Raw genomic sequence first — 72,089 nt, 5'->3', positions numbered from 1 at the left:
AGAAATGATTCTGCTATTTGTAATTATTTATTACCCATATTTTGTCTTCTAATTTTATTTACTCACTTTTCATTTTCAAAAGAGAACTGGTAAAAACAGAAAATGACACCATCACTTCATGTCTTACTTATAGTGTTTTAACTGTTATGTACAATGTAAATATATTTTAATTTCTTATTGTAGCTGATATGGTTGTAACCTTAAAATATGGATTATTTTCATAGTTTTGTCAATCATATTTATGTATAATGTATAATCCATTTACCATACGTTGCTGCTCCCACCTAGAGTGCATTAGAAGTACAATAGTATGCTACTCATTCACAGCCTCACAGGCCTTGCTGCTTTTACAGTATGGCTCCTTTCCTCTTTTTAAAAAAATAACTTTTTAAAAATCAATGTTCTGAAGTTGGTGGAGGCAGTGGGATATGGTGTGCAGCATATTCTTCCACTATGAAAAGTGGTAACTAGTAGAATGAAAACAAAAAATAATGGGGAAAGACTATGAAAACACTTCCTCTACTATTTTAAATATATTTATTGATAAATTAATTTTGCTTTACTTTTACTTTATTCCAGGTTCCCTGGAACATTTAGCCTCTATCTTCCTTCTCCTATCTCCTTTAATTTAGCTGTCTTTTCAGCAACACTTTGTGGCCTAGCATGCTACTTTCAGTTCACTTTGTATTTTGAAAACTAACTTGGCAGTGTTAAACAGTTGCTAATGTTGGCCTACATCACCACCTTCCACAGAGATACCTATGGGAAGGAGAGCATGAGAACAAATTTTCTCCCAGAATTCCATGGGAGACAGGTGCAGGGTCTGCATCTTGTGGAATGAGTATTGATTTTAGCCCCAAACTCTGCTGATTGCAAAGAATCTACAAGAGGCATGAAGGCCTGTGTTAGCTCTGAGGACCTAGTAACTTTTCCCCTTCCACTGCTTCCTGGAAGTGCAGCTCCACTGGAGACAGCTATCGGGCTTTCCCCTGACCATGCCTGCCCCTCTTACAGGAGTTTCACACTGTACAGAGGGTGTGTGCATTTAGGTAGCATAGCCCCAGGGTCTATTATCTTTTCTGGATAATGTCTCTGGGTAATGTTCATGGGAGGGTTATGCACCCTTTCCCTCAGTCTTTCAACTTCTTCTCCAGCTTGCCAGTTCCTACTACCTCTCTCCTCCTTTTAGGTACCTGTCCCAATAAACAGTGCGGCCTAGGGTTTGGGGATGGGGTGTGGTGCCACAGAGGCAACCAACCACTCCATACATACTGTACAGTACCACTTTACATAACAGTTTAATTATAAGTAATCTAGCCACCCCATACCTCAGGGCTGGCTCTTAAATCCTTCGGCTAGAGCTCATGTTCCCCATTTAGGGATTGATGCAAAGCTCACTGAAGCCAATGGAAGGATGCCCATTGCTTTCAGTGAGCTTTGGATAGGTCCTTAACAAGCAGAATACACCAGAGACAACCTACATATGCAAATTGGCACCGTAGTATCAGCAGCTTGGACACTAAGGAAAATGAACATCACTTGAGTAAAGCATTGTCAAGAACACATTCAATGTACAATTAATGAACTAGAATATGTCTGATACCGATTCAAATGCTAAAATAGCTGTTGCTACCTATTATTAAAAATCTAGATGAAAAAGTGCTTCCTTGCAACTTTCATATGCCCTCCAACATTTGTGCTGGAAATAATCTGAATTGTACTTTAAAAAAAATATCGTTCCAATTAAAATAGTTGTAAATATGTGATTTCTCTGTGTGTGTGATTTTTATTCATACAGTTGTGAGTTGGGCTGAACCTTGTTGTCATGGGTCATGCATAACCACTGCCCTTGAAGACAGTTGTGAGAGACAATTTAAACCCCTTCACCTAATACAAAAGCATATGTGAGTTCAGTCAGAAATTTGAACTATGCTGGCTAAAGGCGTTTGCTGGCCATTACATTGTTTGAGTAAGGGGTGTGTGTGTGTGTGTGTGTGTGGGGGGGGGGGGGGGGGGGTAAAGAGCAAGATAGAGAGAAGCAGAAAGAAAACCAAACAGGCACAGCCTGGAAGCACAGCACCTGGCCCTGCGAGAAGCCTAAAGAGAGGCTTTGGGTTGGGATGCTGCCTGAAAAAGGCCTGGACCTGTAAGCAAGGACACTGTCTCCCATTGTTCAATTCCTCCTTGTTCAGGCAAATGGGGCTTTGTAATTCTTTGCAAATAAACAAAACTGCATCAAAGAAATACCTGACTCTCATCAGATTCTCCTCCTATCTGGAACAACTCACAGCACCACAATTTGGGCTCCCCACTTGGGTCCAAAGTAGTAACAATACTGTATATTAGATAACTTTGTTCTAAAAATGAGTCCCCATAACATACAAAGCATTGAAGGAAGAGAAGGCCTTGCATGAAAAAGGAATTATATTAAATCCAGATCCAATGTAGAATGAATCTATGCTGGCATTGGAGCTGAAATGGTTGAGGGGGCTTAAATGCAGCTAGCACTCCCAAGACATTTAGAAGCTGTGGCTTTGCAGTTTTCTCTCTTGTCACTGTATCCATGAACTTTGTTTTAAAAATTAGGTTGTTAAATACAATTCTAGCCTGAGACTAAATCTTTAGGGCTCTCATAAGGACTTAGCTATTCTGGCCAACACTATTTTAAAAAGGTCTATTTTGTTGAATGATATTGTTATTCATGGCACAATGGGGCGCGGGGGGGGGCAGGGGACTATGTCTCGCCCCCCCTTCGTTCTGGGCCAGAGCTGGAAATATGGGCAGGCTGCACCCCCATCAAGATGGAAGAAAGGTTGGGCCAAATTTGGGAGGCACTGTGACCCTGTGCACCATGTTGCAATGACACTGACTCAAATTTGGCCCAGCCACTGCCCTCCTCTCCCCCTTTATGACAGAGGAGTGTCTGGGCTGCAACCCAGTGGAATAGTGGCGCTGCAACCCCATGGAACGGCTTGGCCCCTCCCACTTTTGCAATCTTTCTGGTGTCCATGAGCACCAGGCACCCCCAGCACCCTGGGAGAAATGGAGCAGGGCGCATTTCCAGTTCCCAGGAGGGTGGGAGGATTGGATCTGGGCTTTTGGTACCTCCTAGAGAAGTGGAAATGAAGAAGGAGGCTCTCAGAACTGCTGGTCCCTGGTGGGGATGGTGCTCTTCAGCTTGACTGCGCCTCTGGGTAAGAGCTTGGAATTAGGTGCAGCGGATAGAGCTCAGAGCTGGGTGCAGGGCAATGTGGAGGGTAGAATGCGGAGCTGGGTATGGGGCAGCAGGAGGGGCGCGTGTGTAGATCTGGATGCAGGGGAAAGAGCGCAGGTCTGGGTACAGAGGCTGTGGGGGCAGGGAGGGAGTGTGCAGGGGGAAAGTACTGGGGGAGAGAGCTTGGGGCTGATTGCAAGGCAGAGGAGGGAGAGCTCTGCACTCTCTCCTTAGGCAAATTCTGGTTGCGTGGCCGGTGTGACTTGTATTTCCATAGCACTTGCCTCTTCAAAGTGCTGTTCAAATGTTAACCAGCTCACCCTACTAAAAGTCTGGATGCATCTCTCAACCACATCAGACCAGCCAGCCCTCACAAGCCTCCTCTGAACAAATAGGGCACCTCCCCAGCCCAGTCCAGCTTCCCTTATTTCTTGCCCCATTGTGAGGAGGACCAATGCCCTGCTACCTACTTGATTGTCTTCCAAGGTAAAATGTCAGCCCTGCGCCTTCTCTTCAAATATAACTCACATTTCGCTCCACCTCTCTCAGGCTTCTTCTTGTTTTATCTCTCCTTTATTTATACTCCTCTTTGCCTTCTTCCTTTCTCCTTCTCACTCTGTCCCTCCTTTAGTTTTCCTTCTCTTAAAGCCCCTCCTTCTTCCTATCTCAGACTCCCACTTTTAGGCTTCAGCTGAGGGCCACACTCCCCAGGGGACAATATTGATGCTGTCAGGCTGAGTGCTGTTTGTACCAACCTCCTAGCCAGCAGGTACAGTCAGGGCTCTCTGTGCCAGAGGCTCTCCTGCTCAGTTCAGAGGGAACACAGATGGTGCATAGGAGATGACAATGCCTGTGGCACAGAGAATGCTGTACTCTGCCAGGCGGGGAAAGAGAAGAAATATCTGCCTGACTCCTGCCCAATGCAGTAACAGCACAGTTTGGCAAAAAATTGAACTTTTGTCCTAGAAGAACTGGAAATCAAACAGAGGCAAATGGGATGCGTTGTGGTTTGAGGTCCTACAAATCAGTCCAGAGACACTGCTGTGGCAGAAGCAGATAGTGTCCCATAGTGCTCTTGTGCAGTAGCTAGAAAATTTTCTGGGTCAGCTGGGTAGGACTATACAAACTGCACTACACCTGATCAGAGAATATTAATGGACTGGACTGATTGATCATGAGTTTCACCAGAACCCAGTTCTACCCTGATTTCAAGTCCTAGCTAAATTTTTCTCACCACACCTTTCAGAACCTTTCCCAGCCAATCTTTCCTGTAAATTACTTTGTAAATACTCAATCTCACTTTCTGAATTCATTGCTTTCAGTGTTCCACTATTGCCATACGAAAGAAGAAGTGGATTATAACTTTAGTCATGATGTCCTGAAACACATTCATAATCAGTATCCACATATTATATATCCTGGAATTTATTTCATAATTATACCATCCTCCTTCCACACATACTTTTATTCTGTGTTCTGAAGCAACATTAACCCGATGCTATTTTATAAAATTTCTGCAAGTAGATATCTTTAGAACTTAATCACTATTTGAATGTCTTTGTATTTTGTCTGTATTGTTCACAAATAGTTTTATGTATGCAAAGCAAAAGTAGAAAATTCAGTTTGTATTAATAAAAAATTCTAAATGCTAGAATAGTCTCAGACTATAAATAGCTCCTTCAGGAGAAGATGAAGGAGACGTTCACTTAATTTAAAAAAAGCCCATAACTCACTCCTGATACATGCTTGACTTAAACCTGTAAAAGCAAGGACACTCATAGATAACGCTATGCTTCCAGGCTGACAACATGGCCTCAACTGACTCCTTGCTACCATAGGATTACAGTAAATAGGATTTATAATATAACACACTGGTCTGATGCCATTGAAATATTGGTAAGTTCCCCTTCATCATGTATGCCTCCAGACTATTTCTGAAAGGCAAACTCTGTTCTCAATTCATGTAATGTGGCTGTCTCATAATACGAGTATGAATTTACATATTGTAAAATGCTGTTGAAATGTGATTGAGCATGCACAGCCACCAGCTTGTATATAGTAATAACTCAAAAGTTTTGTAATTAAAAGTCTTCACAAAAAAGACCAAGCATGGAAGAGTCCAAAATGGTCAAGCACAAAGTGAAAAAAAGAACATTTAAAAAAAAGAAAGATGATGTTTTCCTGCTGTAGATTTAATTCTCAAAAACTGCACCAGCCAAAAATGTGCAAGGATCCACACAACCAGACAATTACATCTGAAGGATCTCTTTTCAGGATCAGGACCCTATGTTGCATGCTGTATAACTTATGAACATACAATGCTCTTATACTTATTTCAGTCATAATAGTAACACTCAGCACTTTTCATCTTCAAAATGCTTTTCAGACATTAAATTATTGTAATTCATGTTTATTATTTATTTATAGGACAGTAGCACTCAAAATTTGCTCTGCAACCAAAGGGTAAGACATAGGTGAGATTCTTCAGAAGCGCCTAATAGAACTAGACCAGGGATCGGCAACCTTTGGCATGCGGGCTGAGGGATCTGCTGGCCACCGCTTCCCGCAGCCCCCATTGGCCTGGTGCTTACCCTGGCAGGCCGTGTGCCAAAAATTGCCGATCCCTGAATTAGACCTAGATCCTCAAAGGTATTTAGACACTTAACTCCCATTGATGTGAAGAACAACTTGAATAGCCAAACAAAGAACACCTGTAAAGTGTATTTTATATTTGATACATATAAAAACTTGGGCTCTTGGTACTTCATATTTACCCACCCTCAATCTTCATCAGTACTACTCATGTGATAAAAGAGCTGCATATGTGTGTTTAAAGGATTAGGGCCTCAGGTGAAAACCAGTATTATTAATATGTTGGTGTAAATAGATTAGCTGTGATGTATATTTTCAAGTAATCATTTTATATGTAGATTGTGAAATGGTGCAGTAGTTTAAATATGCAGATAATGCTGGTAGAATGAAGACTTCTTAGCAGCAGATGTTATACAGTGAGATCCACATTTTCAAAAAATATCCTCTAATGTTGGGTATTTCTCTTTCTGGGTGCCACACCTTGGACACCTGTTGCTTGATTTTCACTTATTCTCAGCAGTCACAACTCTAGTTGGAAGCTGTAGGTGTTTAGCATCTCTGTAACTCAGCCTCCTTCATGGTCCAGAAGGCACTCAAAATTAAAGATCACTTTTGAAAATTTGTTCCTGAAGTTTTCTAAGGATATGTCTACACTGCAATGTAAGCCCAGAGTTTGAACTCAAGATCAAGCCTAACCCCTCTTCTGTCTACAACTAAATCTCACTAACCCAGGGGCCAGGACCACAGGGGGTGGAAGGCCTGAGTCAAGCCAGGACCGAAGGTTCAAGCTGAATTACATTGCAGTGTAGACACAGCCCCACTGGCCTCATGCTCTGGGAATCCATCAAAAGTATCCCACAATCCTATGGGACAATGTTGTTTTCCCTCTGGACATCCAAGTTTGATGGACAGTCAAGTTTTCCCACACAGCAAAGAGCAAAGAGCAAATGAGCAAAGAGCTAGAGTGGCTACTTTTTGGGAGGGCACTAGGAAGTCTGCGATATGGGTGGTTGAACTCGAGCCCACATAATACAGTGTAGACTCTGGATCCCCAGGTTGGGACCAGGATTCAACAATTACTAACCTGGGGTTACAAATGAGTGAAGACATTCAAGTCCTAGCTTAACAAACCTGAGGTCTGTTTACTCGAGTTCTACTAACTCTGGGCTTATGCTGTAGTGTAGACATACTCTGAGGGTCAGTTTGAAGCCATAGTTATTAGTTCTGCTTCATACTCAGCCAGGAAATAAGATTTTTCTTGATGAGGAAAAGATATTTCGCCACAGCCTTCTCCATAAACATCACAGAAAAGAAGGTTGGAAACGTGGCTAAAATTGACAAGATTAACAGAATTGAGACTTTTTTTTTTTAACCAAGGGCCAAACAATAACTTGTCTGAGATATGGTGGCATGTTGTCCTCCTTCATGGACAGGTCAACTGTTTCCACCAGTAAAGGACCAAATACTTTTATCTAGCTTTAACTAGCCATGAAGGACATGTCTTCATACTACAATTTGTAACTTCAAGTTTGCCAAGTGAAATTGGCCAAAACTCAGTGAGAAAAGCATCATATTTGCCCCTGCTCTGAAATATTACTAAAAAGCAACAGAGGGTCCTGTGGCACCTTTAAGACTAACAGAAGTATTGGGAGCATAAGCTTTTGTGGGTAAGAACCTCACTTCTTCAGATGCAAGTAATGGAAATTTCCAGAGGCAAGTAACAGGTTGGAGAGCTCTTTCTTGATGTTTTTCTGTTTGCTGTATAGGATGCTGATCAGGTGGTTCCTCAGTTTCTTTGATAGTGTATGGCATAATCTCTCACTGTGGTCTGTGCTGTATGTAGATAGCAATGGATTTTTCACCTTCAGTCCATTTGGTATGATGTCCATCCGTTTGCATTTGGAAAGGAAGATGATATGTGTCTGTATTTGTGCAAGTTTCTTCATGAGGTTGAAAGATTTTCGTTCCATACGGCTAAATGCAGTGCCTTGCATGGTGTCAAGTATCAGAGGGGTAGCCGTGTTAGTCTGAATCTGTAAAAAGCAACAGAGGGTCCTGTGGCACCTTTAAGACTAACAGAAGTATTGGGAGCATAAGCTTTTGTGGGTAAGAATCTCACTTCTTCAGATGCAAGTAATGGAAATTTCCAGAAGCAGGTTCTCACCCACGAAAGCTTATGCTCCCAATACTTCTGTTAGTCTTAAAGGTGCCACAGGACCCTCTGTTGCTTTTTACAGATTCAGACTAACACGACTACCCCTCTGATACTTAAAATATTACTGACACCACAGAACCAGCCAATCTGTTCCGAATCCAATGAATCATATCTATGAAGTAGATAGAAGCTTTTCACAATGAGCAAAACTCCACTCTGTATCTGAGTGGAGGCAGACTGAGTTGACCAATATTTCCATTGCCTGGAATGGTTCCTCGGATCCAGACTTTGTGGTCACAGTATCGGAGGAAAGGAAGACTTACATCACAGCCACAATATAAAGCTTCACAAATGTTTCATGCCATGATCCATTGGGATCAGAGCATTTTTTCTGCTGATAACTCTCCAGGCTTCTCCGTGTCTGCTCATCTTTTGCACTTCATAAGAATCCTGTAATAGTAGCCACTAAATACACACACCTGTCACATGACAGAGGTATTTAGCTTTGGAGGATTAAACCAAGTCACGTGACTGGGACCAGGAAATAAAGTTTCTTATAGCTTCATAGATTCAAAGGCCAGAAGGGACCCTTGTGATCATCTAGCCTGACCTGTACAACACCAGACATAGAACTTCTCCCAAATAATTCCAAGAACATAGCTTTTAGAAACATATAAAACCTTGATTTAAAAATTGTTAGTGATGGAGAATCCACCACAACCCTTGGTAAATTGTTCCAATGGTTAATTACTCTCACCATTAACAATTTATGCCTTATTTCCAGTCTGAATTTGTCTAGCTTCAACTTCTAGACATTGGATTGTGTTTTACCTTTCTATGCTAGATTGAAGAGTCCATTATTAAATATTTGCTCCCCATGTAGATACTTGTAGACTATAATCAAGTCACCTCTTAACCTTCTCTTTGTGAAGCTAAATAGATTGAGCTCCTGGAATCTATCACTATAAGGCATATTTTCTAATCCTTTAATCATTCTCATGGCTCTTTTCTGAACCCTGTCCAATTTATCAACATCCTTCTTGAACTGTGGCACCAGAACTGGACACAGTATTCCAGCAGCTGTCACACCACTGCCAAATACAGAGGTCAAATAACCTCTCTACTCCTACTCAAGATTCCCCTGCTTATGCATCCCAGGATCACATTGTTCTTTCAGCGTCACACTGGGAACTCATGTTCAGCTGATTATCCATTGCAACCCCATAATCTTTTTCAGTTACTGCTACCCAGGGAGCAGTCCCCATCCTGTAAGTATAGCCTACATTCTTTGTTCCAGAAGTACACATTTACATTTAGCTGTATTAAAATGCATATTGTTGCTTGCCCCTAGGTATCAAGTCATCCAGATTGCTTTGAACAGTGACCTGTCCTTTTTTTATTTAAAACTCCCCCAATTTTTGTGTCACCTGCATATTTTATCAGTGATGAATTTATTTTCTTCCAGGTCATTGATAAAAATGTTAAATAATGTAAGGCCAAGTACCAATCTCTGTGGGACTCCACTGGCATCAAACCCACTCAGTGATGATTCCCTGATTACAGTTACATTTTGAGACCTATGAGTTAACCAGTACCTTGCCAGCATTGCTCTCTGTAAGACCCTTATTCCAAATACCAAGATGTCCTCTAAAGATGTCACAGACAGTGTTGTGAGAGGCTACCGGTATGGTGCTTCTGCTTTCTCCTGTTGATATCACTCGGCTGCGTGCGTGTGTTCCCTCTGTGTGCTGCCCCAGCTCTGCGCAGATAGCTGACACAGCAGACCCGACGAGAATCCCCAATAACCACAGAGTCTACTAAGATACAAAGGCACCTCGGCCAGGTTTATTGCGATCTCGGACACAATTGCAGTTCCCTGTAGGTTTCTGAGCCTCAATCAGGGCATACTACGAGAAAAGTGCCTCTTGGCAAGGACCCGGCTCAGTGGCGGGACTTTCCACTGCCCCCGTGGCCGGACAAAGACACCATCCCAGGGACACATTCTTATACACAGGTACAAACAAGTTACACATCACTCCTGACGTATTGAGGTGCAACCCCTCTACGTAGCAAGGTACAACCCCTCTACGTAATAAGGTGCCGCCTCTCACCTTGTACCTGTTGGTTCGATAAAAACAACTCTATCCATCATTTTACCCTTTTGCCCCTGTCATTGGGATGGGTCGGCCTGTTCCATGTTATCTGTGGAATGTTCCCATATGGTATGTCTTGGTACCATGTTTATACTATAACTATGCTAAATGAATATGTATTTCTGCAACATCAGCCCTTTCCTTGCCAACTTCTGTGAGCAGGGCCTGCCTTTTGCTCACAGCTTAACTTTGCTTTCTATGCTAGCAAAGCCTTGACCATTACTTTAGTTTGGTTCAGGCCTCCTACTGGGCCTTCACTAGGCCTTCACTATGTTGCCTTCACTTACTACAGACAGCAGGGGCATTTAGGACTCACTGTTTCATTAATCAAAGATTATCAGTGTCCCTTAGACTGGTGATTCTCAACCAAGGGTACGTGTACCCGTGGGGGTACACAGAGGTCTTCCAGGGAGTACATCAACTCATCTAGATATTTGCCTACTTTTACAAGAGGCTACATAAAAAGCACTAATGAAGTCAGTACATACTAACATTTCATATGGATGACAACTTGTTTATACTGCTCTATATATTATACACTGAAATGTAAGTACAATATTTATATTCCAATTGATTTATTTTATAATTATATGGTAAAAATGAGAACATAAGCAATTTTTCAGTAATAGTGTGGCTGTGACACTTTTGCATTTTTATGTCTGATTTTGTAAGCAAGTAGTTTTTAAGTGAGGCAAAACTTGGGGTAAGCAAGACAAATCAGACTCCTGAAAGGGGTACAGTAGTCTGGAAAGGTTGAAAGCCACTGCCTTAGAGGGTATCAGTAACATAGAGAAGTTGTTTTATTTCTCTCCTGTCGCAATGCGTAACCTTTAGCCGATACCTAATTTTAACACACACAAAAAAGGCCAGTTCTGTCCATGCTAGGAAACTGACCAGTTGCCAACAATTGGCAAAGATGAATCCCACTGAGCCAGCACAGAAAATGATTTAGCTGCTGGCACAGATATGACAAAACTATTATGGAGCCTGATTGAGACTTTGTGGGTATGACTACACTGCAATAAAACACCTGCAGCTGGCCTTGTCAGCTGACTTGGGCTTGCAGGGCTACAAAATTGCAGTGTAGACTGCAATCAATGTGGCTCTGTTGAACTAGCTGAGGACCTAGGCCTATGGGATCAGAATTCAGACTTAGATTTGAATGTTATCTGGACTTATATTCCTCTTAGGACAGTAAACTAGGCCTTGTCTAGATTTAAAGTTGCCCCAGTTTAACTTTAAAAGAGTTAAAAAACAATTTAGTTAAACTAGTGCATAACCCTGTGTGAATGCTGTTAATTTGATTTAAAATTGATTTCATTTAACTAGATTCCTTTAGACACTCAAAACTGATTTAAAATCACACCTTCAAACAAGTGCAAATATGTATATGAGCAAGGGTTATATACAGTCATACTGTAATCATGTTGTACCTATACTTTCTGATACACATGCATACACCAAAACTGCAGTATGCACTAGGACCAGGTTTGAGAGCACTTAACATAGGTCACTGAACAGCCATCAGAGGGTAATAACTTTCTCTCACTGCTGATTTGGGCTGGATTTCAAAGGATGATTTATTGATGAAAAACTTTGTAACCCATTACCCATCTCCTGAGCTAGCCAGACCCCAAAAGAGAAATTAATAATTTTAAAATAATGGCACCAGTGTCCTTAACAAGATTACCACCCTGCGGGAAATGCTGTTGTGTAGCAGAGGAGCCTAGACAGAGAGAGACTATTTTTGTTCCTAGATGTAGTTATGTTAAACAGAATTTAATAAAGTGAGCACCAAATTTTTGGTTTTTATCTAAATTACACATTGCAAAACTTTGCTCTCAGTAGACAATAGTAACCTCAGACCAGATCCTCAGCTGCTGAAAATCAGCATAGCTCCAGTGAAGCCAATAGAACTGTGCCTGATGTTCACCTGCTGAAGCTCTGGCCTCCTTTGGATTAATTCTTTTGTATTTACTTAACCCATGGTAACTTTATTTTACAAGGCTCTTCTGTCACAACAACTTCAGTTAAGGACAGGTATATTAAGGCCTCTTATGTGAACCACTATTAGGATAACTCAGCTAAGGATAGCAGCATTCAGGACATGGCAAGTCAGATAGTTAGATTTCTAATGTTTTCTTTGAAAAACAAAGGAAAAAAGGGAATTTCCATGTACAAAAACATGTTAGTTTCATACTGGGATTGAGAAAACAAGCAATAAAAAAAAGCAGTAAGGGTCTGCTTGAATGGGAGCTGGATTGGGTTTATCCTCCTCTTCCTCCCGCCAAGTGGAACTGGTGGGAGTTCTCCCCACTGAACCTGTGGCTCTACTGAGACCAGTGTGGGATTTGGAGGCAATGCTGCAAATCAGGCCCATCCATAGGGAGGTCTGGTGCCACTTCACCTTGAATGGTCCCTTGAAATATGAGTTAACTACTTATGCTAAATAATCTATTTCATCTTTATTGAGCTGTGGCAATCTGAGTACGTTTCACAGACTTGGGAAAGAGCTCTGGGTACACTTGAAAGCTTGTTTCTCTCGCCAACAGAAGTTGGTCCAATAAAAGATATCACATCACCCACCTGGTCTCTCTATATTGCCTCTCACTCTCCCTCAGTTCCATGACAAAACAGCTAGGATGGATCTGTTCTTGGAAGGTTTCCCCTACCAGCTGATGCCACCTTGTGGGAGGTGGGGTGGTTCAAATCGCAGAGAGAGACCTCCCCAAGTTAATGTTGTGCTGGACAGAATTAACTGAAGTGAGTAATCTGTGAGTGGATGTGGGGCATGCTGCCACAGAGAGGTGGGGGCCTGCAGTTCTAGCTCTCTCCAGACTGTGGAGGTCCCAGTTTCCATGGAGCGCCAGTTGGAGTGGGGTCAGAAGGCTGACCAATACTGCAGAGGCCACACTTCATAGTTCCATGCATGCCACCAGGATTTGCCAAATCACAAAATCCCTCCTGCTTTTGGAAGCAGAGTGTGGTGATATGACCCCATACTATTTGACTCCATAAAGCATATTGAGATACAGTTGGTATGAAAGTTATACAAGATAAAGCGATACCATATGCTTTTAACAATACTGCTAGTTAAGAAACTGAAACACGGTTCAAAACCCAAATTACATTTCCCATTTCACTTTTATTATTAATTATTAGGTTAGAGTGAATTTACAGAAAGAAAAACTACCAGGCTGAATTCAGTTGTCTGCTAAATACATTTTGCACGGCTGCCCCCTGCGTGGGTGTGTGTGCACATGTCAGATTCAGGCTGGGAGCAAGCTGGGCTTTGGAAAAGTGTCGTAGAGCTGAACTCTGGTATTCCCCATTCCTCAGGGCAGAAGTTCGAGTAGGGCCCCTGCTGCTAAGGCTTTGGCTAGGGCTGGGCAGCTGGGGATCAAGGAGGGACAGCTAGTTCCTGGCAGCCTCCACTGCCCACTACATCAGAGCACAGCTCCGACATAGGGGAGAATGGGGGAGGGGGGTGCCTTAGACTTCAGGGTTGTGTAATTTTAACACTATTCAATTCCACATTATTTTCAGTAATAAAACATTTCACTCCCTTTTACCTTTGCATTCCTTCTCCAATCATGGCCCTACCCTAGGGTGACCAGATGTCCCGATTTTATAGGGACAGTCCTGATTTTTGGGTCTTTTCTTATATATTATCCCCCACCCCCTGTCCCGATTTTTCGCACTTGCTGTCTGGTCGCCCTACCCTGCCCAGATAAAGATACTTAAAAAGCACATTGCAGTTTGTGCAATGCATTGCTGGTGACAGGACAGAGGAAGAGATTCTCTCTCCTTGTTTGCTACTTTCAGGAGGAAGAAATAGAGAGTTGTTCTAAGAGGGTAGGGAGGGTACATCTGTGTTTTGGTTTACTCCAGTAGCTGAGGAAACTCTGGACTGAGTTACACCAGTGCCTCTGAGGAGTGAGGTCATACAGACGAGAGGGCAGAAACTGGTCCAAAGTCTGTAGCTGCTACACCTATGCTAATGTAACCAAATACTTCAGCAATCAATAAGCACTTTTTTTGCTATGGTCAGATAACATTGCAAGGTTGAGTTTTGTTCACTTGTAGTCCAACTAGTAGGTTTTTTAAAAAAAGTATTTGAATTACTGGTAGTGGACAAGAATAACTCTCACTGATAATTAAAGACTATACAATCAGCAAAAAACAGACAGATCCTATTTGTTAGCAAATTGAGACAAATCTTCATCTGTAGCTTTTTCAAATATTCAAAAATATTCATTTTTACGTATATGTAAATACAATTTATGTAATTGTGTGTTTCCTCTTTTAGAAGCTGTGTGTCAATCTCAGCTTGTTAATGAAAGTGAGAGTTGATGAAGTTGAGATAAAGTCTAGGATATTTAGCCACCTACCTCCATTTAATTTCAGACAGAGCTATGTTGCTGGCTATATACCCCAGTAAGTTTTAAACAATTCAACTTCATCTGCTGTGACCTCTTTGTTAGGCATAGAATCTGTTTATCTTCATTCCAGCAGTTAAAAAAAAGAGGGGGGTGGGTGGGAAGGGGACAGTAAAGGAAGAGTTTTCTGTCCTGTCCTTTTTCAGGGTTTATCTGATTCCCAGCTGTGTATTTTCTTATGGAGGTGAGCCATTCTACAGAGAAGGGTGTCAATCATTAAATTTCTGTTAGTCAGATACAGCATACATAGGACATCTTTCACTTGCCTTTCAAATGTCTAAGGCCTGGTCTACGCTGGGGGGGGAGGGGAAGATCGATCTAAGTTACGCAACTTCAGCTACGTGAATAATGTAGATGAAGTCGACGTACTTAGATCTATTCACTGTGGTGTCTTCACTGCGGTGAGTCGACCACTGCTGCTCCCCCGTTGACTCTGCCTGCTTCTCTCGCGGCGGTGGAGTACAGGAGTCCACAGGAGAGCGTTCAGGGGTCGATTTATCGCATCTAGACTAGACACGATAAATCACCCCCCTGCTGGATGGATTGCTGCCCGCCAATCCGGCGAGTAGTATTGACATACCCTTAGTTTCTCTGGATCAGCGGTCCCCAACCTTTTCAGTGTGGCGGGCGCCTGATGACTAGCCGCCGAAGAGCACGGCCACCGGACAAGCAGCTGCTGAAATGCTGCCGAGAAGTGGCAAAGCGAAGAAGCGTTGCCGCCGAAATGCAGCCGAGAAACAGCGTCATCAAGAAGCGTCGCCACCGAAATGCCGCCGAAAAGCTTCTCAGTGGCATTTCGGCAGCGGGGTGCTCCCTTGTCAGTAGGCAGGTGCACATAGATGGCTAAGGCCTGGTCTACACTGGGTGGTGGTGGTGGGGGGGGAAAACGATCTAAGTTATGCAACTTCAGCTACTTAGATCTACTCACCGCGTTGGGGACCACTGCTCTGGATCCTGTTTTGGATTTTAAGTTGTGCACTTAGCACATATGCGCTCTGAAGAGAACAGTCTCTTACTGTAAACTGTTCCATACAACAGTGTCTGAAGGAAAATGCTGACATTATAATCAAGTGGCAGAGGTGAAGGAATGAGGAAAAGACATTGGGTAAAATTTTCTGAAATACTTAATGTAACTAAGAAATCTGAGCTCCATCTACTTGGAGATTTAGGCTTTTAAGTCATTTGGCCCCTTTTGAAAATCTGAAAATTGCATCCATGATCTTAGAGTAAACAGATATCTATAGCAGTGTAAAAAGATACACACTGTCCGTGAACCAGGTGAACAATCCAATTTGTAAAGTGGGTAATATACACAACCAGCAGGCTATACATAGGGCCAAATTCTGCTCTCATTTACATTACAGCAACTGCAATTGGAGTTATTCTGGATGCAGACCCGGCTTAAATAAACTAAGTAATTGTTTAAGGTCCCAAGCAGCTCAAGGGGGACCCCTATTCAGTTTTTATTATGTGTTATGTGTGGAGGGGCAAAAATATTCCTGCTTAGAGCCCCCAGTGGGCTAGCACCGCCTCTGTCTGGATGCACGCTGGCCTGAGCAGAATAGTCTGCCGCAATCTTCCTTGCGCCTGTTCAGATGGCTTAGGAGAGGATGATCACTGGCAAAAATAGCTACTGCCCCTAAGTAACTTTAGATTTAAATACTTTTGCTTTTGGTGCAAGATGTAGAAAAGGTTACATATTGTTAAGTGGACCAATATCAATGTAAACATACACTTCAGTGGCCATTGTTGACTCAAGCTTGTTTTCTGCCAAGACTGACAACCCTACGGGACAAAACAAACTCAAACAAATTTCTTCATGGTTCACATCTCTGCCATGTGCATGTAAGGGTATGAAATTGGTACGTATGAATATAGCACATATAGACATTCCCAAGTTAGCTTTGATCTAATTAGATCAAATAGACACTTGAGTATGTACCTAAGGTTCTGGGAGGGATGGGGTTAGTCCACGCAACCACTTGTGCTTCTGCAGCTTCACCCTGCTAGCTTTGATCTAGCTCAATCAAAGTTAGCCCAAGTATGGCTACCCCGGCTGCAATCACAAGTCTGATTGCACATCCTTAGTCTGATTTACTACAGAGGCTACGTATTTATGTTATTTTTAAATGAAAACTGGCATAATGTAGTTCACAGTTAAGATAAACATATATCCCCCAGCATTTCTTTTGTTCTTTTCAAAGATAACACTCATTTCTGAACTTAATCACAGCAGGTAGAAAAATCCTGCAAAGATTTCAAAAGCCCGCGCATCAGTTGATTAAATCACCTTTTGAAAGCCCTGGTATGTAGAGAGAGATGTGATTAGAATTCCATAGCATGTTGTATAAGAGCAGATTGGAAGGAGACTAAGGCTATGTCTACACTGCAATAAAAGACCTGTGGCTGGCCCTGCTCAGCTGACTTGGGCTCACGGGGTTCAGGCTGAGGGACAATAAAATAGCAGTATAGATGTTCGGGCTTGGGCTGGAGCCTGGGCTCTGGGACCTTCCCACCTCACAGGAGTCCAGGCTGCAGCTTGAGCCAAAACATCTGCACTGCAATTTTATAGTACCGTAGCTTGAGCCGGAGTCAGCTGACCCGGGCCAGCCATGGCTGTGCCACGAATCTTTTATTGCAGTGTAGACATACTCAACATGTCTCAGAAGCTTAATAGTGAGATAAGGAGGCTTTCAGTTCTTGGTCACTGCTTCAACATCAGGACAATTCAGAAGTAACTGAGGCCAATAATCTCAAACTGGAGTGCCTACAGTTAGGTAACATTTTCAATGTCAGTAGACATTTTCAGAGGTGCTGAGCATACCCTTATCCTTCTGTAGCAATAGACTGATAGTCCTAGTGGTCTGGGATAGGTCCCCGGCCTCTCTTGGAACTACAGGGTGACAGATGGCCTAAAGTGGTCCCCAAGACACTACTTAGGGCCCGATCCTCAGTTTCCCCTCTAGTTTCTTTGTGCCACCTGTACTGTGGACATTCTTGCATGGCTGCTGCATGGCCTATGGGTAGGTCAATCTCAGCATGTCATCCTCTGTCTCTTCTCCCATGCTGTGCCTGAATGTTTGTCTTATACTACGCAGCATGCAGGAGTAGGGCCCTGGAGACTCAGAAGCTAGACAGTGGAAAGAGATTAACTATCAGTCCATCCAGCAGCTATAGAGAAACCTCTCTCCCCTCCGCCACTCCCACACGAGTGCTTTGAAATAAGGACAAATAATTTAAGAATAAGGTTGTTTAAGAGGTGATGTAAAGAGCTGCTCCAAGGAAGCCATTTGTAGTGCAGAACAGCAACACCCTTTATTGCTCCTACAAACCCCTTAAAAACAATGCTACATATTCCTGAGTGCCCTCTATTGGCACATTATCTATTTACATATATACAGACACAGAGCACTCTTGTAACAAAGGTTGAGATCAAACTCTTAACTGGCAATGATCGAATCCAGATTTAAAGCTACAGTTCCAGAGTTGGAAGGCTTTCCTCCATGTTTGTGCAGAAGCATTCAGCAAATGATTTTTTTCTGAGATAATAAAGGGCAGATGACTGACTACCAGTGTATGCAATGCAATGGCCAGATCCTTAGCTAATATACATCAGCATAACTCTATTTCCTTGTGGCTATGCCAATGCACAACAACTGAAAATCTGGCTCTGTGTGTGGATTCTGGGGAGAAAGGACAGCATAATATCACCTTCGCAAGACTTTCCCACAAGGTGCTTGACTTCTTGGGGGAGACACCCATTTGGGTTTATGATTTAATTTAGGATCAGATCCACAAAAGGATTTAGGCATCTAACTGCCACTTTAGGCTCCCAAATCCAACCACTGAGATCCTTATAATCCCATCTCAGCTGCTGCCTAACGTGCAGGTGCTTAAAGTCTCTCGGGCACTTACATTTCTGCTCTTAAAGTCACCAAGGTGTCTAAGTTTCTGCCACTGGGCATGTGCACAGCTGCCACTAGCCTGATGGTTGGCACCGACCTCACACCTAAGAGCAGTCAGGATTCTTAAGCTAGGTGTTCCCCGCCTCTCTTGTCTGTGGGGCCTGATCTGATAGGCATGCCCAAAGCACACTGCACTCCACACCTAATGACGAGAGGGAGGAGGTGGTGGCTTCCCTTATAACCTTTGACCTACTGGTTAGGGCACTCAGCCAGGGTTTGGGAGATCCTGGCTGAACCCCTGCTCTGCCAGAAGTGAAGAAGGAATTTGAATTTGGGTTTCCCACCTCTCAGGTGAGTGTCTTGACATTAGACTACAGGATATTTTTGTGTAGGTCTCTCTCAATCTTTCCGGTAGAAGTTTCTCCATTGTGTTTAAATAATTAAATATGCGTCGGGACATAGTGAGAATGAGTCTAGTGATTAGCAAAAAGAAGAACAGGAGTACTTGTGGCACCTTAGAGACTAACAAATTTATTAGAGCATAAGCTTTCGTGGACTACAGCCCACTTCTTCGGATGCATATATGCATATATATATGCATCCAAAGAAGTGGGCTGTAGTCCACGAAAGCTTATGCTCTAATAAATTTGTTAGTCTCTAAGGTGCCACAAGTACTCCTGTTCTTCTTTTTGCGGATACAGACTAACACGGCTGTTACTCTGAAACCTGTCTAGTGATTAGAGCACTCTCTTAAGTGATGAGGAAATCCCTTCTTCACATGAGGTAGAGGTAAACATTGAACTGGGGGGTGACTAAAGGAATACCCTCTGCCTCCTTTCCCTCCCCCACTCCAGCTGTTTTATGGGGGTTTAGGCATATACCACCAACTTTCTTGCAAGAAATGGCATAAGCGCCTAACTCCAGGAGAGGATTCACAGCTTTGCATTGTGAATAGCGATAGGCATCTTGCTCCAGCCCAGATTTAGCTGCCCAGTTCTGAGAGGGGTCGGATTTAGGCCATACCCTTTCCCTCAGAATCTGTTTTTCGCTAGCTCCCCATTCAGTGTGCTGGCTTTTGTGGAACCCATTCTGAGGTGCCCAACTCTCCCCATGCATTGTATAGGGAACCTGGGTGCCTACCTCGGGGCTGTGGATTTCACTAGGTAGCAAGCGGCCTAAAAATTAGTCACTGCAATGCTGACCATTGCAACATCTGAGTCCCTTTGTAGATTTAACCCTTAGTCTCCATGCACATTCATTTCTCGGCCTCTCTGTGAGTACTCCAAGAGCACTAATAAGGGTGCTAATAATTGTGAAGCAGAATTTGTTAGAACTGATCTCTTTATCTTTCAGGTCAACAAAACAAAATAGCTACATGCGCTAAATAAAACATAGCGGCCTGAGCGCACATGCACACATACACATGATAGCACTCAGGATTATTTGGCACTCTGGATCAAAGTTATTTGGTGATAGAATTCAGCCTTGAGCATTTAGCCTTGAACAGCATTTGTTAAGGTCTTCCACTACTACAGCTATCTCTAAACAACAAACTGCACTTTCAATTAGCCTTGAACCTTTGTGCAGGTGTTTTCCAATAAATAATTGCCAGAAAATATGTTCTATTTCAAGGCTGTCAAATAACAGCTAACAGCAGCAGCTTAGGTAAGTATTATTATTAATATTTATTTAGTATAAAAAATAAAATATTTGATAACTATAACATAAATAAAATAACATGCAATAACCATCTGATTAAGATAAAGGGATGTTAACATTTATGGTCCCAAATTAGATTAACCTGACATTTTAAAACAATTTAGGGTTGGTTTTTTTAAATAATCTTTTTTTACCCTCATGGCATCATTACAGGACAGAGTTAAGATTGTCTGGGTGCTTTAACTGTTCATTTCCAGACACTGACATGCTTGGATTTCTTTTACATTTAACCTTAACTCTGAATTTCCTTTGTTATGATTGTTTTTGGGAAGAATTACAACATTCTCATGATTTTTTTCTCCCCTTAAATTACTGATATATACGTCCAGATTTAACTTCATTTTTGCATAGTTTTTTGCATGTGAATTGTATATATTATGTAAAATTGTAATAAACTTATCAAAGGCTAAGCCAATAAAAATAGACTGGATGAGTATGGCAATGAAAATAGGATAAATATACATGCATGAAAACAAATATTATAAGATGCTACATGTATGTAATATGATAAAATATTGCATGATATTATTTAAGAAATAGTATAAGATGTTGAAATGAAGGGGTATGGGACATTTGCCAAAGTCCCATTTTCACAAGTGACCAGCAGTGCAAGTAGGGCAGTCCAGTGCATTCTGCCATACCAGTACGCTATTTATAGCTGGTACGCCATACCGGAAAGACACAGGAGGAGCAGAATGTAGGCCCACCAGGCGGCCCCACTCCAGTAGCTCCTCTGGCGTGGCTGTTCTGTCCCCAGCCCTTCCACGCAGCTGTGTCTAGTGTCTCCTGTCTGGAGTCTGTAGGCAGCCCTGCCAGAGGACAGGGCTGGGGGCGGTATAACTGCGCTGGAGGAGTGGCCCCACATTCTGCTCCTTTCACCACTGTGTTCCCAGGAGAGCCCTGAACCACAGGGGTCTCCTGGGGACCACAGCAGCGAAAGGAGCTGAATGTCAGGTGGCCCCATGCTGGCAGCTCCTCTGGCCCGGCTGTACCACCCCTAGCCTCGCTCCCAGCAGCCCTGTCCTCCGGTAGGGCTGCTGTACAGACCACGGACAGGACAGGAGATGCAGCTGTGTTTAAGGGCTGGGGGCAGTACAGCCGCGCTGGAGAAGCTGACGGTGTGGGGCCACACAGTGGCCCCACGTTCTGCTCCTTTCACTGCTGCGGATCTGTAGAGCCCCGAGGTTCAAAAGTCTCTGGCACAGCGGGAGAAGAACAGAGCTCCCAACTCCCCCCTACCCCCTCAAGGTAACATGGGATGGATCGTGGGGAGGGGTGAGGGAGAGCGCGGGGCCCCAGGCTGGGGGCAGGGTCACATGAGGAGTCACGAGGGGTCACATGGGGAGGTCATGTGCCCCTTCCTCTTTAGCTGGTGCAGCGTACCGGTAACAAATGAATTCTACTTGCACCACAGCAAGTGACAAGCACTTAGGAGACTAAGGCTGATGGACTTTCGATGATACTTTGGTTCCTAAGTCACTTAGATGCTTTCAAAAATGTTACTGGATATTATAATGTGTGCACACAAAGGGAGAGTAAGAGTAACTTTGGCATATCCTGATCTGAAGGTTTAACCATGCAACCGTAACTATCTTTTAACACCTTTCTTTATATGGAATTACATGTAGATCCTGCATCACATTTCTCCACGGACATATTACAGGCCATGGCTTTGGAGCTGCTTTAGGGTAGGATGTTCCATGGGTGCTCTGTGTTGGCCTCACTCTGCTCCACAGGGGAGTTTTACCATTCATTTCAATGGTAAGAAAGTAAGGCCAATACTGACCCCTCTTTCAAATGCCACTTCTAACCTTTAGCAGAAAAACGTAGGTAACATTTATATTCTTTTAAAAATATCAGAGAGGAACACCCCCAGGTATTTTGGGAGCAGTATTCTTTTAATAATTTTGTATCTGCCCTTGATTCATCAGAACAAACAAAGACAGGCCACTCGGTTGACATTACACTTTGGTGCACAGGTTACATGACTGCAGCAGCCATTGTCCAAGTAAAACAAATGTTGAAGAGTGGTGAGATGCACCTTGGATAACCCCTTTATGCAAAAGGTTGGAACAGCTCAGAGGCAGGGCTCTATCTTTCTTGTTTACTTTGAAATTTACCTGAAAAGAAGTTAAATTAAGGCCTAATCAAAAAGCAAACCCAATGATTATTTCATTAGGCTACTGCTTTTGTTTGCTGTTTATAAAGATAAGGTACTCGGAGCTGATAAAATTGCCACTGTAGCTTCTGACCCACAAAAGCTTTCTGTGGCTATATAGGAATAGAAATTTCTCCCTAGTTGGGAGCCCCATCAAAGCCAGTGTCTCACAGGTGGGTGAAGCTACCCCCATTCTGACTCCACCCTTTTGAGCTCATAGGAATTACATCAGACATTGTAGGGAAGAATTTTAAACGAGTCTGAAGACACCAAGGAAGTCCCTGGCTGACAATTTCACTCTGCCACAGAAAACAGTGAGGGAGAAGAGGAGTAGTATTGTCAGCCCTAAAAGCTAAAACAAACATGAATCAGACCCCACCCACCCAAAATCATGAGACTAAAAAAAAAAATCTTACAATTTGGGGCCCAAAAATTATACTGTGTTTTCCTTTCTGACCTCTGTCTGCCCAGCTCCAATGTGTGCATGCGACAGCATGGCCAGCACTCCCAGATTCAGTGACCACCATGATTCCAGCCCCACTGCAGGTGGGGTTGCTTAGGGTTACCATATTTTAATTTAAAAATAGGAGGACACTCCACGGGGCCCCGGCCCCGCCCCAACTCCACCCCTACTCTACCCCCTCCCCTGAACGCTCTGCCCCCTGCTCCTCCCCCTCCCCTGCTCCCCGCAAATCAAATGTTCGCGGGAAGCCTGAAACAGGGAGGCAGCAGGTAAGCTGGGGCTGGGGCAGGGTGCGGCCCAGTCCGGCACCCCCGGCCGAGCAGTTGCCTCTGGCGGCCGGCCGGCCCAGGCCAAGAGGCTCTGGCCCCGGTGTCTCCCGCCCGGGCCCTGGGGCGCTGGCCCCCGGCCGAGCACCGCCAGCCCCGGCCCTGGCCCCCGCACCGCCGGCCCCGCACCGCCGGCTCCGGCCCCTGGCTGAGCACCGCTGGCCCCTCCCTCCCTATTTTCCCGGACATGTCCGGCTTTTTGGGATTTCCTCACGGACGGGGATTTGAGGCCCAAAAAGCCGGACATGTCCGGGAAAATCTGGACGTATGGTAACCCTAGGGTTGCTGGCTGCCCCAAAGTTCTAATTAATTAATACTGTGCCCCACATCTCATTAGTCATCCCCCAGCACAGAAGTTAATTCTGCACCCGCAGCCCCACCCCTGTCCTTTGCCCCTCAGTGCATCTCTACTCCTCCTGCAGCGCTAGGGGTTCTTCACCCCCCTCTTCCCCTTCCCAGTCATGGTGGGGCAGGGAGAAGAGAACAGTCTGACCCATTGTTCACAGAAGGGAAGGGAGGAAGGAGCGGCAGAGCTTCCTGAATTGCTGGGCTCTTTCTGCTGTGTGAGAATAGTGTTGGCTGCTCCTTCTCCCCCCACCCTCCTCCCTGACACCTCCTCTCAGTTCCTGAGGAGGGATAACAGCTCTGGTTGTTTCATGTAGAAGCCCTGACTGGCTGCCTTCCCCACCTCCCAGGCAAGAGCAGCCAGTCAGAGGAGGTTTTGACCAGGCAAGGCTGAAATACAACGAGCTTGAGCATTTTACATCAGTGGGAGATTTTGGCACCAGTGAGGGCCAAAACCCCATTACTTGCAATGAAATTGTGCAGACTGGTAATACTGGAAGGCTGAAGGTTTCTTATACCCTTCCAAATCAAAACAACAATCAAGGAGTGAGGCCCCCTCAAGGATTCAGATGATTGGGGAAACTCAAATGGCAGAAAAGCATTGGGTGTGAGGTTCTGTGGAGACGGGACTGGAACCCTGGATCTGTGAGGTGCAGGATGTGTCTGTGTAACAAGGCAAACTCCCATCAGCTGTAGCAATGGTCCTGCCTCTTGGATCACTCTTAGGGCACATCTTCACTATCCGTCGGATCGGCAGGTAGCAATTGATCTATTTGGGGATCAACTTATCGTGTCTAGTGAAGACGCGATAAAATCGATCCCTGATCGCTCTGCTGTTGACTCCGGAAATCCACTGCAGCAAGAGGTGGAAGCGGAGTCGACGGCGACACGGTAACGGTCGACTTGCTGCCGTCTTCACAGCCAGGTAAGTCGACCTAAAATACGCAACTTCAGCTACGCTATTCATATAGCTGAAGTTGCGTATCTTAGGTCGACCCCCCCCCCCAGTAGTGTAAACCTAGCCTTGACTCCTGACCCCTTGTGCTGACTCCAGCCCTGATTCCTGGTTCCTGATTCCGGCTCTAATGCCTGGTTCCTGACTCCAGGTCTGATGCTTGATTCTAACTCCTGCTTCCTGACTTCAGGTCTGTTTCCGGCTTCTCGCTGCTACTGCTCTGATCACTATGTCTGACCTCCCAAGCTCCAGTAGTGACAGTTTGCATAGACCCACATCTAACCTCCCCCACAGAAATGGCCCCAGTTGGGGGAATGGAAGCAGCAGCCTTCCCACTAACCAGGGTACTCCAAAGAGCAACAGAACTGCAGGAATGGGTTGCCCACATCCAGGCTGAAAACCATGCACTGCCGGCCAACTGTTGGCCGAGAATAAGGGCCTTCAGAAACAAGTGGCCTGCTCACACAAAGAAAACACTTCACTCTAGGTATGGATCATGATCCCATCTCCTTAAGAAGCAGCATACTCACCATGTTAGAACCATCCTAGAGAGATTGCATCAGTGCAACCTGAACGTGAAGTTGGAGAAGTGCGTTTTTGACCAAACCTCCAAAGAATTCCTAGGGTTTATTCTACCCCCCAGAAAGTATTGAGATGGATCAGAAAAAGGTGGAGGCCATTCACAACTGGGCGATGCTGTGGTGCACCTGAGACCTCCAACACTTCTTAGGTTTCACCAATTTCCATTAGTGTTTTATCACAGACTTTGGGCAAATAGCGCCTATGACCACCTTCCTCCATAAAAATGGAAGATTTGTCAGGCCCCTGAAGCCCAACATGTGTTTGCACAACTCAAACTCACCTTCATCACTGCCCTGGTATACCCACATGTGTAAGCTGATGCATCCAACTTGGCAATCAAGGCAGTGCCCTCTCAGAGGCACGGTTCCCAACGGTTACTACATCTGTGCACCTACTACTCCAGGAAACTCATTGCCACAGAGCAAAATTATGAGGTCTTGGATGCAGAACTCCGGGCAATCAAAGACGCTTTTGAAGAGTGGTGTCACTACCTCGAAGGAACTCCATGTCCAGTACAGGTCTATACGGACCACAAAAACCTTGAACATCTACGCAAGGCCAAAGCACTGAACCAGAGACAACTCAGGTGGGCTACATTCTAACGCTTCGACTTTATCACTACCTATCTCCCAGGGGCCAAAATGGTAAGGCTGAGGCACTATCCTGAAAGGGGGAATATCACGCAGGCCCAGAAAAAGCCTAGCCAGGAGCTGCCCTGCATTGTCAAACCCCATAATTTCCTGAATGCCATCATTCAACAAGATCTAATCACCTTCAACTGGCCTCAAGGAAGGAGATTTCTTCTGAAGAGCTAAGGGCAGGGGGAAAGGGACAACACTCTATGCAGAATAGGATAATATATGTGACTGGATGCATATATGTCCCACTGGGAGTTCCCCAGATAGAAGTGATGCATCTGTACCATGACTCTCCCCAAGTGGTGCATTTTGGTCATCTTAAAACCTATTGCCTCGCCTTCCATTTCTTCTGGTGGCCTCAAATGCAAGCCACAATACAGACTTACATTGACTCTTGTTACTTGTGCATCCACCCCAAGACACACCACCACAAACTACTTGGCCTTCTCCGGCCCCTGGAGAACCTGCCAAGGCCCTGGGTGGCCATCATTCATTGTCAAACTTCCTGGCCTCACAGTAATCCTGACTGTTGTGGACCAATTTACCAAGATGGCACACTTCATCCCCTGCATCCACCTACCAGTCTCTGAAGAAACAGTTCAGCTTCCAGAGAAACATGTAATCTGCTTTCATGGGCTCCTGGACCACGTTATTTAGTATTGAGGCCCACTGTTCATCTTACACTTCTGGCAGGAAGCCTTCCTGCTATTTGGAGTCCGTGTTTACACCTCTTCAGCACACCACCCACAGACAGATGGCCAGGGTAAGCCAAATATTACAACAATACCTACGATGCTTCGTCATTTACCACCAGAACAACTGGTCTGCACTCCTGCCCTACACAGAATTCACATATAAGACTGATCATAACTCCACTGGGTCAAATCTTTTTTTCGGCCAATTATGAGTTTCACCCGGCAATTGTGTTACTTCCCCAAATCTGGCAGATACTGACTGGATTCAGTAGATTTACCATGTCCAAGAAGAGTTAAAGGCCAATTTGAGGAAGCAAAGTGATATGCAGACTGTTGATGAAGGGAGAGACCAACACTTTCAGTAGGCCAAAATGTGTGCCTTGCCACAAAACACCTGTGCACAGATAGGACGTCCCACAAACAAAACTATCAGTTCCTTGGGCCATACTGTATCTGTCAACAGAAGGCGAGAAGCTGTTCTAGATTTGATTTTCACAAATAGAGAGGAACTGGTTGAGAATTTGAAATTGGAAGGCATCTTGGGTGAAAGTGATCTAAGAATCATTCTAAAGAATAGAAGAAGGGAAAAGAGCAATGTAAGGAGGTGCGTGTGTCTCTCCCCTTCTGACAGGGCAGGAGGCTGCATCTCCTCACTGCTTCGCAAGCAGGGCGCAGCTCACAGCCAGTAAGTCCACCTGGTGATTAGTCCCATTAGTAGTTAGTCCTTCCGCCAAATCCCTCAATCAGGGCAGTGAGCAGGCCTAGTCGGCAATCAGCCCAGGCCTTAATTAGTCTTTCCGCCCCAGTCCCTCACTCAGGGCAGTTCATAGTTTACATCTCAGGCTGAGTCTGTGTGACACAGCCCAGCAGTTCAGGGTGGGGAATTAGCTCCCAACCGGGAGTGGCAGCAAATGCGCCTGGCGCCCTAGCTCCGGCAAGTGCCAGACCAATTCAGGCCTCCTGGCCTATTAGTGGGGAGGTGGCCACCCTTCACAGGTGGGGTGCTGGACGCAGGCCCTCCCACTCCACTGCATCCAAGCCCAGGGCCCTATTGGTGGCGGGGTGGTTCGCCACTAGGTCAGTGGGGATCCGCCCGCAACATGCTGGCCAGTTCACAATAATTCTACAGCTGAACCCCATTTGGTGTCCCTGGGCTCCTTCCTACACTCCCCAGCTTGGGGTACCTGGGTCGTCCTCAGTCTCCCCTGGGTAAACAGCCAATGGCAGCCCCAGCAGTTCATCGGCATTGCTGGTCTCTGGCAATTCAGGTAACTCCTCTGGTCAGGCAGCCGTCTCTTTCAGCTCTGGGCTCTGGCAGCAAGGGAGCGACATCCTGCTCCTCTGGCAGCTCTCCCCCTTCTGAGCTAGAAGGTTGGCCTTTTATAGTCCCACTTCCTGTCCTGCCCCTCTGCTTCTGGCGGGGCGACCACGGGTAGCCTGGTTCTGTCCACCAGGGGGTGATTTCAGGTCTCTTCCCTTCTGACAGGGCGGGAGGCTGCGCCTCCTCGCTACAAGCAGGGCCGGCTCCAGGCACTAGCGCAGGAAGCAGGTGCTTGGGGCGGCCAATGGAAAGGTATGGCACGTCTGGGTCTTCGGCAGCAATTCGGTGGCGGGTCCCTCAGTCCCTCTCAGAGGGAAGGATCGGCTGCCGAATTGCCAAAGAATGATGCGGCACGGTAGAGCAGCCGCCGAAGTGTCACCAATCGCATTCCCCCCCCTCCCCCTCCGACTTCACCGAGCTTGGGGCGGCAAAAAAGCTGGAGCCGGCCCTGGCTATAAGCAAAATAAAGATAATGGATTTCAAGAAGGCAGACTTCAACAAACACAGGGAGTTGGTAGGTAAGCTTTTATGGGAAGCAAGTTTAACGGGAAAGACAGTTTGAGAGAGCAGGCAGTTTTTCAAAGAGACATTATTAAGGGCACAAGAGCAACCTATCCCACTGTGTAGGAAAGCTAGGAAGTGTGGCAAGAGACCACTCTAGCAACCAAGAGATCTTCAATGATCTGAAACTCAAAAAAGAGTCCTACAAAAAAGTGGAAACTAGGCACAAAAAGAGATTAAACTATTTAGAGACTGTGATGCTACACTCCATAATGCTTTATAGAAATATGCTTATGAGTGTAAATATGACATACTTGGAATATGTTTTATGCTAGATATGCCATGTAACATCTTTGCAAAGGTTATGATCTACTGAATAATATTCATCCTATTTGTATGCATGTATCATTTTTATATTTAAAGTTATTAATATTGGTTATATATTTGTACCTCAATGTGTTTGATTCTAAGTAGTACCAGTGAAGCATTTGGCCAGTTTATTGTGAAGGAACTCTTCAGATTAAGTGCCCAATCAAGAAACACTTAACTGACAATGGACCTGGGGAGACTCCAATCCACATATGAGGCGCCTTCCTGGGAACGTTCAAGGTAGCATGTGAGAAGTGGCTGCTCTATCTTTAAAAAGCTGAATCATTCATGGACATGTGACTTTCCTAGGTGGCTACAAACTCCATCTTGTTGATATGATTTTGCACAGAAGAACAAAGGCGTTTCCACCCACAAGAGAGAGAATATAAAAGGCCCTGTAAGCCTCTCCATTTTGTCTTCAGCTGGTTCAAGTGATGGCCCCTCCACCCCAAAGAGATGCCTGAAAGAAACGAACAAAGAACTGTAGCTACGGGGGTGTAATTGCTGGACCCAGGCCATAAACTACAATGTTGGCCTGAAAAGGATTGGGCCCAGACTAGGAAGGAGTCTAGTCTGTGAAAGAAGCTTATTGGACCATCCCTGAGGGTGAGATTTAACTGTATTCAGTTTCTTAAATGTATTAGTCTTAGACTTGCATGTTTTGCTTTATTTTACTTGGTGACTTACTTTGTTGTCTGTTATTACTTGGAGTCACTTAAATCCTACTTTTTATACTTAATAAAATCACTTTTGTTTATTAATTAACCCAGAGTAAGTAAGTAATACCTTGGGGAGCAAACAGCTGTGCATATCTCTCCATCAGTTTTATAGAGGGCGGACAATTTGAGTTTACCCTGTATAAGCTTTATACAGAGTAAAACAGATGTATTCAGGGTTTAGGCTCCCAGAAAGACTGAATACTGAGTGCTTGGAAAGTCCCTGTTAATTGAGAAGCCCCTGGGCTAAGTGAATCTTAGTTTTTGTGAACTGCAGGGTGGTGTGGCCAATCTCTTGGTCTGTGCTGGAGTAGACTGGTGTGTCTAGTTCAGCAAGACAGGAGTGGAGGGAAGCCTTTTCTGCTGAGGGGTTTGTTCTCAGTGGTATCTCAGCACATCTAGTGACAGTCCTGAGGGAGTTTCTGTGACCCAACCCATCACAGAGACATACAGGGTAGCAAGCAAACATTCTACAAATGAATGAAGCAAGAGGAAGACCACGGTCAGGGTAGGCCCATTACTCAATGAGGAGGGAAAGACAACAGAAAATGGAGGTCATTAATGATCTGGAAGATGGCGTGAACTGCACTCTCAGCAAGTTTGCAGATGACACTAAACTGGGAGGAGTGGTAGATACACTGGAGGGTAGGGATAGCATACAGAGGGACCTAGACAAATTACAGGATTGGGCCAAAAGAAATCTGATGAGGCTCAACAAAGACAAGTGTCGAGTCCTGCATTAAGGACGGAAGAATCCCATTCACTACTACAGACTAGGGACCGAATGGCTAGGCAGAAGTTCTGCAGAAAAGAACCTAGGGGTTACAGTGGACAAGAAACTGGTTATGAGTCTACAGCGTGCCCTTGTTGCCAAGAAGGCTAATGGCATTTTGGGCTGTATAAGTAGGGGCATTGCCAGCAGATCGAGGGACATGATCATTCCCCTTTATTCGACATTGGTGAGGCCTCATCTGGAGTACCGTGTCCAGTTTTGGGCCCCACACTACAAGAGGGATGTGGAAAAATTGGAAAGAGCCCAGCAGAGGGCAACAAAAATGATTAGGGGGCTGGAACACATGACTTATGAGGAGAGGCTGAGGGAACTGGGATTGTTTAGTCTACAGAGGAGAAGAATGAGGGGGGTTTTGATAGCTGGTTTCAACTACCTGAAAGGGGTTCCAAAGAGGATGGATCTAGACTGTTCTCAGTGGTACCAGATGACAGAACAAGGAGTAATGGTCTCAAATTGCAGTGGGGGAGGTTTAGGTTGAATATTAGGAAAATCTTTTTCACTAGGAGGGTGGTGAAGTACTGGAATGGGTTACCTAGGGAGGTGGTGGAATCTCCTTCCTTAGAGGTTTTTAAGGTCAGGCTTGACAAAGCCCTGGCTGGGATGATTTAGTTGGTGATTGGTCCTGCTTTGAGCAGGGGGTTGGACTAGATGACCTCCTGAGATCCCTTCCAACCCTGATATTCTATGAAAATGAGGAAATGGCAGAAGTACTAAATGACTTTTTAGTTTTAGTTTTCACCAAATAGGTTAGTGGCAAATGGGTGTCTAACAGAGTGAATGCCAGTGAAAATGAGGTAGGATCAGGGCCAGATTTCCAGGTACAGTAGGCACATGCCTAGGGGCACCGGTGTTCTAGAGGTGCCTAAAAGTTAAGTGGGTTAAAAGTTTCATTTTTTTTTAAATGGAAAACGCAAGGTCAGCTATAGGCGGGAAGGGTGCTGAAGAGGTTGTGCTTAGGGACGCGTAAGGTATAAATATGCCCCTTGGTGGGATCTCAGGATAAAATAGGGAAAGAACAAGTTAAAAATTACTTAGACAACTTAGATGTCTTTAAGTCAGCAGGGCCTGGGAAATACATCCTAGAATACTCAGGGAGCTGACTGAAGAGGTATCAGAGCCATTAGTGATCATCTTCGAAAACTCATGGAAGACAGGAGAGATTCCAGAGGGCTGGAAGAGAGAAAATATATGCCCATCTATAAAAAGGGGAATAAGGACAACCTGGAGAATTACAGACCAGTCAACTTCACTTCAGTACCCAGAAAGATAATGGAGCAAATAATCAAGCAATCCATTTTGCAAACACCTAGAAGATAAGGTGATAAGTAACAGGCAGCATGAATTTGTCAGGTTTGACATGATTTGTTCTTGATTAATTCATGCTGCCTGTTACTTATCACCTTATTATCTTCTAGGTGTTTGCCCTGATAAGGCCTCTGCTGGAGTATTGTGTCCAGTTCTAGACACAACATTTCAGGAAAGATGCAGACAAATTGGAGAAAGTCCAGAGGAGAGCAAAAAAGTTAAAGTTCTAGAAAACATGACCTCTGAGGGAAGATTGAAAAAAAACTGGGTTTGTTTAGTCTGGAGTAGAGAAGACTGAGGAGGGGACATGATAAGTTTTCAAGGATGTGAAAGGTTGTTATAAGGAGGAGGGAGAAACATTGTTCTCCTTAACCTCTGAGGATAGGACAAGAGGCAGTGGGCTTAAATTGCAGCAAGGGAGCTTTAGGTTGGACACTAGGAAAAACTTCTTAACAGTAAGGGTAGTTAAGCACTGGAACAAATTGCCTAGAGAGCTTGTGGAATCTCTGCCATTGGAGGTTTTTAAGAACAGGTTAGACAAATACCTGTCAGGAATCGCCAAGTTATTACGTAGCCCTGCCTTGAGTGCAGGGGACTGGACTAGATGACCTATTGAGGTTCCTTCCAATCCTACACTTCTCTGATATCTCATTGTCTGGTGAGGTTACAGCCCTGAAGAATGGTCCTGGGAATCAGCTGCCCATATCCAAGCATCTGACCTTGTGGATGCCTTTTCATAAAACCACCCGTACAAGCCTGGTTCAGCAGTTAGGGGTGCCCCTAAAGGGGGAAGGTGATGTGAGGTCCTACAGGGAGAGGACTGGAATGTGGGTCTGCGGAATGGTTCACCCCTCCACGCTGTGACCCTGTGGCCAAGGTAGGGTTGCATGCATTACCACATAGACCCTGTAGAGACAAACACCACAGGAAGTACTGCCTCAGAAGGTTGGACTGACACCTTCCCTTGTGGTCTCTCTTGGGTCCAGGCACTCTATTTAAGCCCAGGAGTTGTTCCAGGAAGTGTCCATACAATAAGGTGGACTTCCTGCCAAGCATAGCAATGGACCTACCTCTTGGCTTGCTCTCAGACTCCTTGGTTTTGATTTCAGCTCTGAACAGAAGCTGTTCCTGGCTTCTTACTGCCACTGCTTCAACTACTAGCCCTGACTGTTCAAGCTCCACTCGTATCAGTGCGGGGGGTGGGCTCACAGCACTGTTCCATGGTGGGAAGGCCTGATTGCCAACTGCTTCTATGCTAACTCATGTCTCCCTTTGAGTCTGTAAAAGCCCCCTCCTTACCTCTAATACTCACTGTAGCCTTTTGTAACCCGCTGCACTGGGAGAGGCCATTGGTTTTCATGCTGTTTTGACCAAGAATGAGTGAAGAGAGTGGGTTAGGTTCCAGGCACAACTTTTACCTTCTCTACCTCCCCCTAGAGGTTAAAAGACTTTGCTCTCTCTGGGGATGGATTATGTGAAACACCCACACAATAGTCACTTGTTTAAAACAAGATTTATTTGATAAAGAGAAGCACATCAAAATAAAAGAAACGATTAATAGAATATACCGCATCCCTTAGCTTCATTAAAAGAGAAGAAAAGAAAATTGAACGTGGTCCTGAAAGCAGGTCTTACCTGTGACCCGACCCTGGTCAAAACTGAGAGCCTTGCATGGCTGATTCTGGAGAGATACTCCCCTCCTAACCCAGACCAGTTTTCTCCAGCTACAGACACACAATTTAGGGATTGGTGAACAGCTGCATTGTCTAGGGGATGCACCAGTGAGGCTAAGAGGACACTTGCATGATGCTAATGGCGGTCTTTCAAATGCTTAACCACCAAACTCAAGTACAGCCTTGTGCAGTTTATTTGGTCTGGCTGTCTCCAGTTTATCCAGGCCTCTTACTGAAGGCTCCATCACTTTTCCATTGCTGCAAAGTATAAATTATTGATAGAACCCAGATGCTTCATCACAGAGATGAACTCAAAGACAGTTGAAACAGCCAAATTTTGACTTTTTTTGAACCAAAGCCATAAATCAGCCCCAAAGTGCATGACAACTAGCCAAACTTCAACAACACATGCACAAGCCTTGGCAAATCCTGACCGAGTTTAGAAACAAAACCCTAATCCAGATTTGTTTTGCCTGGTTGAGAGTTTTATTACAAAACCAGCATACTGTTTTGATTGCCTTAAACAGAAATACAACATACAGAATGCAGTACAAGAAACAGTATTACTGAATGTCATGTCATTATTATATGGGAAAGGTTATCTGTAAATACTCTGCATAAAGATTTCAGTATTAGTAAAATACAATCTACTTCTCTATGATAGAGTTAAACCTCTATCGCAGCAACATTTAAAGAGGGTAATTACTCTAACTGAATAGTCTCTGAAAAGTACAGTATCTGAGTTTGCAGCAGATGGGGCTTTAAGAACTCTACTCCATGCACCACAGTTCTAGGAAAAGTCATAAAATGAAACTTGTTTGTAATTCGCCTTGGCCACTCCTGAAGGTCATTTGGAAATCACTAACACCAGGTCATCACTACCTGCTCTGTTTGCGCAGTAGATTGGGTAATAGCTGCCTGTATGGGCTTTCAGGCAAACAGACCTTGCCAGGTTGGCATTTTCTGAATTTTTATGGGCTGAGCTAAACAATCACTTCAAAAGAGTAAAAAATAAATAAATAAAGCAAATGGACAAACATTTTGGTTTATTGGAGAGCGTCACAGAGACAGCTCTTGGAGTATAATATACACTGTTGTTGGCTAATTTTGCTTGCTCATTAACAGCTATGGGTGGAGAAACCAAATAAAAAATTTATCAAACTGTATTGTTTAATAATTATATTTTAGTAGCATCCAGAGGTCCCAATCAGAACATGCAGAGCCACTGTGCTAGGTAGGTACACTGTACAAACACATACAAAGACCTGTAGAAAGGCCCAGGTCCTCAAAGATATCAATGGTGGTGGGGCCATACAGTTGACAATCCAAACTCCCAGTCCTGCAAACATGCCTGATTTATGCATGGAAGTGGTCCCATCAATTTTAATGGAATTACTCATGTGTGTCAACTTTTGTATGTGTGTAAGTGTTTGCAGGATCAACATCTATGGAGACAGCATGAATGTTGAGCCTATTCAGAAAGTCAGGTATAGCTGAATATCCACCAGAAAATATTTGTCATGTCTGGAAATAGTCAGTGTGGAATTGAAAAGAGATTTGGAAAGTAAAACTTCTATTGAAATATCTTACCTGTATTGTGTTCAAAATCCTCTCAAATTTGTCTCCTGTCAAAGGTTGCCTGACCTATTATATAATATAAAATAAAATATACAGCTCTGAACAGCTATCTACTTATATTTTTAATATAGTCCACACAGTTTTACAAGAAGGGATAAAACCAAGCAGAGCCTTCCTCACCACCTCTAAGGCTGAGATCTGAGAACAATATTTGCTTTGATTGGCAACAACAGAAATCTAATAAGTACTATATCAGCAAAGCTCTTGCCCTGCTTACACACCAGTGGGGATCAAAGTCCAGTTTTACTGGATTAACTAAAACAAAATTAAGTATCAGCTGTCAAGTGAGCTGTAACAAGGTGGAAAACCAGCACCGTATAGCCTGGAGTACAAAATGTATCTAACAGGGTTTATTGCCATCCAACAATGCCAAAAATACTTTTTAAATTAAATTTAAAAAATGTTTTGGGCAGCCATCTTTTAAAATAACTCAAAAGAGCTTCTTTCAGCCAAGGTTTTCCCTTGTGTACGTAGAGGGTCTGGGTTGCTATAACAGGCAAGGTTGAGAAAGTGAGATTTTGTAGATGGCACTTCTCACATAGCACCTAATCCAAATGTGTTTCAGAGCAGAAGTACATGAGACTAATAATAAAGGGAGTTGGATTCCTTAGCAGCTTGGCACCTATGACTAGATGTTGCTAAGCACACTGCTAGCCAGGGTAAGGAGAATCAAGGTGTGGTGTGCAGGGGACTGCACAGATGCATGACCAGAGACCATTGCATGCACCTTCCCCCAGCCTGAAAACCTTAGGGGGGATGGGCAGGTATTGTGTCTATTTTTGCCTGGGTTGGGAGTCGCAATCAAAAATTGTAACTCGGGGGGGGGAGGGGGGGGTGTCAGCTCAAAAAGTTTAAAAACTGCTGCCTGAATACCTCCAAAGATATAATTAATAAATACAAATGCATGTTGTATTTTCTCTGAGCTCTTTAATCTTGAAGTAAAGACTTGTACCCAGATGTTACAAAGCTCTTACATTAGAAGTTCACTGGCTATTTAAAATAAAGAAAAGGTGACAACATGTAGTTAGGTCTTTGAACAACCCTGAAAAATGAAAACCTATTTCTTTTATGCAACCACCGTTCCTTATGCATCAAAGTAAGCTGTTTAATTTGTTATTACCTGTGCACTGCTTATATTTTATTAGGGATGGACGTGAAGCTAATCCTTGAATCCAAACATGCCCAAAGTTTGGAGTGGTTCAGAACCATATCAGAACTCTGACTTGGAAATCTATATTTTATGTACCAAGTATTTAGGTCTAGTATTTAAAATAATTGTTTTAAACATATATTTCCTTCCTCCCTCACCTCACATACACAACACTCACCATGCAAAACACACAAACAACTGCTTCTTTGTCAAAACATAAAAGAGAATAATAGAATATGAAAAAGTTGTCTGGGACATTTTTAGCTTAAAGTCTTTTCTTTATTGATTAGCACACACAATGTACTTGTATTTGTGATTGTTTAAATCATGCAGATATTTGTCTTACAAACCATTTGACATCATATATGCTTGCAAATGATTGAAAATTACTTATAGTTGGAAATGTCTGCTTTGAGGTAAGAATTTAAAATAAATTCTACTGACCAAGGGTGAGCTAAGTATAGTGAATTAAGTTCTCAAGTTTTTGGGAAATAATATTAAAGATAACATTCTATACATATTGGCACGTGGGATGCAGCCCATTCGCCTCATCTAAGGTTTGATCCTCTCTTTTGACGCACAGTATGCAGATTTATAATATCTGTGGCTGTGTAAGTACAGGAGCCCATTTTCTATTTCACACTATTCTATCTGCTCAGCAGAATGCAGGATTAAACTCTTTGAAAAAAAATATATTTTCAAATAATTGCCATGGTTTAATCACGCAGCTGCCAGTGAGAATGAAGAAAATTGCATAACTAAATCCCCATTGCACTACTTTAAAAATATAACACTTTTGGCCAAAATACAAAATATGAAGAGCTAAAGTCGAGGTACAAAACTGCATGCACAACTGCACATCTTCTTTTGTGTATTCAAGTGACTGCATAAACAAGTCTTGTGTTTGTGCACACAAATGTTATTTGGGCACCTAAATAACTGCTTACGCATGGAATTGTGTATCTGCATAGGTCTCAATTGAACATGGGTGTTTGAATGTGATCATCAAGCCATTTCTTTTGAAAATGTGGAGCTTGATGTTTGTCCATTGGTTGCTATTACTCTCTACTATTTCTGTTTCAAGTAAATTCTTTCCAACATGAGAATTACAACTGGAGCATGAGTGAGAAAAATATTAAATATGAGTGAGAACAATATTAAATATAATCAGAAAAGGCTGAGATTTGTTTTTCCTTTGTTACTGATCCATTCATAGTGAAGGTTATAGGATAATTTACAGGAAAAATATTTATAGGTTAATTACATAAAATAATTATACTGCACCAACAAAACACTACAAACAGAATATTTTAAAATCATATTAGGGCATGTACACATGTCAACTTACAAAGAGAATACTTGAAAATCTATGTGCTAAGGGAAATAAACATATCTCAACCTACTGAGTTAAGTGTTCAAAAGGCTGTTTGTCACTGCAGCATAAATCATTTCCTTAGTGCAAGACTTACCAAGTGTGTAAAAAGACACTGACTCCCTGAAAAAACTGCTTTTCTGCCCTAAAAATATCTGAATAATAAAGTGATAGCTGTGTTTCTCAAGTAGCTTATTAGTTTTTGCTGAGTTTTGGAACGTATCAATTTATACAAGCTTAGTTTTAAAACTGTAAAAACACTCTAAAATCTGATTCAAATATGCTATCATTGGAAGACAGAACAGAAATAAAAACAAAAAACTGATCTGTACAAGTGAAAGAAGATGTTGATTTGATTCTCTCCCTCTGCACCACTGGAAGCATCCTTGTATGACAGTTTGGCACAATACCTATCCCCAAAAGCTATATTGCACTGACAGGTGCAAGATTACTTTAGTTGTTGAAGAATCACAGTGTTAAGTATATCTGCTTCTTGTAGTGTCAGACTTTCATCTGTTAGCTCTTTATTTGGAAATGTAGTCACAAGAACAAAGTCAGCTGCTGCAAATGCAGGATGGGACTGGATAATAAAGTCTCGAATATCCATAATCCTGTTGGAATAAATATAATGGTATTATATAAACACTGAACACTACTAATGATTTAATTTATACAGGAATCAGCTGCCAACACCAGAAAAGGTAAAAAATTTGAATACTGCAAATACAGCATGCACTCCCACACCCCAGGTGAGTGCCCTATGCACCAGGCACTGACTATTCTGGAGTGCATCTCTTTCCAGCTCTTTGCAACTACCTAAAATGTCACTGTTTTGTCCATATGCAGAATGGAAGTGTTTTTGAAACCTCAACAATTTTAACAGGACAGGAAATTTGTTTCCCGCACAGCTCTATTCCCAACCTGCCAGCATCACCATTATTTTAATTGGACTGAGCTTCAGCCAACTTGCTCTCAACCAAATACTGGGAAAGAAGAGAGGTTGTACTATGAATGTCTGCTAAAATAAAGAGCCCTAGCATTGTTAGTCCCTCTGCTCACTGATTGCACCACAGCCAAAACGGTCTCACTCTGCCCATCATAGCTCTCACATAAATGTAGAGCAGGAAATGTGACAACAGCATAACATTGCCAAACTTGGAACAAATGCACCCTTAGAACGGATAAGTAATTGCTTAACAGCACACATCAACCAGCCAAACAAAAGTGCTTCTCAAAGCTATATCCAAACTAAAAAACCAGAATACGAGTATGTATGATGAAAGTTATATAAATTTAACAGTTACCAAATGCCTGAATCTGATCACCTCCAAAAGTGTTATTCTACATCTAGTGTTCCTCTACTGCAAACGTTCATAATTAATAACCTGCTTATACACTTTACCTGTTTTACCATCATTCTTGCCTTTTTATATGCCAGCTGCTATTTTAGTTCCTTTTCTATCTACTAGATACAAAACAATCTTACTGAAAGAAGCGTGGTTACTTGTATCTCTATGGCATTAATTTACCTGTGTGTTTGATTGAATCTTTGTATCAAACGGCTTCCATCCGCTAGCCTAATCTGAATTTTAGTTGTTGCAATGGAGTCATCAATCAGAACAGTTGCATTAAGAATGGATTTATCCTCTTCTTCTGGGGAAGAAGGTGTACTGACAATTTCAGGTGTGAGGCTAAAGGATTGAAGTATAGGTGTTACTGAAAGAAAGCACAACTGAAAAGATGCATTCTAGAACATTTCTTATCTTTCTTTTCTATCTGAAACCAGTATCATGCACTGTATTCTAATTGACTTGAGTATTGAAAAGTGTCAAAATTGTTTGCATTAATATATGGATAAGATTTTATATATGTGCATTTTAGTTACACAAGAACATTTTCTCCATACATGAGATTTCTTGTACATTATTTTTTATATACAGGACTATTTCATGTAGGGATATAAATATTGTTTAAAAAGTTAACTGTTTAAATAATAAAAAATATTTCATTTAAATGGTTAACAGATTAAAGGGCCGGGGCTGGCGCAGGGATTAACGGTTAATGTGGGTTAACCGGTAAAACTAATGCTTACAGGTTAACCGGTAAACATTTTACATCCCTAATTTAATGCACATCACTACTATAAAAGGGAAGGCTAATACAGTTGCATAATTTTATATATATGGAGAGAGGATCATAAAACAACATTTTTGTGTATGTTAATACTAGAGCATGAAACAATATGTGCACGATTTTAATTTTATTCATTTTACCTTATGGGCCATATTTGGAGATAATGTAAGTGGTTATGTAAATTATACATTGGCAGTTGGCCCTAAGTGCTTCAGTTTATGCTTTCATACACCCTGCTGACTGTGCCTGCTACAACCTCTCTCAGTCTCTTCACCCTCTCAGGATATTATTTATTCTGATTTACTGATATTTAATTTACACCCACCATTTAAGTCACCTCTGAATTTGGCATTTTATGCACAAGAATGCGGATTAGTATAGGGATTGGTAAATCTATTGTAAAGATGCTGAAGGGAGTGTTTTGGCTCTGGTTAGGTGTAGTCCAGGGTTTGATTTTGGGTTGGAGATTGCATTCTGGCCAGGATCTGAATCCGAGAGTGCTATAATCTCATGACAGAGAAGGGTGGAGTAGATAACATTAAAAAGAACAAAAGCTTTCAGAAACTGTAATGTTTACAGCTTGGACTATTTTTCACACACCTAGCAGCTGTGCTTTAATGAATGCACTAATGCCAAATTTATCTGCTTTCTACTTCTTCCCTCTTGGTCATCTAAGTTTGTATATAATTTAAACATTTATGTGATTTACATCACCTACATTTTTATTTGTTTTTAGTACTGATTCCTCTTTCCCTAGCCTCATATTCTAGGTTTGGCTAATTTACATTGCATACTCATTTGGAGTAAGGAATTATGCCCCATTTAATTTATGTGGAGATATACCTATCTCATAGAACTGGAAGAGACCCTGAAAGGTCATCAAGTCCAGCCCCCTGCCTTCACTAGCAGGACCAAGTACTGATTTTTGCCCCAGATCCCTAAGTGGCCCCCTCAAGGACTGAACTCACAACCCTGGGTTTTAGCAGGCCAATGCTCAAACCACTGAGCTATCCCTCCCCCCACTGTAAATGTAATAATGTAAATATTATTCAGCAATATGGTTATACTTAAAAGTTTAAAAATGATGCTTCATTAAAGAAAACTTGGGAAACTGACCACTGTGTGACAAACAAGTTAACCTTTTAATCACATACTCTCTAATGAATTTTGTATCTATTAGATTGCCTTTTCCTACTGTTTATGGAGTTAAGACCTTAGGGGCCACAAAATCGGAAGTACATACAACTACATGCAGAAAAACAAACAATTGTGTGCCCAATTTCCATTCATAATTAATCAGTTTGCAAATGCCATCAAAATGTTTGTAAATGCAAATGGCTAAATCTGAATTCAACTGGCCCTTAGCAGCACATTTTCTTCATGTGTGCAACCCATCCATTTAGTGCTTGAGAAATTCCATGATTTTTTAAAAAGGCACTAAACATATGAAGAAATGTAAGTTTGCATACTACAAACTAAACTGTTTTGTATTAGAAATTAAGAGCTATTTATACATCCTTGAGTGATGAGATGCAAATTTTGTAAGACTGGAAACTAACATCATTAGAACATAAAAAAAAAAAAAAAAAAAAAAAAAAAAAATCTAAGGACAGCATAAAATCATTTTTTCTAATGTGGAGTATTCTACTACTTATATATAATATGTGTATCTACACACACACACACACACACACGCACAAAATATGTAGGGAATACATGATGGTGTGGTATGAAAGGTTTTATCCACATGAGTTTGGCATGGGCATATTGCTCAGAAGAGGTTAAGCCATGAGTTCTAAAACATGTATGTCGTCCAGGGTTGAGAAAACTTTTATATCACAATGTGATACATTGTGCGTGCGATTTTAAACATAATGATCCAGATTCTCAGCTTATGTCAACTGGCATCACTGTTCAAAATCAACAGAACTATGCAGATTTACACAAGTTAAGAATTTGGCCTTGTAAGGCCCTTTCATATCCCTCCATCTGGAAAACCAAATTCCTTTGTTACAATGAGTCCACAGTGTAAAGGGGTCAGAGGAAGCCAAAGATCATGAGCCACAGACCATCTGATAGTGACCTAAAATAGATTTTCAAGGGCAGGAAGAATGCTAGAAGCTGATAGTTTCTCCTTTCCAATGATATAAAACTTCTGCTTCTAACTCTGCAGGGCTGAAAGATCACATTTTTTATGGAGAGAAAAGTTGTTACTGGCCTAGGACTAAATCTTGCCTCTCCAGGGCTTGGGCAGGTGTATTTTTGCAGGAAAGAAAGAGAAATCATTTGGTTGGAAGGTTAATATTTAAAAAAAAATAAAAGCTATTTAAAGCTGAGTAAGGGTTTGTGATATAAGATTAAGTCCAGGGAGAGGAAGATAAGTGAGGGGAGCAAAGACACAGGTTAAACAAATTAATAAAATAGTTCTGAAATGTATCACATGGAAACCACTTCCACATACATAACATATATGTACTATGCCCTCTACTTAGCAGGAAAGGAGAGCTAATGCATGACAACAAGAAGGCTGAGGTGTTTAATGCATAGTTTGCTTCAGTCTTCATTAAAGGTAAATTGTGATAAGATACTTTAAACAATATTAACTACAAGGGGAAGGAACACAAGCTAAAATAGGGAAAGAACAGGTTAAAGATATGCTAGATATATTCAAGTAAGCATGGCCTGATGAAATTCACCTTAGGAACTAGCTGAAGCAATCTCAGAACCATTAGTGATTATTTTTGAGAACTCATGGAGGATCAGTGAGGTCCCAGAGGACTGAACAAGGGTAAATATAGTACCTATCTTTAAAAAGGGGAACAAAGACAACCTGGGGAATTATAGACCAGTCAGCCTAACTTCAATACCTGGAAAGATACTGGAACATATTATTAAACAAACAATCAAATTGTAAGCATGTAGAGGATAATTGGGTTATAAGAAATAGCCAATTGTCAAGAACAAATCATACCAAACCAACCTAATTTCCTCCCTTGACAGGGTTACTAGACAAATGGACAGGGGAAAAGCAGCAGATTTTAGTAAGGCTTTTGACATAGTCCCACGTGATGTTCTCAAAAGCAAAAAGGGAAATGTAGTCTAGATGAAATTACCATAAGGTGGATGCAAAACTGATTGAAACACTGTATTGAAGGAGTAGTTATCAGGGGTTTACTCTCAAACTGGAGGGACATATCTAGTGTGGTCCACAGGGATTTATGATGGGTCCAGTACTAGTCAATATTTTTATTAATGACTTGAGAGTATGCTTACAAAATTTGCAGGTAACTCCAAGCTGGGAGTGGCTGCTTGCATTTTGGAAGACAGGATTAGAATTAAAAATGACCTTGACAAATTGGAGAATTGGTCTGAAATCACCAAGATGAAATTCAATAAAGACAAGTGCAAAGCACTACACTTAGGAAGGAAAAATCAAATGCCCATATACAGAATGGGGAATAACTGGCATGGCATTAGTACTGCTGAAAAGGATCTGGGGGTTATACTGGATCACAAACTGAATGAGTCAACAATGTGATGCAGTTGTGAAAAAAGCTAATATTATTCTGGGGTGTGTTAACAGGACTGTCATGTGTAAGACATGGGAGGTTATTCTCCTGCTCTACTCAACACGGTGAGGTCTCAGCTGGAGTACAGTGTCCAGTTCTGGGGGCCTCACTTTAGCAGAGATGTGGGCAAAATAGAGAGAGAGTCTAGAGGAGAGCAACAAAAATGATAATAGGTTTAGAAAATTGGACCCATGAGGAAAGGTTAATAAAACTGGGACTGTTTAGTCTTGAGAAACAAAGACTGAGGGGGGGTGGGACCTGAAAACAATCTTCAAATATGTTAAGGGCTGTTATAAAGAGCACGGTGATCAATTGTTCTCCAGGTCCACTGAAGGTAGAACAAGAAGTAACAGACTTAATCTGCTGCAAGGGAGATTTAGGTTAGATATTATGAAAAGCTAATTAGAAGGATAGTTAAGTACTGGAATAGGTTACCGACACAGGTTGCGGAATCCCCATCATTGGAGGTTTTTAACAGGTTAGCCAAACACCCGTTTGGTATAATTGGTTCTGCCTCAGCACAGGTCCCTTCCAGTCCTACATTTCTATGATTCTACAGCTAACCCAAGTAATTACCCAAGTAATACTTTTATACTTGTCTAATTTTAAGAAGTACCCATCCAATTCCCTTCAAATTTAACTTAATTTACCCATTGACAATATACAAAAATTTCACATGTAGCTATTGCCTGTTATAATCAAACAAATCTTATACCTTGATTTTATACTGTAATAAGATCTATTTTAACATAGTTAAAAATGAATTAAGCTATTTCCAAAAAGGCATCAGAATTGCCTTGCTGACAAAATTAATACACATTATATAACATGGTGAGCATCAAGCAGTTGAGGTATTTACTATTCAACTGCTAGGCATTATTGAGTACGTCTATAAGGCTGCTCTGGAGCCTATGAATCTGTGTTACATAAAAGCTTGATGACAGAATGTTACAAGTATATTTGTTGCTGCTTATTCTTGCTGAGTTACCTTGAATAGGTTTTTAGAGCCTTGTCTAAAAAGTTATAGTATCTCAAGTCTGATTAGGGATGCAAGCTGACTGTCACATCTCAGATGCTCAGTCACTAGAACATATTTTGCAGTTGCACTATTATGTAACTGTTTAGAATTTTATAATTCACATATTCTTGCCCCCAGATACCAGACTAAGCAATTCAAAGGCAGATGTCAGATTCTGAAACATAAGCAATAATGTTAAAACTACTATTATCTATGTACTTCAGCTTTTTGTGGCAGCATTTGAAGTTCTCACCAGAATTTCATTGGAATTAAGGTTTTAACATCATACTATTGTTCATATTCATTTTGTGTCAAATAAATCAAGTGGGATTCTCAAATGAATCTCTCTTCTGTTTAAGGATACTAGACCTGTCAATAGTGTAGCTGGGAGTCTTATAATCAAAGGTGTTACCAGTTCATATATTATATTACAATATTTCTGCCACTGGCATTTCAGCCAATAGATGCTTTAATTGCTGCCATACAGAAATCCCATCAGGAACTTGGTCAAGTATCAGACTATGAAAATGTTCATGGCTAAAAGCAGAAAATGACAGAAGGATGGCGGTTGGATGGCTCAGGGAATTAGTAATGGAATATACAGTTTGCTATTTATACTGATCATTGGATCAAATACAGACCAAGTACCAACAGCTATAAGGTTGAATGAATTAGTGGTCTCAGTCAAATTCCTATTGACCTGGTGCCTTCCTTAAAATCTCCAACAAAGTAGGCGAAGTTTTTGGCAGTTTCACGTGAGACAGCAAGGAATTAACGATGCTCAAGACTTAAGTGTGAAGGACTTTGTTCTCACCCACATTTCACATTTGGGGACAATATATACCTTCAAGTCAGCAGCACTGCTATGGGTACCCACATGGCCCCACCGTATGCCAACATTTTTATGGTCGACTTCGAACAATGCTTCCTCAGCTCTCATCCCCTAACGCCCCTACTCTACTTGCGCTACATTGATGACATCTTCATCATCTGGACCCAGGGAAAAGAAGCCCTTGAGGAATTCCACCATGACTTCAACAATTTCCATCCCACCATCAACCTCAGCCTGGACCAGTCCACACAAGAGATCCACTTCGTGGACACTATAGTGCTAATAAGCGATGGTCACATAAATACACCCTATACCGAAAACCTACTGACTGCTATACTTACCTACATGCCTCCAGCTTTCATCCAGACCACATCACACGATCCATTGTCTACAGCCAAGCTCTAAGATACAACCACATTTGCTCCAACCCCTCAGAAAGAGACAAACACCTACAAGATTTCTATCAAGCGTTCTTAAAACTACAATACCCACCTGCTGAAGTGAAGAAACAAATTGACAGAGCAGGAAGAATACCCAGAAGTCACCTACTACAGGACAGGCCCAACAAAGAAAGTAACAGAACGCCACTAGCCGTCACCTTCAGCCCCCAACTAAAACCTCTCCAGCGCATCATCAAGGATCTACAACCTATCCAGAAGGACGATCCCTCACTCTCACGGATCTTGGGAGACAGGCCTGTCCTCGCTTACAGACAGCCCCGCAATCTGAAGCAAATACTTACCTGCAACCATACACCACACAACAAAAACACTAACCCAGGAACCTATCCTTGCAACAAAGCCCATTGCCAACTCTGTCCACATATCTATTCAAGGGACACCATCACAGGACCTAATCACATCAGCCACACCATCAGGGACTCGTTCACCTGCACATCTACGAATGTAATATATGCCATCATGTGCCAGCAATGCCCCTCTATCATGTACATTGGCCAAACTGGATAGTTTCTACGTAAAACAATAAATGGACACAAATCAGACGTCAAGAATTATAACATTCAAAAACCAGTCAGAGCACACTTCAACCTCCCTGAACACTCAATTACAGACCTAAAAGTCGCAATTCTTCAACAAAAAAACTTCAGAAACAGACTCCAATGAGAAACTGAAGAACTGGAATTAATTTGCAAACTGGACACCATTAAATTAGGCTTGAATAAAGACTGGGAGTGGATGGGTCATTACACAAACTAAAAACTATTTTCCCATGCTAATTTTCCCCCTTCTGTTACTCACACCTTCTTGTCAACGGTTTCAAATAGGTCATCCTGATTATCACTACAAAAGTTTTTTTCCTCCTGCTGCTGATTAATCAATTAAGGTGGGCTGTTTCGTTATAGTTGGTATGGCAACCCCCATTTTTTCATGTTTTCTCTCTCTTTCTATAAATATATCTTCCTACTGTATTTTCCACTGCATGCATCTGATGAAGTGGGTTTTAGCCCACAAAAGCTTATGCCCAAATCAATTTGTTAGTCTCCAAGGTGCCACAAGTACTCCTTGTTCTTTCTTTCTTTCTTTTTTTTTTTTTTTCAAATGTATAAACTGTAGTCCTTCCAGATCAGGGTTGAGGCATATTGGCAAGATGGCATGGGGAATCCTATACTGCGGCTCCCAACATTCTACTCATTCAGACAATAAAAGAAGGGCTTCAATCTGCATGGCAATCAATCCATTACTTTTAATCAGCTACATTTCCTTAATAACGGAAGGACAGGTCTATGTATAAATTAATTTATCAAGTGTCTAGGTAAACTGATCTGGCAGATTGGAATGACATTCCACTATGAATGTCAAATTCCACTTCATCATACTCTAGAAACAGTAATAAAGCAGCAAGTTTAAATCTGAATAGAATAATCTTAACATATCGCTTATATTTTTCCCCAATGATTATAGGCAGAATTGATAGCACCACCCTTTGTTAATGTTGCCCATAACGTTCCATTATTAGGGTGAGACAGTCCCCTTTTTATGCCCTATCCAGGATGTCCTGACATTTTTGGCAAAAGTGTGCATTTGTCACAAAAGCAAATGGGACAAATGCAGTTTTGCCAAAGCGGAGGAAAAGATTTTGGGGGGTGGGCAGAGGGAGTGACGACATCAGATGTCAGACCTTGGGCTGTCAGCCCCAGCCCTGGGTGGTGGGACTAGGGTTGTCAGATCTGTGCTGGGGGGAGGGGGAAAAGGCTGGGGTGAGCCCCACATGGAGCGGGTGGGGAGGGTTGTGTGGAGTGGTCGTGGAAGGCTCGCTATGTCAAACCTGGGCAGTGGGGCTCAGGCTTCAGCCCCAGCCCTGGGTGTCGGAGCTAGGTCTGTCAGCCCTACCCTGGGAGGGAAAGGCTAGGGCAAGCCCCACATGGGATAGGGAGAGAGACGCTCCGGCTGTCAACCCCGGGTAGCGGGGCTCAGGCAAGCCCCATGTGGTGTCCTGTTTTCCCTTTGGGAAATATGGTCACCCTATCCATTATAAGATCTTGTTTTTAGTTGCCTATAAAACTTAGCCAAATGTTAAGCATTCAGGCTGAAATGTTCTATGCTGGGTGTCCACTTCAGGCTGAATTTTTTGTAAAATTTTAGCAAAAATGGTTGAGCCACATCTGAGAATAAAGATAAGGGTAAACTATGTTGTTTTGCCAGTGTTAAAAAAATATCTTATAACTATGGAAACTCCATGCTTTGAAGCAGGGATGTGAAATTTGGCTGGGGTATCACCCTGGTTTCAAGGATGCAGCTTCTGCTGTTCCCATGAAAAAAATCCCCTACATTTGACCAATTTATCCAAAAATGAGTATGTGATTATGTAATTAAGCAGGGCTGCCAGAGATGGGAGGAGGGGGAAGGGGAAGGGGCAGTTTGCCCCAGGGCCCCTGTTTGAGAGGGCCCACAAAATGACAAAGGGACGGCCAAGCCAAATTTGAGTGAAGAGGTGTTGCAACATGGTGAACGGGATTGCAATGCCACTCAGGTTTGATGCCTGCCATCAATAATGCAGGGAGCGAATTGCCCATCTCAGCCAGGCCCAGAACCCACAGTCACCGTTGTTGGCATCATAATGCCAGGCTTGAGGCGTCCTACCATGCTGAGAGGCCAGAGGAAGGAGTAAGGTCAGCGATACCATTCCCGCTAGTGGCAGGGCTAGAGTTCAGAGAGAGGCAAGACTGGCTACATGCAGAGAAGAGCATCCCTTCCTGTGGGGAAGGCAGCAACCACACAGGCCTGGGTCCTCACTGACCCCTCTTCTCCATCCTCTCCCCTCCTCTTAAACTCTTTCATTTCCATGGTAATTTTTTTTTTTTATTTGGATGGGGACATCAGTTTCAGATTTTGAACCTGACCCCCAAAACACTCTCTGCAGCCTTGAAGACTGTAAAATAAGGCATGCACACAATGGGACCGAATTACATTGCAAAGGCAACCTTACTTCTGGGATCTTCTAACTCTTAAGTTTGGACATATTTGACTTGTGATATTTTGGATGAATAAAGTATTTGTTTTCACTACATTCTCTGACCAAGACTGATCAATAAACACTTCTGGTATTAATTACTGTTAAGTGGAAAGTGCACTGAGTTACTTCTCCAGAAGTCTCCGATGACTCAATTAAAATCAGTGTCTGAAAGCACTATTTCAAATAGCATCATAGAAAACATTACAAAAGTAAAATGTATCTTTTTCAGCCATCCTGAGCTCTACTCTTCTCTTTAATTGCAAATTACACATGCACATGACAGAAGAGAACATTCATTTGTTAAATTTATTTTTACCTTCCAAGCTTTTGTCCTTCTCCACTGAAAGCTTTGAATTTCAGTCTAGGCTTTTCATATTCCTGTTCTTGGTGGTCTTCCATATCCAAGTTAACTTGGCCACCATGCACCAACCGTTGAAGTTCCAAAGGAATCTCTCTTAAATGCAAAAAAATAAACCATTTTAGCTGTCTCCTTAAAGTACGCAGTAGAAATTCCCAATTACAGTACAGTAAAACATTTCAGTATGGATCCTACAAGAGCCTAAACAATATTTTAATAAAGAGTGGAAACTAGTGCCCTATCTGTATCAAAATGCAGAGGAATCCAATTGCGCCTACTTCTTCTAGAAGCTAGACTAGACTAAAGACTAATGGATGTATAAATGTAGTTCATTATTAAGTCACAAGTTGAAATCTAGGGTGCACTGATACAATGAATGAGTGTACAATCTTAATAGCCACATTTTGCAAATGATATTCAAACAGATGAAGTTACTGGGGAGTTCTGTGTTAAAAAAAGTGAGATGGAATATTGCCCATACTTAGATATTTTTAATATTTTGGTTGAGAATTTAAAAAATAATCAAGAGGAAAAGAATTTAGAAATAATGTCTAAAAATAGTTGCTAGAATGATAATATTATATTATAATTTTTCACTTATCAAACATTTTTAAAGTTTTCTCAAGTAATCTCTAATGCAGGAGCGGGGAACCTTTTTTCTATCAGGGGCCACTGACCCACAGAAAAAAAAAAAAAAAAAAACTCAGCCCCACCCCCCACACCCCCCCGGGGGGGGGGGGGGAGGGTAAGGGGGCGTGGAGGCTTGGGGCTTCCCCTACTCTCTGGATTGGGGCCAGAAATGAGGGGTTCAGGGTGCAGCAGTGGGCTCTGGGCTGGGACAGGGGGTTGGGGTGCGGGAGGGGGTGAGGGTTCTGGCTGGGGATGCAGGCTCTGGGGATGAGGAGTTTGGGGTGTAAGAGGGGGCTCAGGGCAGGGGAAGGGGGTTGGGGGTGCATGTGGTGTCTAAGAGGGAGTTAGGGTGCAGGAAGGGGGGTTTTGAACTGGGGCCGGGGTGCGGGTAGGGATGCAGGCTCTGCGAGAGAGTTTGGGTGCGGGAGGGAGCTGAGACCTCAGGGTTGGGGTGCGGGGTCTGGGAGGGAGTTAAGGTGTGTCAGGGGGCTTGGGGTGCAGGCTCTGACCGGGTGGCACTTACCTGAGGCGGCTCCTGGTTGGCTGTGCAGTGGGGCTAAGGCAGGCTTCCTGCAGGCCCTGGCCCCACGCTGCTCCCGGAAGCGGCCAGCATGTGTGGCCCCGAGGTGGAAGGGCGGTCAGGGCCTCTGCACAGAGCATGCTGCCCATGCCCGCAGGAGCTGCGCCCACAGCTCCCATTGGCTACAGTTCCCAGCCAATGGGAGTTGTGAAGCTGGTGCTGGGGGCAGCATGTGGAACTTCCCTGATCGCCCCTCCACCCGGGAGCTGTGGGGGTGGGTGGGAGGGGAGGGTGCCGAGGTTCAGGGTTTCTGGCCCACGGCAGGGAGACTTGCTGTGGGCTGGATTAAATTAAGTAACGGGCTGAATCTGGCTTGTGGGCCGGAGGTTCCCCATCCCTGCTCTAATGCAATACATTTTTTTTGCCTATCACAGTCCTTAACAGGGATCATAATCCAATTCAGGTGAGGAAAAACGCCTTGAGAAATAATCAACTGATTTATTATATTGCAGTAGTACCCAGGGCCCTCAATTAGTAACATCACCCCACTGTGCTAGGTGCTGTACAAATACATACAAAGATACAACCTCTACCCTGAAGATCTTACAATCTTTGGCCTGGTCCAGACTAAGCCCCCAGTTCGAACTAAGATACGCAACTTCAGCTACATGAATAACGTAGCTGAAGTCGAAGTATCTTAGTTCGAACTTAAAGGTACTTACCGCAGGTCCACACGCGGCAGACAGGCTCCCCCGTCGACTCCGCCTACTCCTCTCGCAGAGCAGGATTACCGGCGTCGACAGCGAACACTTCCGGGATCGATTTATCGCGTCTAGACAAGATGCGATAAATCGATCCCAGAAGATCGATTGCTGGCCGCCGAACCAGCAGGTAAGTATAGACGTACCCTCAGACAACAATCAATATTTTTAAAGGTGGAGGGAAGAGGGATGCAATCTAATATATACATATATTCATATATAATAAGAGATAAAAAAAACAACTTTGGATTGTTATTGAGCAGAACCCATCATCAGCATGGACACATGTCCCCTGCAATGGTGGTTGAAGCATGAAGGGACATATGAATCTTTAGCGCATCTGGGACGTAAATATCTTGCAATGCTACCTACAAAAGTGCCATGCAAATGCCTGTTCTCACTTTCTGGTGACATTGTAAATAAGAAGAGGGCAGTGTTATCTTCTGTAAATGTAAATAAACCTGTTTGTCTTAGCAATTGGCTGAACAAGAAGTAGGACTGAGAGGACTTGTAGGCTTTAAAATTTTACATTGTTTTATTTTTGAATGCAGTTTTTTTGTACATAATTCTACATTTCATATACTTTTATGATAAAGGGATTGCACTACAGTACTTGTATTAGGTGAATTGAAAAATACTATGTCTTGATTTTTTACAGTGCAAATACTTGTAATCTAAAATAAATATAAAGTGAGCTGTGTACACTTTATATTCTGTGTTGTAATTGAATATATTTGAAATGTAGAAAACATCTAAAATATTTAAATAAATGGTATTCTATTATTGTTTAACAATGCGATTAAATCGCGTGATTAAAAAAATTAATTGCTTGGTGGCCCTAATTAAAACATTATTTATGTTAAGGAATAAACACACCTGTTTTGCTCAGCCCAGCATAATATGAATATTCAAAAAGAAGGAGGCATTTGTTGCAGTGAATAAGCCGTGAATTATTTTGAATCACAGCTGGCACTTCTGAGCCTAGTGCTGGAGGTGGCCATCATATTGAAGTATTATGTTATTTGTGGCACAGGCCAGGTGGAGACCCAATCTTAGCATTTGACTACACATCACAGGTTGTGTGATTTGTAAAGTGCTATAACATGCTGCACTCTAACTCCTCTACGCCAGCAGAGTCTACATGGTCTAAAAGGAAATTAGTTCACATTAACATAGTCCGATGAGAATTAGGCACCTTTTAGAGTGAATCAGCAGGTCTCCAAGGAGTAGTTAGAGCATTTTATAAATCCCACTCTCTGGCACATTTTGCCAGTGCTATGTACATAGGCCCTAAGCGACTGAACTAATGTACAATTTGCTTTAATAGTGTTTAACCATCATAAAAATATGGTAAACATAATATTTTAATAATAAAACTTCAGATATTTTCTTCTGACTGTAAAAAGCATAGATGTGAACCTGTATTTTGATCCATTGCAAAGAGGTCCCTATGACAGTAACTTCTCACTTAAAGTCGTCCCAGTTAATGTTGTTTTATTGCTGATTAATTAGAGAACATGCTCGTTTAAAGTTGCGTGATGTTCCCTTATAACATTGTTTGGCAGCTGCTTTATCCACTGCTTGCAGAAAGAGCAGCCCGTTGGAGCGAGCTGGTGAGGGCTTGGAACCAGGGTGGACCGGCAGCTCCCCATCAGCTCCCCGCTCCCCTAAGTTTCCTGTGCGGCAGCCGCCCAGCAGGATATCAATTGCTGGGCAGTTCAGCTTCCCTCCCTCCACTGCCATGTGCTACTCCTGCCCTATGCTTTGGAGCTGCTCCCGGGAACCTCCTGCTTGCTGTGCAGAGGGGCGTGGGGGAAGAGGGGTGCTAATGTCAGGATGTCTCCCACTTCCCCCGCTCCTGTACCTTATCTCCAGAGCAGGGGGGGCGGGACACCAGGACAGAGGGAGCTTGCTAGCAGCAGCTGCTGTCTCAACTTGCTGATCTAATTAAAAAGGCAATGTACTTAACGTGGGGTCAGAGTACTTAAAGGGCAATGTGCGTCTCTCTCTCACACACACACTGTATGTCTCTGTCTCTCTCTGCCATGCTGTCTCCCCTCCCTCCATTCGTGCTGCCTTGGAGAGTGTGAGGCTACATTAACAACAATGTGTTAACCCTTGAGGGCTCAACTGAGTGCTAGTTCATCATTTAGCAGTAAGGCATTCCCTGGGAAATATCCCACCCTCTGATTTCACCACCCCAACCATCATTGCTGTGTACAGTATTAAATTGTTTAAAACTTATACACTGTGTGTGTGTGTGTGTGTGTGTGTGTGTATATACACACACACAAAGTATAAGTTTTTTAAAAAAAAATATTATATATATATATATATATATATACACACACACACACACACACACACACAGTATAAGTTATATTATATAGTTTTTGTCTCACGAAAAAAATTTCCCTGGAACCTAACCTCCCCCCAACCCCCCATTTACATTAATTCTTATGGGGAAATTGGATTTGCTTAACATCGTTTCACTTAAGGTAGCATTTTTCAGGAACATAACGAAGTTAAGCGAGGAGTTACTGTACACTGTCTGTATCTCTGCAGGAACATCAATCAGCCTAATCTTGTTTCTGGTAGAAGGATTATTTAATGTTTCAGTACTCAGTTGCTTTACACTGCAGAAAGGTTATATACTTTTTTAATACTCATCACTGTTTTATTACTATTTCCCTTCTCTCCACCTGACTGCTCTGATATAGTCAGCAAAATAACCACCATTATAACTTACCCTCTTTTAACAGACTCAAGAAACTGAGCATTTGTTGGGTCTGTGTAAGTTCTCAACTCTCCATCATCTAAACTGAAACCATTCCTCCACAGTTTAAGCAAAATTTGAACCTATTGAGCAAAGAAAGTATAATAAAAAACTAAACAAAAAAATTCCTAAGCAATTATCTGCTGATCTTTTTTGTTAGCTTTGTACATATTGGCAAACATTAGAGTACTGAATCTAAAACAAAACACATTTTGTAGCAAAACACAGAAACATAAGATAGAAGGCAAAAGAAATAAAAACGTGTTTGCTTTTGTAGAGAGATTTTGGACTGTCATTTTTAGATTCACCCAAAAAAGTGATATTGACTTCTAGTAACATTTGTACTGTTGCTACAGTTGAAATTACAAACTTAGTGGTACTGAGACCTCCGACAGATTAGCAACCTTGTACTTCACAATAAGCCTTGACTTTTATCAGTGACATAGCTAATAGATAAAATACAAGGTACACAGAAAATATATGCCAACAATAGTGTACTAGGCTTAACAGGTGATGCAACTGCTTTCAAAATAGCGAATACTGTTTTTGTTTAAAATTGACCTAGCACACACAAACTTGTAGATTACTTCTACTATTCTAATCGCTTGTGGAATAAAGCAAGAGTTAAAGTTACTAATTCCCATAACTAGCTTTATCATTGTTATTTTTATTGTAACACCTCAGAGCCCCAAGTCATGGACTAGGACCCCACTGTGATAGACACTGTATAACACAGAACAAAAATACAGACCCTGCCTGCCCCCAAGACCTTACAATCCAAGTGTAAGCTAAGAGACAATAGATGGGTACAGACAGACTGACCGGGGAGTACAAGGAAACAATGAGACATATTGGTCGGCATGGTATGTGTGATGTGTATTCTCAGCATACCCAGCAGCCTAACCATTGTCATATTTTCTGTAGGCCTCAAGGCAAAGGAGAATTTTAAAAGAGGGATTCGAAATAGGATAATGAGTTTGTTTTGTGCATGCTTACAGGGAGTTTCTCCAAGGCACAACAGGCAGCATGAGAGAAAGCATGAAAGTACTTGTCTGCAAATGTAACAAGTGGGTGATTGAGACTAGCATCATAGATTTATTGGAAGTAGGAGTCAACCTTTCAATGACAGAGAGATGACAGGTAGGGAGGAGGATAGTCATGAAAGGCCTTGAAAGTGTAGACAAGTAGTTTATATTTGATACAATAGAGAAGAAGGAAGCCAGTGAAGAGATACAAAGAGAAAGGTTACATAGTCGAAGTGATGAGCTAGGAAAATGATCTTTGCTAGGGTTACCATATTTTGTGCCTCCAAATGGAGGACACTCCCCGGGGCCCCGGCCCCGCCCCCAGCCCCGCCCACGCCCCCTCCCCCTCCCAAAGTCTCCGCCCCCTCCCCTGCTTCCCGCGAACATTTAATTCGCGGGAAGCCTGAAGCAGGTAAGGGGGGCGGGGGGAGGAGGCACGGCCCAGGCTGGTCCCCCCGCGGCTCCAGCCTGGGTCGGCTCGGGCCCTGGGGTGCCGGCCCCGACCGACCACCCCCCGGCTCCCAGCCCCGCGGGCCCGGCGCACCCCCCCGCTCCCCGACCCCGGCTCCCCGACCCTGGCGCACCCCCCGGCTCCCCGACCCCAGCGCACCCCCCGGGCTCCCCGGCCCCAGCGCACCCCCCGGCCCCGGCTCCCCGACCCCGGCGCACCCCCTGGGTTCCCCGACCCCGGCTCCCCGACCCCGGCGCNATGAGAAATCTGATGCAGTAAGAAAAGAATCCAGCAAAAGGCTGAAGGGGACAATTATAAAGGCAGAGTAGATGCAGATAAAGATGACTTTAGCAATGGTATTTTGGATAGATGGGAGAGAGGTAGAGGTGAGAATTCCGAAGACCACAGAGGAAATGGTTGCAGGAAGGAAGATGAATATGACAAAAGCATAGACAAGGGTTTTAACACTGGCTATAGTTGAATTTTGGTTTTTTTGGGCTTGCAAACACAGGACTTGTGCAGAAATCCAGGGTGTGACTGTAGAGCACACTAGCAGGCCATGAGGACTCTGCTACTGTACACTAAAAGTTCTGTGGTGTGCTTTGATTTACTGCTGTTCCATACAACCTGTTTCAAACAACAGTGCGTCAAAGCACACTACAGAACTGTTGGTATGAAGTAGCAGGATCCAAACAGGGATTTAGTGTGTGCAACAGGCTAGTGTGCTGTTCATTCACACACTTTGTTTAGATGTAGACAAGCCCTTAGAAAGGAAGAAGTGACAGAACTTAACACTAGTTATGGTGCAGAAAGAGCAAGAGAAGTCAAAGATAACACCAAGATTACAAATATGGGAGAGTAGTGGAGTTGACAATGGTGTTAAGAAAAGAAAATGAAGATAGATTAGGAGAAAAGTTCAGGGTTGGAGGAAACGAGTTTGAGATGGCAGGAGGACATTCATGTAAGTATATCAAACATAGTGAAGAGGTGGACAGAGGGATGAAGATTAGAGGCAGAGAATTAGACTTGTAAAATAATTTGCATAGAGGTGTTAGCGCCACATGATTTCAGCTATCTTGAGCACAGAGGACAAAGAGGAGATGACCTAGCACAGGACCCTGAAGGGCACCAGAGAGAGAGAAAGATACTTTAGTGTTAATTTAGTTTTACTGATATTATAGTGTAGTTTTACTCTGGAAAGTGACTATATAAAAATGGCATCATTTTAGTTCACAATTCTATTCCCTGTGTATATTCAGAGTCATGTCTGCTCTCTTTGGTGGCAAAAGTAAGCTTTACTGTTCTTTACTCCTCTTAGTACTGCTGACCAAGCTCAGCTAAGATTCAATTACTGCTGATGTTTTTTTCCCATCTTGTGCATCAATAAAGTTGTTTATTAAGCTCCTATCAGTCACACCTATCCAAGTCTGCTGAAAACAATGGCAATCAGGAAACAACTCTATTCTATTCAATTTGTCATACTGAGCCCAGCACTTTCACAGGTGTAGGTGAGGGCCCAATTTGGATGTCAGAACATTTATTATTGGTGATGATGCATGATATGGAAAGAACCCTGTTTGACTCTCAGTGTGCAAATAATATGCAAGGCTGACAGGAAAAGACATCTTGCCAACTATAACTTAACACACAAATCACTGAGCTACAACAACACAGAAAACTATGATGCCACTTTTATAAAGAAAGGTTTATAAAGTATAACCATTCTGGTTGTTTTCTCTTCCCTAAACTGGACTTAAAATTAGTCAAATATAATATTTATTTTCTTCCTACACAATATCAACTTTAGAAGGATCTTATCTAGCTAGTGATTATTCCAGTAGCTTATTATCAATGACACTCAGTTTTCTATTTCACAGGGAATAAAGACAACACACAAAATTGCAAGTTATGAATTGTTGTGAGATGCTTAATAGGGCTGAATCAACACAACTAATGCCTATAGAGCTTTTAAATATGGTAGGCACCTCCTCACAAAATTAAGCGTTTAATTCGAAAGGAGCACTTTGCAACTCATATTAGAGTCACAGAGCACTCATAGCAATACAACCCTTTCTTTTCACAACACTGGACCCAGTCAGCCAACTTCTTTGCCGAACACCTCTTTCCTCTACCAGAAGAGGCTCTGCATGCACTTCATAATCTATGCATTTTTGTCCATGTAGACCTTTTGGCTTTAAGAAATTATTCTTAAAATGTACATTACATGGCTCTATAGCTATTCATTATAAACAAAACTATTGTTATATAAACACATTATCTTGACAACTTGGGCTTCAAACATTGCAGGATGTGTAGCACTATTTTCTGCTATTCAACATTTTACTTACATCTTGCCCATTCTGATTTTCTCCATATATATATTCAGAGCGCTTCCGGGATGAGTCACCCAATCTGTATCCACCACCTGAAAATGACTGATAAAATATTTAAAAGAAAGTTAGTTACAAAAATTAAACAGCTTGAATAGATACGTGAAACAATTTACAAAGATATTTAATGGGGTGCAAGCATATAAATTAAAATGTGAACAAGCCTGCTTCTTTAGTTAACACAAACACACAATGTTCTAACTGATATGCCTTCTAATTAGCAAATTAGGTAGTTAGAAATTCTAACCATGCTAAGCAGTCAGTGGACTATGAAATGTTAAGATTGAAAATTGAATATTTGCAAGCATTAGTAATATAATTTACAAGACAATAAGCCCTGTAGGCAAAAATAACTAATTCATTTGGTTTTTACTAAACTATCTTTTTTATACTTACTTTAGCTTTACTAAAATCACCTGAGGCTCTTGCGGCTTCATCCAGTGGAACTGCCCCATGTTCTTTCGCCTCTTTGAAAAGTTCACCAACAATTTTACTGGGATTCTTATTAGAAGGCCCAACAATCTGTAGTCCGCTATATTCTGAGTCACCTGAGTAAAATCTTTAAACAATAATGTTCATCAGTGATGATCCTTCTGAAGTAATTGATGGACACCCATTTTTCAATAAAAAAGCTCAGTAAACAAATGGAGCCAAATTCTGGCACAAAACCTCTTCACTTTGATCACAGAAGCATTCCACCCAGTTCTGGTTTTCCCAATACACAAAGAAGCACTACTAAAAGAATTGTTACAGTAGTGGACCTACAAAGGTATAGAGGTTCCTAGAGGTTAGGAACCATGGTCATATGTTATAGTGAACACAGTCCTGACATAGCTGTGACTTTACATGCATTATCTTGTGTGGATTCCAAAGAATAATCTCCACTGGGAGGTTCTGTGCATGAGACTATGGCTGGTCTGATCAAATGCAGATGATTGGAAAATCAGATGCACAATTAACACTGCCTTTGTAGAATTAACGTACAACTATTTGGGAGAACAACTAAAAGTAGCACCAAAGTGAGATCTTAGGCTTAATGGTCTATTATGGTCTCATTTCTAACAATATTAGTTCTTTTTTTAACTACAATTAATTTATATTCTGAGGCACTTTAGAGGTTGCAGTAACTTCAGAGAAAACCATTGGATAAAACAAACAGTAGTAAACATCTAGTTTATTTTCAAACTAGACTAATTTCTAGCCATTGCATGAGATCCATTTCATAGAGTGTATTATTTAGTAGTTTTATTATCTGTAATCAGAAGTTACATACATGTTGGAGAGTAAGATTAAGAGACTAGAAGTGCTAGTGGCTAATGTATGTTTAGACACCATGGTGATGGATGCTATCCAAATTTAGATAGATAGATATAACATACTGCCAAGCTGTAGCATCTTTGATTTATGTTCTACTTGATTTGATTTTAAACAGCCAATAAAATGCTGAATGCTTCCGATTCTCTTTGGGTATACTATTTAAGTATAGGAGGCAAGGTGAGTTGATTCAGGATAAAACAAGCCAATCTGCTGCTGCTTACTAGAATAAAACTGATTCTGCTATCTCAACACTGATGTCTATAAACTAAGGGTGATGTGATGAAGCGGAGGTGATTGTTCTAACAAGATATTAACTTATTGCTATCAATTTAAGGATTAAATGTTACCTTTCATATTAAATACAAGATTCACACAAATGAAGGTAACAAAGGAACACAAATATCATGGGGTAGCCATGTTAGTCTGTATCCACAAAAACAACGAGGAGTCCGGTGGCACCTTAAAGACTAACAGATTGATTTGGGTATAAGCTTTCATGGGTAAAAAAACCCACTTCTTCAGATGAAAGGAGTGAAAATTACAGATGCAGGCATTATTATACTGACACATGAAGAGAAGGGAGTTACCTAACAAGTGGAGAACCAGTGTTGACAGGGCCAATCAGGGTGGATGTAGTCCACTCCCAATAATTGATGAGGAGGTGTCAATGTCAGGAGAGGGAAAGTTGCTTTTGTAGTGAGCCAGCCACTCCCAGTCCCTGTTCAAGCCCAAATTAATGGTGTTAAATTGGCAAATGAATTTTAGTTCTGCAGTTTCTTTTTGAAGTCTGTTTTTGAAGTTTTTTTGTTCAAGTATGGCTACTTTTAAATTTATTATAGAATGTCCAGGGAGATGGACGTGTTCTCCTACTGGCTTTTGTATGTTACTATTCCTGATGTCCGATTTGTATCCAACAAAGTTAAGCTGTGAAACAAGAACACAAACACAGAGAAGAGGGGAAAAGATTCATTAGAAAAGATCTGAGTTAGATTATTCTAGAGGAAAATTACTCAATATGCACCCAGGGCTGGATCCAGGTTTTCTGCAGCCCAAAGCGGCGGAAAAAACAAAACAAAACAAAAACGAAAAAACGACGGCACTTCGGCGGCAGCTCAAAGAGAAAGAGGGACTGAGGGACCCACCGCCGAAGACCCGAATGGGCCGCCCCAATAGCGGACGGAGTGCCACCCCTTTGTATTGGCCGCCCCAAGCACCTGCTTCCTTAGCTGGTGCCTGGAGCTGGCCCTGTATGCACCTGTGTAAATCTGACTATGAACCAAAAACCAAAAACTATTTAAATAAAAAGGTGCTAGAGTTGCTTACCAAATATAATGGACAGTAATGCTGAGGTAAAAAATAAGCGTATTTGGAAGAGCTACTAGCACATTTTAATACCTCTATCTCATATTCATTTCAGTCCAGAAATAAAATCTAAGAAATATATAATTATGTTACATATTTTGTAAATATAAATTTGATTTAGTTCTAAAATTTATTTTCCTAAATTTGGCCTGAGCATTATGGATTATCAAGAGCAATATTTTACGGGGGCAGGGGTATGTTAAAATAAATATTACATGTAAAACCAAGGAGATTAAGAATGAAAGTTTACAGTTCTGGAAGATTCAGATTATAGTTTGAAAATTGGACAAAGCATTTTATTTTAAATAGAAAAGGCTATCCTCCATACTTTATGTCACCATTTCCCTCTAATGAGTCACACAACAGCCCTTATGTTACCACTTAGAGCAAAGACTAAGATCAACACCATTATGAAGAAAGAAGAAAGGGAAAAAAATGTATGAATGAAAAAAATAAAATCTAGATTAATATTCTATTCATAATTGTTATAGATAAATAAGCTTCTGTTTTTACAGTACCTTTGGTTTTCTTTGTCATCACTCATGCTTCTTTCTGGTTTTCTCAAGCTTCTGAAGGAGTCAATTTTTAGACTGCCAACAAATATTTTAAAAAATTCAGTTTTATTAAAAACATTACTGATATATATACTGCATAATATATCCACTTTAACAAGCACTTCACACTTATGACTATGTAAAATGGTTAGTTTTTTATATACTTAAAAAAAAAAAAAAAAGAGTGAAAATAAGGTCTCTCAAAAGTTCTGACCTGATGGGCTCCAACAGCCATTCAGGCTAACTGTTTAAGTATTTTATAAAATAATTCTAAATTGCTGACATACTGTAACGGCATATGTTCTTTTGGCCACAGTAAGTAGTTCCAAATATTCACCATGTAGCAAGGAAAGAATGGAGGGCAGCTCATTTAGGGCCATACAGCAATGCCCTTATGCATGCTGAATGACAATTTACTCCACAAGTGGCCTCACTAACATCAGTAGGTAACATTCAATGTGAATAAGGGTTGCAGAATCTGGCCCTTAACCTTCAATTATATTTAAAAACTGGCCTTGTAGTACTTGAACCTGCAATGGGACCAACCAGCATCATTATTATTTATTTATATTACCAAAGTGCTAGGAGCCCCAGTCATGAACCCGGACCCCATTGTGATAGGTGCAGTACACAGACCAAAAAGACAGTCACTGCTACCAAAGAGCTTACAAGCAGTAGTTTCCGCTATTCCTTTCTGTTTATTACATGGATTCAAAAATATTCTTAAAGCCAACACTGCAAAGGTATACAGTAAACATTCAGAATGAATTTAACAGATACTTTGAAATAGGGAATCAGAACCACTGTACTAGCTTCACATCCATGGGATAGTCCACCACTGGTGCACACTGCCATAGCTCCACTGACTTCAATGGAACTTTGACAATTGATGTAGACCAGTGTTTCTAAAACCGGGGCTGCCGCTTGTGTAGGGAAAGCCCCTGGCAGGCTGGGCTGGTTTGTTTACCTGCCCCATCCACAGGTCCAGCCGATCGCGGCTCCCACTGGCTGGTTCGCCGCTGCAGGACAATGGGAGCTGTGGGAAGAGCAGCCAGTACGTCCCTCGGCCCGCGCCGCTTCCAGCGGCGAACCGCAGCCAGTGGGAGCCGCGATCAGCCGGACCTGTGGACGGGACAGGTAAACAAACCGGCCTGGCCCGCCAGGGGCTTTCCCTGCACAAGCAGCGGCCCCAGTTTGAGAAACACTGATGTAGACTACAATCTAGCCAAATTAGGAATTATTTAACATTGTGTTAAGGGGGCATCTTTTCTTTCCAAAAGAGATTCATCTGAGTCATGGTATATGATTGCCAATAAAGAGCTAGAGTTTGCCAACATATACCATTCTGAAGTATTCAAGATTCAATACCAACCTATTCCCTACATGGAATAGGAAGTAAGTATAATAACTTTGTGGTATGTATTGGCAAGCAGCTTTTTAATAGTGATATCTGTAGATTGGTGATCTCAACCAGAAACAATTATTATTGTCCCCCAAGTATCCAGTCTTGGGCTGAATTTCATCTTTCCAGAGATCCATGCGCACAAATGGACTGTAGGTTTGTCACCAGTCATGGAGATGCCCGCTGGTATACACCCATTTTTAAAAAAATGAGATTCACATTGACACATCTGTGTGGATGGGGTCTTTTTAGAAAGACACCCAAGCCTTGTGTTTGGTTTATCATGTCCCAGTCACTTGCCACATATAGATTGTTTTTAAAAAAAAAAAAAAAAAAAAAAAAAAAATCTTACTGTTCAGTTGTTTTGTATTTCATTAATTTCAACTTGGCAAGATTTTTTTAAAATTTATTTGAGAATGCTATAAGGAGTCTCCATATATTCTGTTATGTGAACCCTAAGTACTTAAAGCAAATTCTTGTTGGCCACATGCACCTAAACATGCCAGAAAAAAAACAGAGAAAAATATATTAAATTCCTCTACCACACAGAGGTTGTCCACCCAAGTTCTTTGTTCCCATGAAGAATCTTAGAGGATATTTGCCAATTCTCCTATGGTAGATGCTGCTGAGGGATAATTTTGGATAGGGCTTAACAGTCATGGATCATAGTTCTCATGTTGACATGAGCACTGTGGTTTCCTGACCCAGAAGAGGCACTTATGCATAGCCTTCCATGTGAATTGCTCCTGATCCTAACAGTTGTTCCCCCCAAAAGAATACAGGTCATATGTCCAAATCTGTGACAGCATAACTACGTCTGCATTTAACTTTAAGCCTTTTGCCAGCATCTAACAGAAACAAAGTGGTTGGGAACAGTTGCAGAATGAAGACTGCTCGATAAATAAATATATGCTACAAACACTTCCTAAGGAAGCAGAGTATTATAGGGTCCCCCACTTTACTCTTCCGTGTTGTTACAGCTTTTTAAACAAGCATTGGAATATAATACCTCTTTGAGATCAAATTTCTGAATGTTGTGACAAAAGCAGGATTAGTAAACTGAAACAGATATTACAGATGTCAAATAAATTACTAATCCTAATGTACAAAACACTTCTTACCTCTGAACTGGTACTCTTGGGTTACCGACCACTGTAGCTGGTGGTCTGTCAGGATGGGATAACTTGCCTTTAACTTCATCTTCATATAACCCAGCCAAAGCCAACTACATACAATACCAGACTTTTTAGAAAATCTATGAGACTAGAGATATAAACTATACAAAGAACAAGAGAATAAACATTGTATGCATTGTTTTAGAAGCCTAGGTTTCTTATTGATTTAGAAACACGAGTGACATTATTCAGATACTCATAAATATTTTTCTGGATACCTGTACTCCTTAATAAATACACATGTATTTATTTACATATTAAACACAAGTCTGAATTACCTCATTAATAATGACAAGTCTTTTATACAGAAGCATCTGTTCAGAATACATAGAAAGCACTCACATTACTTGTAAAAGGTTAAGACAAAGATATTCTGTGTTTATGTGAAACAATATGCCAAATTACTTTCAATAAGGTTGTTAGAGAACACAACAATAATAGCTTTTAATTTATATTTTTCAGTTCCTATATAACATGTTTACAACCATGACAGAATGTGCTAATATTAAGATCCCAATTCAGCAAAGCACTTAAGCATGTGTTTAACACTGACTTCGGCAAGTGCTTAAAGGCTTACATCCAAGCGTAATAATGTGTATTAGAAAGGCTTTTCCCAAGGATAGCCCTATATGCTGCCATTTCTCTGGCAGATTCAGCTTTAAGAACAGTACGCGAAGGGATACCAAATATGACATTTTTGGTAGCTTGATTTCTATTGTCTTTAACAATGTTGTACTTAGTTTTTGTAAATATTAAAATTTTTGTCTCAAAAACAGAGTTCTAAAATTTCATTCTGCTTTTCTCTGGAGTGATATTAACATTTCACCACATGGTGCTGCAGGGCTACAATTCTACTATGGGTTGGCTTACAAACAACAAACATTCAAATAAAGAGAGCCCTCTGCAAGACAAACTGTTTTAGAATCACAGTATTTAAGACTGTAATAAGTATTGTGATGAGACGCTTGTTATCCAGGAAAGTAAACTAGTTGAAGAACTGAGGGCTATTAAGAAAATCATACAGAATAGTGAGATTGCAACAGAACTTTTAAAAGACATCCAGTGTCTCAAACTTAATATGCATTCTACAGAGTTGTGCTAGTTAAAAAGGGAACTTTTATTTTAGATAAATTTAACACCATGAAAGACCATCTACTCAAAAAGCCTGCTTAACTACAAGTCTGATCTTCAACAGTTTGGAAACATAAAGATGAATGTAACTACTGTATGCTTCAGTTAAAAATGTTAGTCTCAATAGACTCATAGACTTTATCAACAATAATTAATGTGCAAACCTAATATTAGTAAACAAAAAGGAAAAATGGTCAGGACTGGTCAGCAATGTATTGTAATTGTAATATAATGTAATTTAAGCAAGAACAGTAACACTGCCTAGAGTTTCACATTTCTTTTACTTAAGTAATAGCTAAGGGTAGGTCTACGCTTAGGTATTGTGTAGCGTAGACACAGAATGCTCAATTAGCATGGGTATAAAATAGCAGTGTAGACAATGAGGCATGGTTGAGTAGAGCAGAAGGCCCTACATGCCTGAACGCTAGAGTATATACTCCGCACAGCTCTTTACATGCCAGCAGCTCTCCGCTGGAGACTTTCACTTCCACATGTAGCTAAACACCACACTGAGTGTGGACACAACCTGCCCTTCACCGCAGCATGTAGCTACACACAATGGTATTGGAACAATTTTTATAGTGGGGATTCTGAAAGCCATTGAACAAAACTGTATACCCTGTATATGATGAAAACCGCTTCAAACCAGGGGTTGGTGGCGCACCCCCAGCACCAGGACCCCTGGCTACACATACCCTACATGATGCTGCAAGCATGGGCAAGCATAGACATGGTTTTAAAGAATTTTATTTGGAAGCATTTCATAGTTTTAAAGTTGGTGGGGAAAATGAATGCTGATAAAGAAATGGTTACAGCAGAGATTTTATATCATTTCTTTGCAGGAAGCTAACAATGGGAGCCAAACTCTCTGCAGGCTGAGGCACCTCTCCATTGCTCTAGCGCAGGGGTTCCCAGGCAAACTGCGGCCGCTGGGAGCTGCGAGCGGCCCTACCTGCGGACACTCAGGTAAACAAAAGTCTGGCGGCCCACCAGGGGCTTATCCTGAACGAGCTGCAAACCAAGTTTGGGAACCTCTGCTCTAGTGGTTGAAAGCCAGGCTCAACGGCACAAGAGGGTTTTTTCATTAAGCAGCTTTATTCGGGCCTTGCAAACAAGAGTTGGCACCTTCATCGGGCCTAGCTATTAAGTCCTGAAAAATAGGGGTCTTGTGAGAGAAGGGGTGTGACACAAAGCCAGCCACCTGCCTCCGCCTGGCGGATCACTCCACACCACGTGGCAGGTTACGGCCCCGCGGGGAGCAGCACGGCGGGGGATGGCCCAGGGGCAGGGTGCCAGGTTTGTGCATGGAAAGGGCAGGCAGCAGCCCCCCGCCAGCGCTCAGCTCCCTGTGCCCCGCTCCGCCGGGAAATACAGCCCGCCGGGCGGCGCCTCTAACCGCAGAGCCTGGGGTTGGCCGGGCCAGCCTCCCGCGCCCGATCCAGCCCTCGCCCAGCAGCCCGGAGCACCGCAGCCGCCGGGCCGGGGCGGGCCGGCACCTGTCGGGGAGGCGCCGCCGGGCTCTCGTTCATCATTCCCAAGTATCGCCCCGACCCTTCCGCACCTGTAAGTCCCGGGCCGTGGGTGGCCGGGCATTAGCCCGGGGCCCTTTGTCCCGCCGCGGCCCGCCAACCGCCGCCTCTTCCCGCTGGTCCGCTGCTTCCCCGCCGTCCGCCATCTTCAGCTGCACGGAGGGAGCCGCTCCCCGCGGCCCGGCTCGCTGCGGACCTGCGGCTGGAGGGAAGCGCCGCAGAGCACTTCCGTAGCCAGGCTGCCATGGCAACAGGAGGAGCGGGACTGGACCAGCCTCCTACTCCCTAGCCCCGCCCCCTTCACTGGACCCGCCCAATGTGTGTATGGGCGCGCCCGCGCCCGAACCGTGTGTGGTTATGCGCGCGCCTGCTCCTGTCTGAGTGTGTGCGTTCACCTCCCCCCCTATGTTTGCAGGTCCCCGCCCGCTGCCATGTGTGATTGACCGTCTGCCTGTTGTAGGCATGCAGATGCATAGGTGCTGGAACGAGGGGTGCTGCTGCACCACCTGGCTTGGAGTGGTTTTCATTATATACAGGGTTTACAGTTTGGTTCAATGGCTCTCAGCAGCCCCACTATACAAATTGTTCCAGCACGCTTGTGCGTATGCCCACCTGCCCATGTATGAGACCTCACTCGTGTGTGTGTGTGTGTGTGTGTGTGTGTGTGTGCGCGCCCGCCCACAGGCACCCATCTACGTGTCTGCCTATTCCTATGTATGTTTCTGCCTGTCCCTATGTGTGTCTGCACGCATCTGCCCCTGTGTGGGCATGGTGTGCATGGGTGTATGCACCTGCCTACCCCTGTGTTTGTGTATGTATACATCTGTCCACCCGTGGGTGTGCCTGCCCACCCCACAGGTGTGCCTGACTGCCCCGTGGGTGTGTGTGCCTGTGTATTAGGGTTGCCAGGTGTCCAGTTTTTGACTGGAATGCCTGGTCACAAGGGGACCCTGGCAGCTCTGGTCAGCACCACTGACTGGGCCGTTAAAATAGGGTTACCATATTTCCACAAGCAAAAAAGAGGACACTGGGGGGGGAGGAGCCCCGCTCTAGCCCCGCCCCTGCCCCACCTCCATCCACTCCCTCCCACTTCCCACCCCCTGATTGCCCCCCTCAGAACCTCCAACCCCCCCTGCTCCTTGTCTCCTGACTGCCTCCTCCTGGGACCCCTGCCACTAACTGCCCCCTAGGACCCCACTGCTTATCTAAGCCGCCCTGCTTCTTGTCCCGACTGCCCCCTCCTGAGAACGCCCTACGACCCTACCTGTCCCCTGACTGCCCCAACCCTTAACCACACCCCCACCCCATATTCACACCCCCGCCCCCAGACAGACCCCCGGGGACTCACGTGCCCTATCCAACTGCTCCCCGCCCCCGACAGGACCCCCAGAACTCCTGACCCATCCAACTCCCTCTGCTACCTGCCTGCCTCGACCCCTCTCCACACCCCTGCCCCCTGACAGCCCCCCCAGAACCCCAGACCCATCTAACCCCCCTGCTCCCTGTCCCTGACTGTCCCAACCCCTCTCCACACTCCTGCCCCCCTGACAGCCCCCCCCAGACCCATCTAACCCCCCCACTCCCTGTCCCTGACTGTCCCAACCCCTCCCCACACCCTTGCCCCCCTGACAGCCCCCCCGCAAACTCCCAACCCATCCAACCCCCCCTCCCTGTCCCCTGACCAGGGTCGGCTTTAAAGAGCCCAGGAATTGGGCTGCGCTCTGGCCGGGGTTATGGGGCTTGGGGCCGGGCTGGAGGTGCTCAGCCGGGGGTGCTGGGGCCCGAGCCGGGCCGGGGGTATTGGGGCCCAAGCCGGGCTAGGTCCGGGCCGGGGGTGCTGGGGCCCGAGCCGGGCCGGGGGTGCTGGGGCCTGAGCCGGGCCGGGTCCGGGCTGGGGGTGCTGGGGCCCAAGCCGGGCAGGCGCTGCTGGGGCCCGAGCCGGGCCGGGTCCGGGCTGGGGGTGCTGGGCCGGAGCCGCTGGGGCAGCCGGGCGCTGCTCGGCCCAGGCCGGAGGGAGCCGCTTGGCCAAGGCCGCGCCTCCCCGGAGCTCTCCTCCTTGCACCCCTCCCCGCCCCAGTTTACCTGCTGCTGCCTCCCGCTTGCCCCTGCTTCTTTTCAGACTTCCCGCGAAGATCTGATTCGCGGGGAGCAGGTGGGCGGAGCGTTCAGGGGAGGGGAGGAGGGGGAAGACAGCTGCGGGCCAGACAGCATGGTAAGGCTGCAGGGGATGGGAGGAGCAGGGAAGGGGCTTTGGGTGCCCAGCGGTGCTTGGCCACCGCTTTTCTATCTATAAATAGCCGACCGGGGGGAAATCCTGGACATTTTTAGATTTTTAAAAATCCCCCCCCGGACGGCTATTTATAGACCGAAAAGCCGGACATGTCTGGGGAAATCCGGACAAATGGTAGCCCTAGTTAAAAGTATGGTCGGTGGCGCAGTGGGACTAAGGCAGGCTCTCTGCCTGACCTGGCTCTGCGCGGCTCCCGGAAGCAGCCGGCATTTCCCTGCAGCCCCTATGCAGACGGGCAATCAGGGAAGCTCCACGCACTGCCCCGCCCCCAAGTGCTGGCTCTGCAACTCCCATTGGCCAATGTGGGGTGGCACCTGCTGGCGCAGGCAGCGCACAGAACCTCCTGGCCTGTCCGCCTAGGAGGAGCCTTCTGGGAGCTGTGCGGAGCTAGGGCAGGCAGGGAGCCATCTGAGGTAAGTGCCGCCTAGCTGGAGCCCGCACCCCAAACCCCCTCCAGCTCCCCAACCCCAGGTCGGAACGCCCTTCCACATCCTAACTCCCTCCAAGAGTCTGTACCCCAAGCCCCTCATCCCTGGCCCCACACCAGAGCCTGCATCCCCAACCGGAGCTCTCACTCCCTCTCACATCCCAACCCTCTGCCCCAGCCCTGAGTCCCCTCTCACACCCAAACTCTCTCCTGGAACCTGCACCCTGCATCCCCTCCTGCACTTCAACCCCCTACCCCAGCCCTGAGCCCCCTTCTGTACCCCAAACCCCTTGTCTCTGGCCCCACCCCAGAGCCCACACACCCTCCTGCACCCTAACCCCCAGCCTGGAGCCCCCTCCTGAACCCCAAACCCCTAATCTTCAGCCCCACCCCAGAGCCCACACCGCCAGCCGGAGCCTTCACCTCCTTCCGCGCCGCAGCTCCCTGCCTCATCCCAGAGCCCCCTCCTGCACCCTGAACCCCTCATTTCTGGCCCCACCCCAGAGCCCACAACCCCAGCTGGAGCCCTCCCCTCTCCCCACAGCATCCCAACCTCCTGCCCCAGCCTCATGAAAGTGAGTGAGGGTGGGGGAGAGTGAGCGACAGAGTCAGGGGGATGGAGTGGGGGCAGGGCCGGGCAGATTTTGTGCGATTAGAAAGTTGGCAACCCTACTACGTGTATGTGTGCACGCCTGCCTGCCCTTGTGTGTATGTGTCCACCCGTCCACCCCGTGTGTGTGTGCCCACCTGTCTGTGTGTTTGTGCACATATGCACACCCACCTGCCCTGTGTGTGTGTGTGGCCCTGTGTGCCTGCCTGCCTGTCCCTGTGATTGTCTGCTTCTACCTGCCCCAGGTGTGAATGTGCACCTGCCAGTCTGTCTGCCCCTGTGTGGCTGTGGCTGCCTGCACATGTGTAAGGGACAATGTGTGTGTGTGTGTGTGTGTGTGTACATGTGTGTATCTGCCTGCCTGCCCTGAGGACAGGCACTGACTTTCGTTTTTGCCAGTGGGTGCTCCTGTCCACTCCCCTCCCCTGTGCAAATGGTGGGTATGGTCTCAGCGGGGAAGAGGCTGAGCGGGGCCGTGGCCTCGGGGGGGGGTAGGGGGAAGAGACCAAGTGGGGGTGGGGCCACAGTTCGGGTGCTGGGGCCCCCAAAAGTTTAATCTGGCCCTGCAGGTGCTGAGCACCGCCTAATTTTTTTTCGATGGGTGCTTGAGCCTCAGAGCACCACAAAGTCGGCGCCTATGGCCCTGAGTGTATCTGCATCTGCCTCCCCCTGTGTGTATGTGCCTGGCTGTCCCATGTATGTGTGTCTCTGGCTCTTTCAGTCCCCTCCTATTCTAGCCCTGTTTGTGCGATGAGTCTCTCTTGCCACAATGTAGTGTGACGTGCCAGAATCATCTCTTTATTTGTACTTTAGAGTAATAGCCTAAACTCTGGTATCAAAACAGCAGGGAGAGTGTGCAGGCTAGTCAGGGGTAGATTTACACCCCAGCTTGCAGTAAACTAAAAGGTGCTGTAGATAAGCCGTTATAGTAATAATCTGATTTTTAAGATTTTCTAATAATAGTAACAATCCTATTTTTAATGCAGGGTTATTAACTTAAATCTTTGGGCACCCTTATAACATATTGCAGAAACGCACAGAGACATGATGAGTTCATCATTAGTTAACAGTATTGCCAACCCCACGCATTCAAAAACCATGAGTCAGGCCCCCAAAATAAAAAAGAGTACCTTAAAAATCCTGCAGTTTTAAAAAAATACTGCTCGTTTCCTTTTATTTGCCTTCTGGTGTTTGAGCCTTGGGGTTCTCTGCTACCGTGCGGGTTAGAAACTTACCTTTTAAAAATATGAAATCTGAGATTCTCACATAATCATATGAGTCCAGGAGCTGGGGCCTTAAGAAAAAAATCTACGTATTATGGCTCTCGCAATAATATTACCAGAGTTGGCAGCACTGTGGGTAGCATGAGTCAGAAACCAAAGTTACAACTAGAAATTTAGAAACCAATGATTATTTCATAATCCCCTCCCTCAGCACCAGGTAATGTCCCACGTGCTTATTTTCTGCAGGACATATTACGTCTCAAGTTGCAGTGAAATCAGAGTTGAATATGCATAGCTAAGCCTCAGTGTCCGTATATGTAGATAATGTATAGCAAGTAATGTTTCCCCTAAAGCATAGCTCCAATTGCTATATATTGCATGCATTTCTGCCGGTTGTAGTGAATCATCTAGTACAGTGGACAATTTCTCACTTTGGCACAATGTATCAATTGGCCCCTTACTGCTTTGCTATGTTGAATTGTCACTGCTGAATATAGCAAGGTGGATTGTCTCAATCACTCAGGATAGGAAGCTTTGAGAAATGTCACCTTAGCACATTATAGGAATAAAGCAGCAAAATAGTAGTGTTTGTAGTTTACAAGAATAACATTAAAAAATAAACTGTAGAAAGTGGGGCAGAAAATGAAGGAAGGATAAAGGAAAAGAAACCTTAACTTGAGTTCCTAACAAATATTGGTATTCATTCATGGACTGCACACCTACTGTAAAATATCAACATCACCAGCTAAACTGCTAAAAATAAATAAAATAGAAATAGAAATTAACCAACACCAATTGGTTACATAGTTGAGGACCTTATTTGAGTATGCCAAGGATGAAAATGTACTCACGTGCTTCATTTACCTTTCCTTTGGCTGATTAGTAAAATGCAGTTGTTGCCTAAAAGAAAATGCCATCTTCCTAGAGTGACATAGTCTGAATTAGGAGAGGGAAACCAAATTATAATTGCTCTAAAATCCAAATGAATTTATGAAGAAATTAAGCTTATTGCAGCCAGATGTCCTATATTCTGAAGGGACTATCTTTCTCCAAACACTGGCACTATTCCTGCTTGCCACTCTTGATTGCCTGCTCTAGGATAAAGCATTTCAAGATATCACCTGAATACAGATTAACATTAATTTTTTTCATTGAGAAAGTATATAAACCCGAACATCTGCAAATGCAAATCAGGCTACCCTAAGATGCCATTTTAATTTGCATAATATTATTGCTGGGACCAATGCTTTTCTGCACAGCTGTAAATTTAAAATAGTTAATTACTATCTTGCAGCTATCTTTCCTTAATTAAAAGTAATCTTGTATTTTTTTTTATTTCTAAAATGCTTTTTCAATTATCCCAGCTATTCCCCCCGTTTCCCCACCACTCCCCTCCCAAAATTAAAATAAAATATATTAGGGAGGGAAAAGGCCTACATTCAAAGCTAATCACATAGATCCAGTTCAGGTGATACTTCTAGGCATGTATACACTACAACATACAACCCCATCTGCAGATCTAGTTTAGGAATGATTGTCCCGTTATCTAGTTATAACTGATTCCTGTAGCATAGATGCACCTTAACAGAATTCCATAACAACGCAAACTTTAGGAAAAGCAAAGGATGGCTGCTTTCTAATCCCTTGGGACATCCTGGCACAAATGAACACTGATTAGGTCTCAGAGTAGCAGCAGCGTTAGTCTGTATCCACAAAAAGAACAGGAGTACTTGTGGCACTTTAGAGACTAACACATTTATTTTGTGTTTGTGACTGTAACTGAAAGTTTCTTCAAAGACTGTCAGATTTATAGACCACCAAGAGAGTTCACAGGCTCTCGCTCACAAACACTCCAAGGGTCTGATCTTGCATTCCTTTCAAATCTTTTGGAATCAACAGAAGTGTTGGGGTACAGAGAACGCATGATCAGCCCCCAGAAAACGTCTGTAGCTTAT

At 43.4% G+C, this 72,089-nt stretch overlaps 2 protein-coding genes across 3 annotated transcripts in view; one reads left to right on the top strand and one right to left on the bottom strand.

Moving 5' to 3' along the window:
• Nucleotides 1-1,690, top strand: part of LOC117873511 (cytochrome P450 7A1) — a 17,920-nt gene extending 16,230 nt beyond the window's left edge. Inside the window, exon 6 of the mRNA XM_034762975.1 lies at nt 1-1,690. This exon is cut by the window's left edge and continues 1,379 nt beyond it. The gene's annotated coding sequence lies outside the window, so the exon portion shown is untranslated.
• Nucleotides 1,691-36,062: 34,372 nt separating this feature from the next.
• Nucleotides 36,063-65,836, bottom strand: UBXN2B (UBX domain protein 2B). Of its 2 annotated transcripts, XM_034762966.1 has the most exons (9): nt 65,617-65,833; nt 62,871-62,974; nt 60,312-60,383; nt 57,511-57,673; nt 57,073-57,159; nt 53,222-53,331; nt 48,520-48,657; nt 38,707-38,868; nt 36,063-37,788 (listed from the first exon to the last, which is right to left on the bottom strand). In XM_034762966.1, the coding sequence occupies exons 1-9, from the start codon at nt 65,728-65,730 to the stop codon at nt 37,626-37,628; spliced, it is 1,113 nt and encodes a 370-aa protein (XP_034618857.1). In that variant the 5' UTR covers nt 65,731-65,833; the 3' UTR covers nt 36,063-37,625. The 2 variants fall into 2 exon arrangements, with proteins under 2 accessions (XP_034618857.1, XP_034618858.1); XM_034762967.1 differs by lacking the exon at nt 38,707-38,868 and having other exon boundaries at nt 65,617-65,836.
• Between the last annotated feature and the right edge of the window lie 6,253 nt (nt 65,837-72,089).

The sequence above is a fragment of the Trachemys scripta genome, chromosome 2, assembly GCF_013100865.1.
Source record: "Trachemys scripta elegans isolate TJP31775 chromosome 2, CAS_Tse_1.0, whole genome shotgun sequence".
In the NCBI taxonomy this organism is placed as follows: domain Eukaryota; kingdom Metazoa; phylum Chordata; order Testudines; family Emydidae; genus Trachemys; species Trachemys scripta.
The sequence above is the reverse complement of the archived record's forward strand: the minus strand, read 5'-3'. Positions and strand labels throughout refer to the sequence as shown.

Bases quoted from the DNA above. Each gene is read 5' to 3' on its own strand.
- UBXN2B (XM_034762966.1), bottom strand. From the start codon at position 65,730: ATGGCGGACGGCGGGGAAGCAGCGGACCAGCGGGAAGAGGCGGCGGTT. The intron at 53,332-57,072 runs GTAAGTAAAATG...TTTGCTCAATAG, and splicing joins AAAATCAGAATGGGCAAGAT to GTTCAAATTTTGCTTAAACT. The intron at 37,789-38,706 runs GTAAATTAATGC...TTATTCCAACAG, and splicing joins AGATTCAATCAAACACACAG to GATTATGGATATTCGAGACT.